This window comes from Rhamphochromis sp. 'chilingali' (assembly GCF_963969265.1).
Source record: "Rhamphochromis sp. 'chilingali' genome assembly, chromosome: 1".
NCBI lineage: Eukaryota > Metazoa > Chordata > Actinopteri > Cichliformes > Cichlidae > Rhamphochromis > Rhamphochromis sp. 'chilingali'.
In genome coordinates this window covers 58,575,178-58,634,436 of record NC_137929.1, presented here as the reverse complement: position 1 = coordinate 58,634,436, position 59,259 = coordinate 58,575,178, and the positions used below count along the sequence as shown (strand labels likewise).

General features: G+C 39.8%; 3 protein-coding genes across 4 annotated transcripts; all 3 read left to right on the top strand.

The window, feature by feature from the left end:
* Nucleotides 1–1,372: 1,372 nt before the first annotated feature.
* Nucleotides 1,373–3,120, top strand: LOC308401993 (E3 ubiquitin-protein ligase TRIM21-like; the record flags this gene model as incomplete). The annotated part of the gene is made up of 2 exons (XM_080890479.1): nucleotides 1,373–1,389; nucleotides 1,467–3,120. The coding sequence occupies 2 exons, from the start codon at nucleotides 1,373–1,375 to the stop codon at nucleotides 3,118–3,120; spliced, it is 1,671 nt and encodes a 556-aa protein (XP_080746605.1).
* Nucleotides 3,121–26,174: 23,054 nt separating this feature from the next.
* Nucleotides 26,175–38,819, top strand: LOC308401971 (desmocollin 2-like protein). 2 transcript variants are annotated; one of them, XM_080890451.1, is made up of 15 exons: nucleotides 26,175–26,308; nucleotides 27,608–27,676; nucleotides 27,813–27,903; nucleotides 28,010–28,218; nucleotides 28,312–28,422; nucleotides 28,578–28,727; nucleotides 28,991–29,135; nucleotides 29,224–29,378; nucleotides 29,511–29,645; nucleotides 29,800–29,985; nucleotides 30,130–30,320; nucleotides 32,407–32,490; nucleotides 32,582–32,649; nucleotides 32,817–32,932; nucleotides 37,707–38,819. In XM_080890451.1, exons 1-15 carry the CDS (start codon nucleotides 26,270–26,272, stop codon nucleotides 37,716–37,718), a joined length of 1,761 nt encoding a protein of 586 aa, XP_080746577.1. In that variant the 5' UTR covers nucleotides 26,175–26,269; the 3' UTR covers nucleotides 37,719–38,819. The 2 variants fall into 2 exon arrangements, with proteins under 2 accessions (XP_080746577.1, XP_080746578.1); XM_080890452.1 differs by lacking the exon at nucleotides 27,608–27,676 and having other exon boundaries at nucleotides 26,177–26,308; nucleotides 37,707–38,818.
* An 11,002-nt stretch (nucleotides 38,820–49,821) lies between these two features.
* On the top strand, nucleotides 49,822–53,518 carry LOC308404586 (nuclear factor 7, brain-like). The gene has a single exon (XM_080894719.1). It carries the CDS (start codon nucleotides 49,981–49,983, stop codon nucleotides 51,370–51,372), a length of 1,392 nt encoding a protein of 463 aa, XP_080750845.1. The 5' UTR covers nucleotides 49,822–49,980; the 3' UTR covers nucleotides 51,373–53,518.
* Nucleotides 53,519–59,259: the final 5,741 nt, after the last annotated feature.

Sequence of the window (59,259 nt, the reverse complement as noted above, 5' to 3'; positions counted from 1 at the left end):
TGAATGGCATATAAACCATTTTGCAGCTGGCCTTAAGGAATACGTGTTTGTAAGAGTTTTACTTTCAGGAAGACATTTCAATGAGTGTAAATGTAACATAGAAAGTTTATGACACACAATTTACTGCCAAATCCACAAAACCTGTTGTGGAGAATGCTGCTAGAGCTAAGAAGCAATACGAGCATACATGCACGTGTCACAGTAACTTAGTAACTGGGACGGCAGTTTTCACAGAGAAACACTTGCACCTGAGCGCACACTCGACGGTTGTGGTCAGCAGGCCTGCGGCACTCTCTCTCACACTCCCTCGTTGGGATTTTTGAGCCAATAATTTGTGTTGTTCTTTGCAGATTGCTGTGTTTTTGGGGTTTTTTTTGGAAAAATGTGGGGGTTGTTTTGGAACGCACCTTCTGTCTTTTTGACTTCTGTCTGACTCCACATTTCCTCTTTTTATTAGTGCTTTTGTTTCAGTTAGCTCTTTCACATTAAAAGCAAAGTGAAGGCAGGCCTTTATTATGAAGCATTGAGAGGAAATACTCTGTTTGTCACAGAGTGAGGGGAGTTTTGTCAGTAGTGCTGTCTCACATGCCACCATTTTCATCATGAATAATAAAAACAGGAACAGGAAGTTAAATAAATGGTGGTGCAATACCATCAGCAAATCTTATCTTATCAGACAGGGAAGCACATGACAGACTGGGGAGGCAATGGATGAACCACAAGGAGGCAAACATGGGAACAGCTAAGACAGATACAGACATGACTAAGGCATGGAGCGAGAGAGCGAGCGACACAGAGAGAGAGGAACATGGAGGGAGAGAGAGAGCGAGAGAAATCCAGACAAAACAGCATAGACTAAGACTAAACATGACACACAGGTGAGGCACAGTAACAAGAACCTAAAGAGGAATAAACTAACTAAGAGAACAGGAAACACAAAAGATTAAATGAGGAAGAGCAAGGAAACAGAACCACGAATAATATCAAATAATGAAAACTGAACCAGAACACAAAACATTGGGTCACTGACTCAGCCCAGTAGATCAAAACTGTGGAGTTTCCAAATTCTACTCTAATTTTAACTAAATTAAATTTTAACTAAATTTAACTAATATTTTGTTTTCAACACCAGGTACCTTTTTATAACATTTTCTGCTGCTTTAATTTGCCTAAGAACTTTATGGTCCACGAACCATCAGAAAGTGGAAACTCTGCCAATGACATCTGTTGTGGCTGTGACAAGTGGCATCATTCTGGTGATTTTCACACTTTTTCACCTGGAGGTTTGCTCATTTAGAGGGTTAAAGTGCTTCATCTGCTCATCACAGTATACATACCGTCACAGCAGAGCAGCAATAACTCAAAATTGTTGATGGACACATGTAAAGAGTAAAATACTGACACTTTCTTTTTAAAAAATGAAACAAAATGGAATTTAAAAAAAATGTTTTCTTTCTCCTTCACAGTGCAGATATGTCTGCTGCCGGTAATCTGCAATCTGAAGATCAGATTACGTGCTCCATCTGTCTGAATGTGTTCACTGATCCAGTCAGCACACCATGTGGACACAACTTCTGCAAAAACTGCATCAGTCAGCACTGGAAAACTAATCGAAGATATATATGTCCTATTTGTAATAAGGTGTTCAAGAGACGACCTGAACTAGACATCAACACTTTGTTCTCTGAGATGGTTGCTCAGTGCAGACGTGAAGCTCTGCAGAACGCCAGCAGCTCAGAGCAACAAGCTGCCAAACCAGGAGAAGTTCCCTGTGATGTCTGCACTGGAACCACACTGAAGGCCCTGAAGTCATGCCTGGTGTGTCAGACCTCCTACTGTCAGACTCACCTGGAGCCTCATCTGAGAGTCAAAGGTCTGAAAAGACATCAGCTGATTGATGCTGTGGAGAACCTTGAAGGCAGGGTGTGTACAAAGCATGATAAACTTCTCGAGCTGTTCTGTAAAACCGACCAGACATGTGTCTGCATGCTCTGCCCTGTTTTAGACCACAAGAGCCACGAGTTTGTTCCTCTGAAAGAAGAATATGAAGGAAAGAAGGCAGAGCTGGAGAAGACAGAGGCTGAGATTCAGCAGAAGATCCAGAAGAGACGACTGAAGATTCAGGAGATCAAAGAGTCAGTGAAGATGAGTAAAGATCGTGCAGATTTACAGAAAAGAGTGGGTGTTCAGGTCCTCACTGCTCTGAAGGAGTCTGTTGAGAGACGGCTGAAGGATCTCATGAAGGAGATCGAAGACAAACAGGAAACGACAGAGAAACAGGCTGAAGGTCTCATCAAAGATCTGGAACAGGAAATATCTGAGCTGATGAAGAGAAGCTCTGAGGTGGAGCAGCTCTCACAATCTGAAGACCATCTCCACCTCCTCCACAGCTTCTCCTCCCTGAAAGCTGCTCCACTCACCAAGGACCGGACAGAGGTCAGAGTCCGTCCACCATCATATGAGGGGACTGTGGTGAGAGCTGTGGCTCAGCTGGAGGAGACATTCTGGAAACCCATGAAGAAGAAGCTGTTTAAGGCTGAGCTGAAGAGGGTCCAGCAGTATGCAGTGGATGTGACTCTGGATCCTGATACAGCAAATCCTGCTCTCATTCTGTGTGATGATAGAAAACAAGTGTATCATAGTGATGTGAAGAAGAAACTTCCAGACAACTCAGAGAGATTTTCTCAGTGTGTTTGTGTTTTAGGAGAGCAGAGTTTCTCTTCAGGCAGATTTTACTTTGAGGTTGAGGTTAAAGGAAAGACTGAGTGGGATTTAGGAGTGGCCAGAGAGTCGATCGACAGGAGGTCAAATATTATACTGAGTCCTCAGAATGGTTTCTGGACTGTCCTGCTGAGAAATGGAAATGAGTACAAAGCGTGTGCTGCCCCTCCAGTCCGTCTCTGTCTTCAGCCTGGGCCTGAGAAGGTGGGGGTGTTTGTGGATTATGAGGAGGGTCTGGTCTCCTTTTATGATGTAGATGCTGCAGCTTTGATCTACTCCTTTACTGGCTGCTCCTTCACTCACAAACTCCACCCATACTTCGGTCCCAGTCTGAATCATGGTGGTAACAACTCTGCACCTCTGATTATCTGCCCTGTCAATCAACCAATCAACGACTGATTTTATTTGATGAACTGAGTGATTTTTACATAAAGGAACAAATGAACATATTGAGTGTAAACACTTTACGATTTCCATGTTTTACATAGATTCTGATTACTGTGGACTCAGATTTACTCTTTGGTTTATTACTAATGGAATTTGATGTAAAGACAAGAAGAAGACAAAATATCAAACATAACATTTCAGAAACCTTAAATTAATAAAAAAGAACCTTTTGTTAGATTCTTTTATTAAAACAAAGCATTCAGACTTCAGCTGAGGGGCAGTTATGATGTGTAAAAGTGGTTTGGTTATTTTGGATCTGTGTGAAGACTTTGTATCTGCTCAGTGCAAACTGATGGATAATATTAAAACAAATCTGAGAATATTCATCCATTTCCCTCTTTCCCAGGTCCCTGTTAGAAAACCTCTCTTATGAAGTGAGACACAGAGTCTGTGCAATTCTTCCACTATTATCCTGGGAACAGATATATGTGTGACGCTCCTACAGAGAAACAGGTACTTGGTGTACTTGTACATGATTGTAACAGTGCTCTGGATAACAGAGGAACCACAGACAGGGACAGAGAGACTATCATGGTTCTGGGTCATTTGACCCAGTGTTTTGCGGTTTTGTTTGTGTTTTTATGACTGTTATGGATGATTAAGAATATATAAGAATAAAGTTATGTTGAAACAAGCACACCATTGTTTTTCTTATGACATTGCCAATAAGTTTGATGTGTCACATGGCCCTCTTCTTATTGAAAAAACAAAAGTTGATTCCAAGATGGCCGACTTCTAAATGGCCACCATGGTCACCACCTATCTTGAGGAGTTTGCCCCCTCACATATACTAATGTGCCACAAACAGGACTTTAATATCACCAACCATTCCCATGTCATTACGGTGTATCCATATAAATGGCCCACCCTGTAGTACTAGTTCTAGTAAGGTAAGGTAAGAAATAAGGTCTGAAAATCTGTTGAAAAGTGAAAGGCCACAGGGAAAGCTAAAGGCTAGGCCTGAAACTCTGATTGTGGGTGACTCTGCCGTAAAGGATGTACAAAGGATGTGCGGTAAGAACACTAAAATCCTCTGCTTTCCTAATGATATGGTCAACAACCTGAAGGAGAGAATTCTTCAAATTGCAGATGAATATCCAACTGTGACAAACATTGTTCTGCATACAGGGTCAAACGATGTGTCCAAACAACAGTCGGAGGTTCTGAAACGGGACTTTACTGGATTATTAAACACTGTAAACTCTCTGAATGCAGCTGTATTCATCAGTGGACCTGTACCGCCGGTCAGAGGAGGAGATGAGAGATTCAGCAGGTTATTTACACTGAACAGATGGCTTATATCAGCATGTGCTGACCACTCAGTGCATTTTATCGACAACTTTAATATTTTTTGGGAACGCAGGCATCTGTTCAAAGCAAATGGATTTAATTTTAACAAGTCAGGGGTGAAACTGTTCACCTCCAACTTGTTTTATTCCATACGTCATCCATCCGTGCTTGGTGCCAAGGCTGAGATAAACGAGGAGTTATCTCATAAAGAGGAACAAACAGTACTCCAAGAACAGACAAAGCCCAGCAGAAACCTTGAGGAGGAGCTCCATTTGCCCCCACCCGGGAAGAGCATCAGAAAGGAGAGACATCTAAGGCAAGAAGAGGGGTCCCTATTTGCCTCCAACTCTCTCAACAACACCAACGACCAGGACAAGGGACCACGACCTTCCCCAGTCCCCCAAACCCCTGACAGGCCATCACCCTCCTCCCCCTCCCTTTCTCCCTCCTCCCCACACCTGAAATTCACTGAGGAGATGATGGAGCGGGTCAATGCTGGGCTCAGATCTACCCCCCGTCCCAATCCCTTTTTGTCCCCCATAAACCCCCCACCAGAGCGGCCAAAGGTTCGCCATCGAGCCCCACCCTCAACAGAGCAATCGAAGTCACATTGCCCAGCCTCGCCCCCCTTAGTTCCTCTTCATGCCCTGTCTCCGCAGTCTGATGCGTGATGTGTGAAGGGTCCGGGCTGTGAGGACTATGGCAGTGATGACTTTTCCCAGGAGAAGCTGGGACCCTGTTTACTAGAAGGTTTTAAAATTTCTGTACTTTTAGGTGACAGGAGACATGTGGCCTGGTCAAAACACAGAGAGCTGCACTCTAAAAGATCTTTAAACATAGTAAACATACCTTGTGTGCCACAGACTGCTCCCAAACACGAGGGGACAAGTAATACCTCTAAAACACTTAAGTTGGCTTTATTAAACATTAGATCTCTAGCTGGGAAAACATTTTTAATTAATGATTTAATCACTGAGCACAGCCTTGATTTTATGTTTTTAACTGAAACTTGGTTGGACCAAAGTAACAGTGGAGCTGTTCTCATCGAGATGACCCCTCCTAACTACAGTTTTATCAGTGAGGTCAGGGTGAGCAGGAGAGGAGGAGGGGTTGCTGTCTTATTTAATGAATCATTTCAATGTAAGCAGCTATCTCCTGGAAGTTTTCAGTCTTTTGAATATGTGGCTTTACAGCTGAAGGCCCCATCCAAAGTTGTGTTTCTTAATGTTTACAGGCCTCCCAAATACTGCACAGACTTTTTTAATGACCTCAGTGAACTGCTGTCTGTGATCTGTGTTGATTTTGACTGTGTAATTATTGCTGGGGATTTTAACATTCATGTGGACAACCCTCAGGACAAAGGGACTAAAGACCTGAGTAACACTCTGGGCAACTTTGGGCTGACTCAGCATGTAACAGAGGCCACACATAATAGAGGACACACTCTTGACCTACTGATCTCCAAAGGCCTGAGCATTTCAAAGGTTACTGTGTCTGATGTGGGCCTGTCTGATCATTACTGTGTTTTCTTTGAAAGTAAAATCTCAGCTCACACAAATATATCAACAACAGTGATCACAAAACGGTGTATAACTGAACACAGTAGTGCAATTTTTAACCAGGTCTTCCCATTAACACCTGACCTGTCCAGAGGGTCAGTCAATGAGCTCGTCAATAGCTTTAATGCAAAAATGTTAAATGTAATGGACACTATTGCTCCCATTAAGGTGAAGGTTATCTCTGGAAGGAAAAAGTCTCCATGGAGAAACTCCACACTGGTGAAAAATGAAAAAAGAGAGTGTAGGAAAGCTGAGCGCAGATGGAGAAAAACAAACCTCCAGGTTCATTATGACATTTATAAAGAGAAACTTCACAATTATAATTTACAACTGAGGAATGCAAGGAGGTCCTACTTCTCTGACATCATCACTAAAAACAGCCATAATGCTCGGGTCTTATTTTCTACAGTTGACAGGCTAACAAACCCTCCTGTGTCAGTGGCAGCTGAACTTCATTCGACCATGGCCTGCAATGACTTTGCCAAATTTTTCACTGAAAAAATCCAAAAAATTAGACAAGCAATTGGTACATCAACAGCAGATCCAGGATATGTACTGTGTCCACCAAAAAACTGTTTAAACACCATGAAACAGTTTCAACCTATTAACAGCAAAGACCTGGAGGACATCTTAGGTAAACTGAACTCCTCCTCCTGCTGTTTAGATGTCCTGCCAACAAGTTTTTTCAAAAAGGTCTCAAAGACTTTAGAGTCAGACCTGTTACAGATCGTCAACTTTTCTTTATTATCAGGTGTGTTTCCAGAATCACTAAAAACTGCTGTAATCAAACCTATACTGAAAAAGGACAATCTTGACAAGACACAAATGAACAACTACAGGCCGATCTCAAATCTCCCGTTTTTAAGTAAGATCATTGAAAAAGCAGTTTCTCAACAGCTCAGTTACTTCTTAAAACAGAATAATTGCTACGATGCCTTCCAGTCAGGTTTTAGACAGAACCACAGCACTGAAACCGCTCTGACCAAAGTGTTTAATGACATATGTCTGAATACAGACAGTGGAAAAATGTCAGTCCTAGTTTTACTGGATCTCAGTGCAGCATTTGATACAGTTGACCACAACATATTACTCAAACGACTGGAGAACTGGACAGGTCTTTCAGGAACTGTACTAAACTGGTTCAAAACATACTTAGAAAACAGGAAATACTTTGTATCAATAGGTAACTTCACATCTGAGCAGACAAGTATCACATGTGGAGTTCCCCAAGGTTCCATCTTGGGACCCCTTCTGTTTAACATCTACATGCTCCCACTGGCACAGATTATAAACAACAACAAAATAAACTATCACAGCTATGCAGATGACACACAAATATATATCACAATGTCACCAGGAGACCGAGGCCCTGTACAGGCTCTTGGTAAATGCATTGAGGAAATCAATGACTGGTTGTGCCACAATTTTCTCCAGCTAAACAAAAACAAAATTGAGGTAATAGTCTTTGGCGCCAAAGAAAAACGATTACAGGTCACCAGAGAACTTCAATCTATACATCTAAAAACCACAAACCAGGCGAGAAATTTGGGTGTAGTGATGGATGCAGACCTAAACTTAGAAAAACACATTAAGACAATAACAAAGTCAGCTTACTATCACCTCAAGAATATATCAAGGATAAAAGATCTGATGTCTCAACAGGACCTGGAAAAACTAGTCCATGCATTCATCTTTAGTAGGCTTGATTACTGTAACAGCATCTTTACAGGTCTACCTAAAAAATCAGTCAGACAACTACAGCTCATTCAGAACTCTGCTGCTCGAGTCCTCACTAAGACCAAAAAAGTGGACCACATCAGTCCAGCTCTGAGGTCCTTACACTGGCTGCCTGTCCGTCAGAGGATAGACTTTAAAGTTCTGATGCTGGCCTATAAAGCTCTGAATGGTTTAGGACCAAAATACATCAATGACCTCCTGACCCAGTATGAACCTTCCAGATCCCTCAGGTCATCTGGATCCGGTCTTTTATCAGTTCCCAGAGTCAGAACCAGACACGGAGAAGCTGCATTCAGCTTTTATGCTCCTTATATCTGGAACAAACTCCCAGAAAGCCTCAGATCAGCTGAAACACTCAGTTTATTTAAATCCAGGTTGAAGACTCACCTGTTCTCAGCTGCATTTGAATAAAGCACCAAACCCACACTTTAAGCTTAAATTTCAAAACTTACATTTAACTACTGATTTTATCTACTGTTCTGATTTTATCTGTTTTGATTTTATATACTGTTGTTTGTTTGTTTGTTTGTTTGTTAATTAGTTAGTTAGTTTATTTGCTTGTTTTAATCAATTTTAAATCATGCTTTTTATTTGTTCTTGTTTCTAATGTCTCTGTAAAGCACTTTGAATCACCTTGTTGTTGAATTGTGCTATACAAATAAACTTGCCTTGCCTTGCCTTGCCTAGTACTACTGCTACTGCACAACCCGTATTGTTCAGGGATTTCACAAATTTGTTTAACTCTAATATTTTGGCTTACAGGTAAACTGCTTTTGGAGGTGGGCAGGATAAAAACTTCCAGCATGACACAATGTTTGGAAGTAAAGGGTGGGCGTTGGGGGCTAGGAAGACTGCCAGGTAAAAGAGTCTAGCATCCAGGTGTTACATGGTGTTGCATGTTATAAACAGCCATAAACTATTCCCATTATTTAGAGGTGATTGCCAGATTGTTGGATTTTAGAGACACAGAGAGTGATCCTGTCCTGCATTACTTAACCCTTTAAAACCTACCATAGAACCAAGTCTGCCAGAGCTTACTTTATATTTTTACATGCTGTAGTGCCATTTCTGGGAGCATTTCAAGTTGCTATACATCAATACAACCATTATAGCCCAAATTTTAATAATCTGTATGCATTAAGTGCATAGTAATTACATACATTTTCCGATCCGCAAGTTTGGAGTAAAGAGAACTGGACATATATTTGCTTTTTTTGGGTTACTTTGATGTCAAGAAAGTTAGCTTGTTTAGAACTGTGATCAAGGATAACATGTAAAACGTTGAAAGTGTCAATGTAAAAATTGTACAAACTCAAGAAAAGTGGCAAGTGAGGTGGCAAAAGTGCATTTTTACTCACGTAGAAGTACAGCTGCTAGTGTCAAAAATACTCGAGTAAAAGTTTGATAAAGTATCAGGTTACAAAATGTGCTCAAAGTAAAGTAGTAACCTAGCTGAACCTTGTGCTATAATAAAATAATATTAGTAGATAGGACTACAAACTTAGTCTGGTGGTAAAAGGCACAAGGGCCTAGGGGGCACATTTGGCAGCCAGGGTTAGAGCTCAGAAACCTGGAGCCTGGGGGGTTGGGGGCTAACAACACTGTCTGGTAAAGGGAATCTAACATCCTAGTACTACATGGTGTTGCAGCTGATAAAAAGCCATAAAATATTTGCATTGTTTAGAGGTGATTGCATTATACTGGAGAGCAAAGGTACTTGTACTATTGAAAATCAGTTTCATAAAAAACACGTAAACAGACATAAAGAAGAATGTGTTTGTAAAACTAGCGGTAACATATGAGAACTATAAGACAGACTATTTCTGCTATCGAAAAAGTTTGTTGTTAATCCTGAATGATTCTTGGTCACAACAATTACATAAGAAAGGATCATTTTACTCCACGCACATTTGGAAAATCACATAGTTTGACCATAAAGTCCCAGAATAATTAGTATTTGAGATTGTGGCAGCAACATCATTAAAGAAATTTATCTTTCCATGACACATGCTTTCATTTGGAAATATAAAATGTGAAGTTTTTTGTGTAAAACATAAAAACAACAAAAATGTAAGACCTTAAAAATGTCCTGATGAATTTTGTGAATATCTAGATCATTGGTGTTTCCATCTGAGGGTCTACAGGGCGAACACTGAGGCTGGGTATTAGAAATCCAAGATTTTAACATGAGATATGTTAACTCTGAGAACACTAACATTTAGTTTAAGGTGTGAGAGGTAAATGCATAACAGAGCCCAAAAGGAGTTGCTTGTTCCTACATTTGTTCAAATAAATTACAAGTGATCTGCATAAGTTTGATGCATAATAGAAAAAAAAGAGGTCCATGAGCTGGTTCACATTATCTAAGTAAGACTCTATTGGAACCTCAAATGTTAAAGTACACTTACTGAATATACTTTTATTTCGTGAGCTAATGTGGATGCTCTAAAAGCACCCTGACTGAAAAGAGCAAGTAACGTAATATGGGTCAAGTGATCAGTTGGATATCAATCTTTTATGATACACCGTCATTTCTACACAGTGGCGGTCCTTGCCTGTTTTGCGCCCTTGGTGAGCACTCCCTCTGATTCTGATGGTTTCAGGATGACCTGCCATTATCCAATCACACATCTGCTTACCTGGATCTTTTGCTTGTTTCTCCTCCTCTTCTTTTCTCTTTTTTCTAAACTGAGGACCTAATTTTGCACTCCGGTATGAACACCCATCCCTCAACCCGAGGATCACCACAACATAAGCTAATAAACTTAAACCTTAGTTCACAGATTCACTTTGTCTAGGGTGTATTTCTGGGATTTCGCACAACCCAGGATTCAAATCATGAATACATAATGGGCTTGGATTTACAAAATTATAAATGAAATGTGCTCTATTCGGAAGCAGCTGGTCCCTCCCCTTTCGATGGGTTGTGTGTGAGACTTTAAATCATCAAACTGTAAATTTTAAATTGTTATTGATCCCTTTACCCCTGGTCCTAAAGTGTATATTTATTTTCTTACTCTTCTTATATTTATTGTTTGTTTACTTGCACTGCTGTAACTGGAGCATCATCTTCTCGTCTCTCTATAAATGGTAAATGGCCTGCATTTGTATAGCGCTTTTCTAGTCCTTAAGGACCCCAAAGCGCTTCACACTACATTCAGTCATTCACCCATTCACACACACATTCCCACACTGGTGATGCAAGCTACATTGTAGCCACAGCTACCCTGGGGCGCACTGACAGAGGCGAGGCTGCCGGACACAGGCGCCACCGGGCCCTCTGACAACCACCAGTAGGCAAACATGGGGTTAGTATCTTGCCCAAGGATATTTGGCATGCAGCCTGGAGGTAGCCTGGGATCGAACCACCGACCTTCTGATTAGTGGCTGACCTGCTCTGCCACCTGAGCTACAGGGGTGGCTGTAGCTCAGGAATATGCATAATTCAATTCATTTTTATTTATATACACAATATATATAGTGTGTTGTTAGTTGCCTCAAGTACAACAGTACAAAGAAAACAGAGACTATCCCAACAGCCTTATGACCCCTTATGAGCAAGCAGTTTGGTAACAGTGGAAAAGAAAAACTCCCTTTTGACAGGAAGAAACCTCCAGCAGAATCAGGTTCAGGGAGGGGCAGCCTGATTGGTTGGGGTGATGTGGGGAAGATTAAAAAAACATGGTGTGGAAGAGAGTAAGAGATAAATAGTAAATGATGATTAAATAAAGAGGTGAATAAACATGAAAGAAGGAGAAATTGTCACGGTTCGCTTGAGGACTCAGAGGTACAGTCAGTATTTATTACAGTTCCACCAGGTGTATATACAAACAGTGCAGGGATAGTGCTATATACAAAGAGTATTTGGCCATAAAAAGTAAACTTTTTTGGCTTAAAAAATAGGAAAAAATAAACCCAATATGTTTTAATAATCAAATCATTTTCTAATTATAGAATATTAATGAGTTATAAAATGTGACAATTTTGATCATACTTTTATGAATATAATAATTTTATTAAAAAATATATTTTTATGGCTACCATTTGTTTTATTACTTCCTTTATTACTCCATAGGTCATAAATCATTTTATTTGGGTCATAAATCACTCGGTTTGACTTAAGGGGTATAATATCCCTCTCAAGTGTTTATTCGGATTTTGCTGTTAAAGTAACTGAAATCAAATAAACACTATGACTACAACTAGTCAGGGACTCAAAATGGAGAGCAGAGGAGAGTCCGGTCAGGAGAAGTTAGGCAAATCAGTCCCATATATCTTAGTAAAATACAAATGATTTGAATTTCAAATTTGATGCTTGTGCTCATGTAAAATGTGCAGTCTCTTCTTTGTATTGTGTGCTGCTTCAGTGCCAAGATAATTTAAAAAAGCATACAAATAAAAAAGCAAATTCTAATGTAGCTTTCTGCACTTCATGGGATTTCATAGTTTATGTATAAGTGAATCTGAAAATAAAAACATATATAAAATCTCACGAAGAAAATGAAAATAATGCAGTAAGTTTTGTTTTACGTGAAATGAGAGAGGTGGAGGGTTGGGCTCCACCTGAAGCCTGCAGCAGTTGTCGGTCAGACAGAATATTCTAAAGATTTTAAATATTTAGTATTGTCAGCATATTGCTAAAGTATAAAAACAAGTGCATCAGTGGATCTGTCATGGTCCTGCGTCCATGACTCAGTGATTTTGTGTTTGTGTTCTTTATTGTTATTATTCTCATTATTATTCATGGGCTGTTTTATGATGGTTTGTGTTTTGGGATTTTAGATACTGGGTTCTGGGTTTGTGCTCCCTCTATTGGTCCCTGGTGTTAGTGTTCCCCTGTCTCGTCAGGTTAATCAGGTCCAGCTGTGTCTCCCACCTGTGTGTGATTTCCCAGTGTCTCTCTGTGTACTTATGGTGTGTGTTTGCCTCTGTTCCTCGTCGCGTCATCTGTGTTCATACCCTGTGAAATTCCCTGCTGTTCTCCCTTCATGTTCAGGTTTGCTACTCCTTGGTATAGTTTCTCCCAGTTTAGTTCATCCTTAGTTCTGTTTGCCATCTCCACTTTATGTTTGGTATTGTTAATAAATCGCCCTCACGTTTGAATAAGTGCTGCATTTGAGTCCTCCTTTCCACTCTTCACACGGCCACTGACCCGAGCCGTGACAGGATCTGTGTTTAGTTTGATTGATTTTTATCCTGTTTGTCTCTGGTGTGTGTGAATCCTGTTTTCTCTGCAGGGTTCATGGTGTCTGTGATTATTTACACCAGGGTTTTAGCTCCAGTGTGTTTTAAAGCATGAATATTTCACAGCGGTAGAAAATGCTCCAGCTTTTGGTAATGAATTATTATTTTGTGCTCTTGTAGCTGCAACTGTCACAAAAGCGGCCGTGTGCAAGCAGGAGAAGGACCCAAATGCAAACTCTCAGAAACAGGACGTAAACTGAAAACCAGCTTTACTTGCTGAATGGAAAAGGCGATACAAAACTAAACTGGGAAATACTAATGATAACACACATTGGGAAACACAGGGAGAGTCAAACAGCTATGAGGGAGGACGCGACGAAGGACTGAGGGAGAAGCTGACCTAAATACACAGAGGGATTAAAAGGAAGTGAGTACACACGAGAAAAACACCTGGCATGAATGACCATAACGAAACAGGGGAAGCAAAATTGAACAGAACAAACACTGATACACAAGACATCAATAATAAAATAGGAAACATGATGCAGGAGTGGAGGAGAGGTAGACAAGAGGGAGTGAGGGAACCCGAGGAAGAGCACAGACATGACGGAAAACATGGAATGAAACACAAAGCAGGGGAAACAAGGCGCAAGGGCTCTCACAACTATATAAACACAAACACACAGAGGAAGACTCAAAGGGCAAAGACACAGTGGAAAAAAATATAAACAAAACTGTCTGTGAAGGTTCTCAGTCATCCAGGTCATCGTAGTCTAAGGAGCTTGGAAAGAAAAGCGTCTGGACTTCTTTTGAGTTGCTTGAAGTCGTTTCCCCTCTCATCCAAGAAGCTCAGGTGAGCTCACAAGAGGCCATTTACGTCCACTGTGAGCGACCATCTTTGAACAGAGGCGGTGGTTTACGACACCAACTGTCTGCCATCTATAATCCAGTTTTGAGATCCCTTCCCAGATTCCCATTTCGCCTTAACACCCACTCACATCCTGGGCCATCACATCCAGAAGTTATTTCCAAGCTCCTTAGACAATAAACAAAACTAAACAGAACAACCCAGGCACTATAGAATAAACGTTTAGAAAATTAAAGTGACTTAGATATAATACAAAATGCCAGAAAACACACAAAAAGACTTGGTCAAAAGACCCAGAACCATGACAGCAACATTTTTATTATTGTAGAAATGAGAATGAATAACCTTTATTTTAAACCAAATCTGTCTGTAAATAAACTCACATTTGTGTCTAAACTACTGTGAGTACAAAAACCAATTATTAGAATATAATGCGTTAAATTTGCTTAGATGAGGGGGTCCAGCAGTAGATCAGAGAAATAGGGAAGGATTTGTCTGTGTGTTTCAGTTTGGTTTAGCTGTAGGCCTGAGAGTGTGTGTAATGGTGTAGAGGGAGAGGAATTTGTGGACACTGGGGGTCAGCTTGTCAACCCTAACCCTGTAAAATGTTTTGTATGTTTTGTAGAGGAATTCGGTGTCGCTTGGGTGTGGGGAGATGGACTTTGATGACCGACAGGAAGTCTCTCTCTCACACACACACACACACACACACACACACACACACACACACACACACACACACACACACACACCTACACACACACTGGTACGCGCACACACCGGCACTCACGTGCTCGCTCATACAAACACAGAGTTTACGACACACCATGTGGGTTTTACGATGGGGTCGTTTCTATAAAACTGGTGGAAACAAACGAAGAAGAAGGACTTTTACATAAAGATATTATATTCAGTCCTGTAGAAAGTTATATATTTAAAAATACATGATCCTCTCTGGTTACTCTGGTATGAATAACTCTGGATTACTTTTTGGTAAATAATAATACACTATCTGCAAAAAACTGTGAAAGAATTCCAGATCACAAGTTTGTAGTTCAACATACAAATGACGACCTTTGACCTTCATCAGGTTTTATTTAATTGTGCCAGAGAAAGTCAGCTGTGCTCTTCATGCAGCTGAGTACATCCATTGTTTAAAAGGGAAGCTGTGTAGATCTGAGATCAGCAGCTTTCTGAAACAGCAAACTGAGGTATGGAATTAATGCTGATATTGTCATGATCCTGGGTCATGTTGCATTCTAGCATTCTTAGTTTTTATTTATGCCATGGTTCCTAGGTTGTTCTGTTAAGATGTTGCTTATTTGATTTCCCCTTGTGACTTTACCCCCTGTGTGCCCCTCTGTGTATCTGTGAGCCCTCGTCTCCCCTCCTTGTGTTTTATTCCATGTTTTCCCTTGCCCGTTATGTCTGTGCTCTTCCTCGGTGCTCTCTCTCCCCTCACGTCTGCACCTCTGTGTGCCACAGCGTGAATATTTTTATATTAGGGGCAACAAATGTTGCTCCGTTGTGTGGACAATTTTATTTCTTGAGGAGCTAGAAAAACCTTACCGTCGTCGCCCGCACGTTTTGTACCATAGGCTCATCAGAGACAATCATATCCAGGTAAAATTATTTCCTTTAATCTACACGCATTTAGGATGGATGATGCAGTGGACAGTGGGAGGAAGCATCCTTAAGCTCTCTTTGCAGACCCGTGTGATTCTCCACTTGCTGACCAGAAAAGACAAACCGCAGGTCTCAGTTGCAGCACCCCATCCATGTCTGATCTTCAGCTGCCAGAGACTTCCTGTAATCTATTACAGTTGTAAAAGAAACGGTCCAGGAACAGGTCACAACTGAAAATATTGTTTTTCCATCTTTGCATACTGTGTATTTGAAATATTCTTGTTTAATTGTTATTGTTATTTACTTTATTGCTATCAAATAAATATCCATGTAATATTGTTCAAAGTTAGTGTTATGTTCAAACATTTTAAAAATGCCTGTAAAACAAATTGAGTTCAGTGACAATTACTGTTTGTTTGAATCAATTTGTTAATAACATAAAACCTTTAAACTAATGCAACACATATAACAATGTAACAAATATTTTCAAATAAATAAAATTCTCAATACATAACTCATTTGGGAACTAATCTTTCTAGAAGTGAAAACAGTATGTCCATCCTCCCCCTGCTCTCCTCTCCTCAGCCTCTCTTTGCTGCCTCTTGTCCTCTCTGATGAGGTCTAGCAGCTCATCATCCCTGACTCTTTTCCTCTTTCTCCCTGTCGTAGGTGGCTGAGCCGCTTCGTCATCGCTGTCCTTTTGGTCACCCACTGCTGTGCTTGGCCCTGGGGTGTCCTCAGTGAGAGAGGAAATTGGGACAGGAGGCTTAGTGGAAGGCATCTGTCCTATCACCTCATCCATAAGGGATGAGGGCAAACCAGGGCCAAGTAGCAGCAGAGGGCTTCCCACTGACCCCCTCTCCTGAGCCTGGATACTTGCAATCCTAAAGGCAGAGGAAATCAAAAATGATTGCAGGCAAATAAAAACACCACCAGTCCGTGAGTCGTTTGGTACCGGGCCATGAGAGCTGAGGCTCCGCTGTGAAATTTATGGTTTTCAGGGGTTATCGTTAACTCGGTTTCCCTGGGTCTTTCCCTTGTTGTAGTTGTGTGTCTTATTTTGAAAGAAATATTTACACGTTACCATAGCGACCAGAGAGCATTAAGCGGCAGAGAGGAGGATGCTACTCTGAATGTTGGCGCATTTTCAAGAGGACGCTGCTAATAAAGTTACACAATCACACAGTACATTCACGTTTATTATTATATTTACAAAATACCACAGTTTTTGTCTTGGTCAGATCATTTTATGTGGTTGTATTCATCCACGATACCTTAAAGGTCGCTCCGTGTCTGACATAAACCAGTCTGTGGCGCAAAAAAGGTTGGGGACCGCTGCTGTACAGCATGAAGGTTAATAGGACCGTACTCACAGACCGATACCCACTATATATACACACACAAGGTAATTGGGTAATCGCACACAGGAGGGAAGAGCAGCTGATCTGAATACACATGATGACTGGAGGACACAAGCTGAACACAATGACAACAGACACAGACCTTCAGAATAGAACAGGAAATCCAGAACACGAGCCTTCAAAGTAAAGCAGGAACACACAGACTGATTTATAACACAACACGGGGACATGAACAGAGCACCGAGGACAGACACAGGTAGGGCTGAATATACACCAAACTTTAGGTTCAACCCTAAACTAATACAAAATCAGAATAAACACAAGGCACAAAAATGAATTTCAAGGAAACACAAAACGCTGGGTCAAAATGACCCAGGACCATGATAGTTTTAATAAATTAAGCCGTTTGGTCTTTGTTCCCCACAACATATCACCAATTCCACAAAATCTAAATTAGTTGTATGTAAGCGGCAATACATGAAAAATCGCGGGACCCGCGAAACAAGCTGGTTTACGGTTATTTTAAATAAAAGAAACATGTCTATGCAGATGCCCAAAGCTTAACAACACAACCGCTATAACAATTTAACTTTTGTACTACCAGATTTTTCCTTAGAATTCAGGGCAAAGTAGGACGCATTTGTCGCAACATTTTGAGTGCTCTTTGAATTCGGACAGCCTTCGCCGCGTCGCTTTGACGTCATTGCATCCAAATATGGCATTTTAAACATCCTTCCCCTGAATTCGGACACAGCCCACATCTCCCTCAGTTCAAGGTTTTGTCGTCAATGTCTCTTCCCTGAACCTTTCTCTGTGTTTTCTCGGTCCTCAGTTTAGCTTTCCCAGTTTAGTTCTGTTTCTTTGTGAAGCCTGCAATAAAGCAGAGATTTTGAGTTCAGCTTTTGTCTCTGTGAGTTTTGCATTTGGGTCCTCATCTCCCTGCACACAGCTAGTTCATGACAGATATATAGTGACACAGTTACAGGGGTGATTAATCTCTTTGACTTTTTGTCTTTAACTTTATCAATAAAACAGCTGCAGCTTTCACTGGCAGCACATGTGGTAATTTAACCTTTGCACTGTTTTCATCAGTTAATTTTGCAATTAACATTTGAACATGTTGGATGATCTGTCTACTGTCACTGTTTGGTGCCGAGGTGTGAATCTGAGGACAGCTCCTGTAATCACAAAGAGAAAAGAACCATTACAAACTCAACTATAAGGTTTATTTCTCAAAACTGAAATAAAGCTGATTCTTCTCTTTCCTCACACTCAGGATCTGAAGTTCTTCTCTTACATTTTTTCAGTTCTACAGTTTAATCCATAGTTATTGATTAATGAGTTTAATGAAGTACAAGCTTTTTTTTTTAAAAAAATGGTGTTACTGTGTTAATGTGGCAAGAGACTGAAAACATGCTTATTGCAGCTCCTCCAACCAACGGCCGCGGCAGGCTAAACATGAGGACACAGATGAAGTGCAACAATAAACACATGAAATACACTTCTGTACTTTTTGTACCTTTTATTCCACATGGTACTGTCCACTATACAAGTCAGCACATGGCATCAAACCATTAAACAAATGCACAGACTGCACAAACAAAATAATTGCAACTCACAAAGAATTATATCAATCACTATGCCAAACTACAACATTGGCCTATGGCATAACTTAGTGCATCAAGTCATCAATTAACATCAAGTTGCGCTCAACAAAAGGTTTCCCCTCATCCTCACCACACCTTTCTGCTCATCAACAACAGGGGCGGTGAACAAGTGAGTGCAACCACATTTATCACCTAACGCAACCATGAGTCATGCCCCACACCCATGCACCAATACAGTCAGTGCATTTAACCCAACCCACTTAACCAAAAAAGGAACAACTCATATGGCTCCTACATACCAGCCCCTAATTATTTTAGAGCAATAATTACATCATACTTACCATGTAGGAGACATATTGATAAACACGATCAATCCTTTATCAAACATTCAAGGATACAATTTTAATTCAAAATAAACAAATACACATTAATACAAATAGACATTTGAAAATCTTCATGACTGTTCTGCTTCCTGTAGAAGACACACTTTAGTGATCGCCCTGTCCAAACAACCAGTCTTTGCTTTAATACGAATCTGACGTAAAAGTCCTTTACCGTCAGAAATTGCCTCCACAACCCTTCCAATCACCCAAGAGTTACGAGGCGCAGAATCATCGACCACGATAACCACATCCCCAGGAATGAAGTTTAGTTCAATTTTCTGCTACTTCTGACACTCTTGAAGTTGGGGCAGGTACTCCTTCACTCAGCGCTTCCAGAACAGGTCAGACATGTACTGTAGCCATGTACAATAGCCTCTGCCTCACAAATAATAATAATAATGAATTGCATTTATATAGCGCTTTTCGGGGCCCTCAAGTGCTGTACAATTCCACTATTCATTCAGTCTCACATTCACACACTGGTGGAGGCAAGCTACAGTTGTAGCCACAGCTGCCCTGGTGCAGACTGACCGAAGCGAGGCTGCCATATCGCGCCATCGGCCCCTCTGGCCATCACCAGTAGGCGGTAGGTGAAATGTCTTACCCAAGGACACAACGACCGAGACTGTCCGAGCCCAGGCTCAAACCGGCAACCTTCCGATTACAAGACGAACTCCCAACTCTTTGAGCCACGATCGCCCCAAAGAACGAAGCCTTCTTCGTCCAAATTCTGCACTTTCAAAATGGAATTTAACACCTTCCTGACAGACCTTATGAGACGTTCCCAAACCCCGCCATGATGGGAAAAAGCAGGAGGATTAAAAATCCACTTTATGCCTTTTTGCAGCAGCATCTCATGAATCTGAGCCTGATTCCATCCTTCCACTGCCTCTTTCAACTCATGTTCACCACCCACAGAGTTTGTACCATTATCCGATACCTGACCCCTCCTTGATACAAATCGTCGGAGAGCATTAATAAAGGACTCTGTGCTCAAAGATGACAACACCTCTAAATGCACACCTCTCACTGCCACAAATGTAAAGATAATTACATACCTCTTTACTTCACACCTTCCACACTTAACCTAAAAAGGTCCGAAACAATCTACTCCAACCTGAGAGAATATAGGTTCACCTGGTGAGATGCGATCATGTGGAAGGTCTGCCATCGTCTGATATCCTGGTGCTGCATAAAGTCTGTGAGAGACAATGCATTTAGCCAAAATTCTTCTTATGGCAATGCTTGCACCTAGAATCCACTACCTATGCCACAATTTGGACAGCATGTGGTTATGTCCACCATGCCCTGTTTTCTGTTGAAGCACGAGGTCAGAAATATGAAGATCCCAATACAAATGCTTAAATGGACTTTTAGGTGGAGTGTAGCTGCCTTCACTTACATTCACTTCATATGGGACAGATGTGAGGCATGACACAAAACACTAATCAGTGATGTAATGCTGTCAGAGAGGATTTTACTGTTCCAATAAAAGTCAAATGTCACAAACTCCTCAGGGACAATTCTCATGTTGTAATGATTCTATTCATTTGTCTGCTCATGTATATAATCCATCTTATAGAATTTAAAGAGGACACTGAGATAAACAATAAGTGTAGGATTTGATAAGCTTCTTAAACATGTTGAAATTATTTCACTTGAAATCACTTGACTGTCAGCACTTACAGACAGATTTGGGACCCAAAGTCTCATCTGAATATCAGATTTATTTTAACCCAAATTTTGGGTTAAAAGAAAGGTTATCTACAGAGTCATTTCTACAATAATACAAATTATGCAGCCACAAGAGCACAATATATTACTACATTTTTAAATTATAGAAATATTTAATACTTCAGGATTTTTTTTATTATCATTATTATTGTTGCTGCTATTTTCTTGTTATTTTCTTCTTAATATAACTGCACACTGTAGAATATTTAGCTGATGTAGAGTTTAGAAATGTGTTATCATAGAATGTAGAATTATTGTAGAGACACTGTCTGTAAAGTAATAAAGGCCTCATTGTGTTGTGAATTTAGGAGTAGATTTTAGAAGGCTTCTCCCCCACTGAGTGGAAATTCCCCAGAGGATGTTTTAAGGTGGGGGTTCCAACATTTGTAACTGTGGGGGTTTTATGATGGGGTTAATTCTATAAAGCTGGCTGTAACTAACAAAGGGGTGAAGATTTTTGCAGAGGGACACCGGCCTCATCTTCCCTTCTAGAAGTGCATGCTTAACTCATTCACTGCCATTGACGTCTATAGCCGTCAACTGCAGTGAATGAGTCAATGGGTTTAACTCATTCACTGCCAATGGCTGGCAGTGAATGAGTTAAATGAAGAAGAGTAAAGATAAATGAAGATGAATAAAGATGAATAAAGATTTTGTGAAAATGACTACTGAGTCCGGTGCCATCTCTGGATGCTCGAGGAATAAAAAGAACCGAGGTAAAACTGATTTCCTAACACCCTGTACCAAGTCTCCCTGGTTCATGCGTCATGTCTGCGTGGTTATGTTTAGTTCTTGTCATGTCTAATCTCCATGTTTCCTGTTTTACTTTTTAAGTCTGTATTCATTGTCAGTGTATTCAGTTTCACTCCTCCTGTCCTGTCCGTTAGGTTCATGTGTGTCAGCTGTCCTCCCATGTGTGGCCACTTCCCCTGATCATCCCTCATGTGTATTTAGTCTCTGTGTTTCATACAGTCTGTGTCGCGTCGTCTGTGTTTCCACCCTCCATGTTGTCACAGCCAGACTTAGTATTCATAGTTATGGTTTTTTGTGTCTTCTTAGTTTTTCCTAGTTTTACTTTCCCAGTTTAGTCATAGTTTAGTTTGTCACTGCGTTTCTGCCTTGTCTGCACTCCTTGTCACCAGCCACAATAAAGGCTCGCTTTCAGTTAAGTTTACTCCAGTCTACCCTCGTGTGTTCGCACCTGGGTCCACCACACACACCACCGCACGGTCTGCCTCCTCAGATCGTGACATAAAGAGGTTTTCTGTATAACAAATGGTCACTATCTACATCAGGTAATATTTTTTTTATGATTACAAACATGAGTTAAATCCCATTTGTAATATCGTCTTTTTCTATAAGTCTGGATAGTATCCTGTTCAAACCTCAGCATTTCTCAGCTTTTGGTAAAATATATTTTGTCTTTAACTTGTTGGTGATCTGTTAGCCCGATGTTCAATATCTGACCGTCAGTAATAACAGGAAATATTAACAAACTGCCTGTGTCTTCTAGAAACTGATCCAAATGGGAACAAAAGGGCAATACGCAGACGATATCATTCACTTCTAAGGGTCTAAGGATGTGGCTGTGTAACTGGCTCTATCAGATGTTGCAGTGATAATAATGAAAACGATAACATTGACTTTCTGAACACATTCAGATGAAAGTTAAAAAATCTTGCAAAGGTCTGCAGGAAGAAATGAAAACAGTCACTCCAGATTAATGTTGTTTACTTTAAGCTGTAAAAGATGCAGATTGGGTCTGAATGCTTAGCTTGTTTCTGGGGTAAGAATATATATATAAAAAAAGAACAAGCAGGTGGTGCAGGTGTGTATCTGCTATTGCTGATTTTTGCTTTATTTCTTTGCTGTTATTGTTGTTGCGAGTTTTTTGTTGTTCCTTTGTTTATATTTTTTAATGTTAAAGTGGTTTTGTTCTAAAAACTAAGCAGATGCTGTTAGTTGTGCATACTGTGTGCTGTATGGCTTTAGCAACATTTGCACCACAGGAGCTCCTTACCAAGCAATCTTTTGGAGCTTTGTACCTCAAGATCTAAAAAAAAAATCATATCTTTATTTTTGGAGGACAGCTCCTTCTTACACTTCAGGAGTCTTTGGTGAAGACACGTTTCTGGTTGGAAAGCAATTTCTCATAAAAATCCAGCTGTTTTTGGGGTATATCACATAAATTGTTGATTATCATTAACTTAAATTAATTCAGAAAGCTGTGAAGGGAAATGGAAACAAAACAAAAACAAAACTGTGTTTTCTTGCACTCAAGCTATTGGTGAGAGAACATACAAAACCACCTTAAGGGAACCTTTTAGCTCTTAGTTCATGGACTAGAAGTTCTGGTTAATTTGGGTTGAAATTAAGCTACTCGTGTTTGTCTGTATATTAGTTAGTAGTCACTATGGTATGTTTTACTCTTTTTTTTATTTAAATCATTGTCTGCAGTAAGAAAGTGCATTTCTTTTTTCGCCTTGTTGCTGGTTTTTATTGTTATTAATTTTCATCTTTGCAGATATATTTGAAGTAAAACAAAAACATAACGAAAGAAAATAACTGCCTAATATTTCACAATATGTGATGTAAAAATTGGACCTTCATAATGATCTATTTTACTCAGTGTTGATTTACTCCTGCTGAATTTCCTAATGGCACAGCAATATTGTGTTACTGTGTTTTATTTCAACTCCCTGACTGTCAAATGGGTGCAGGTTATTGAAACATTTCTAACAGTCTCCTTTTACAATCTGCACAAGGGCAGAACTGGAGAGGTAAAGTGTTACTGCCTGAAACTAAATACAACTGGCTGCACAGTGAAAACACAGTAAAAAAATTAAAAACAAATTGAGCATTACAGTGTGTGTAATGTTCCACTATCTGAACTTAAATTTGTTTTTTGTAACCATTTCCTTTATTGTCTACTTTCAAAAATGCTATTTCCGTGAACAAGATGCTCTAGTGACTCATCGAATGATGCTACTGACCAGCCAATCAGTGGCATGCAGTCTGACGGTGTCACACTGTAGTACCTGTTTGGATCACTTGGAAATCTGGCTGAGCATGTACTATAACCTGATGGCAAACCCTGCAAACCACGCAGAGTTGATCCAAGTAGGTACTAATGGAACAGGGAATTGCCAACATACCGTCATATAGGCACCTACTATAAAATCTGAAATGTGGGAATAAAACATGGAACTTGAACAGGAACTGAAGGAAAAGCTATAAAAGACATTGAAAAGAGACATGCAAGCTGAATGGCTCAATGACTTGGCTTTGTTTTAAAGTTTGAATGGTGTCTGTAGGTCAACGTATGTGGAAGTAAAGTTGAAAAGGGAGGTGGAGATTCTCTCATTTGAAATACATTATAATTTTTTGTTGAATAAACTTGAATATTTCAAAAAAAACAAAAGTTAGAAATGAGAAATATTCTACTCAGGAAACATGAGTAATAACTGTGGCATTCCTTTAATGCACTCTCTAACCTTGCTTGTTGCTTTTTGAGATTTACACTACCTACCCCATGAAGTAAGATTCAAAAACACAGTGGTGTATATATAAAAAAAAAGTGCCAGGAAAAAAGAAAGGATCGTCATGCCCTGCATGTTTGTGTAGCAGACCCAAAAGCAAACACAGGAGAAATGAACTGATGATCAAACCATTATTACAGCTGATATTAAGAAAAAAACAAACAAACAGTAAAACAAGTGAAACTAAACCTATTCTGGGACTGAACTAAACAAACTATGAAGACAATGACACGAGGCATAAGATGAAAACTCAACAGGTGTATGTAAAACCGTGAAGTACTTCAAACATGACATGAGCATGAACCTGAACTGTTGAAAGGAAACACTCAGTGACCTGACCTGACTTGACATGGTGACATGACAAGGAGGAGAGGAAGACAGAGGACTTAAATATACAGGAGGGTAATGAGGGAAGTGGAAACACCTGAGGAAACACAGCTGACAAAAATGAACATGATGCCACAGGGGAAGCAAAACTAAACCCACTGAAAATAATAATTTACAAAAACCACTTGCAAAATACAACAGGAAACATAATGGAGACTTGACAACACAAGCTTAGAAAATGTAACACAGGGAGAGAATAACGCACTGAGATAACTGAAAGTAAAAACACTGAGGACAAAACAGACTACATAGAGGAGAGGAAAAGACTCATATCAGGAGACATAGATGAAACAAAAACTAGAATGAAACTCAATTACTCCCTAACTGAATTATAACACAAGAATTTAATATAATCTCAATCTAACATAAGGAAATCAAAAATAAAAAAAATTAACTCAAAACGCCTGGTCACAAACAAAAATTCCAAAAAATAATAAATGTATATGGCTTGAGCCACCTGAGTCTATTATATTATCAACATTTATATCCAGTCATGGCAGCCATGATCACTTTCTAATGTCAGGCCTGAAAAAAAAAAAAAAAATGACAAAGGATGAACTGAAGCTCTGCCATCACGTAATGTCGCATACTGCTGTTTCTGATGTCATTTAAAAAAAAATAATAATAATAATAATAATGTCAGGCCTGATGTTTTGTGCCCTCACCTGTTCTCAGCTGCATTTGAATAAAACACCAATTCCACACATTTAAGCTTAAATTTCAAAACTAACATTTTAACTACTGATTTTATCTATTGTTCTGATTTTTGATTTTATATACTGTTTTGTTTGTTTGTTAATTAGTTTGTTTGTTTGTTTGCTTGTTTTAATCAATTTTAAATCATGCTTTTTATTTGTTTTTGTTTTTAATGTCTCTGTAAAACACTTTGAATCACCTTGTTGTTGAATTGTGCTATACAAATAAACTTACCTTGCCTATATGCATATTTTTCACAGCCACCTATACAATGGGTTGTTATATGTGGTATCACAAGTAACAAGCACAGCTTATGTCCCACCTAACAACATACAGATTAGTTTTTTTTTTTTTTGGGGGGGGGGGGGGGGGTTTGTAAATGCTGGCTTTATTGGCAATGAGAAAAGCTATAAAACACTGACTTATTTAAAACATTTTCCTAGGAAGTGCATAGATAGTCTTATCATTATTGACTTTCTTTTACTTTTTCCAGGTGGCAACAAGAAAAATTGTTTGTGACAACTGGTTCGGTCTAAGGTTAGTTTTTGGTGGAGTTTAAGCAAAATCTTAGTGTTGATACTACTGTTGGTTTGCTGGTTGGCCACAACTGTGAATCCTGGTAGATGTGTTGTATTAGGAAACTGTATTAGTCCTGATGAGCAATGACTAATTCATTACTGCAGACAAGTCTTGACAAAAAAAGCAGACAGACCAGTATTTCTTCAAATACGTGTACCTGCAGCATGCTGTAGTGTTATAAGAATATTGTTTATACTCCATATGCACAGATTTATATAAATAATGCTACATGGGGAAATAGTAAAGCATTTAGTCGCGGTTTAATGTCTTGCAGTAAAATAGATATATTGCCCCTGCTGGTGGGGAAAAAACACTTGAATATCTGCAACTTTCAGGGAGGTTTCTCAGCAGACACCAGCGAGCACAGCCCGAAGCTATTTCGCTTGTTTAAAATTCCACTTGGGTGTGCCGTCTGAGAAACGCCTGTGTTTTTACATTGATAGAGAAGTAAAGCAATAGACAAGAGACAAAGCTCTTGAGTTAACACACTTACACTAACCAGACTCCCAACACTTTGACGCAGGACAAAGTCAGTCTTTTTTTTTCCAAAGATGGGGAAACTTTTGATTTCCACCACCTACCTAATGCTGGTAAGTGCTCCTAGTTTGGTTTTATAGCACTCCTACATGATTGATACATCTTTACTTTCTGTCACTTTTGTCATGCCAGGAAGCATTAAAACATTTAAAGGTGACAAGTCAGTTTGAAACTCACTTTCACCTTTAATGCACTCTCTAACCTTGCTTGTTGCTATTTGAGATTTAGACTACCTGTGCTGTGAAGTAAGATTCACAACCACAGTGGTATAACAAAAAGTCCCAGAAAAAACAAAATTGTCACGGCCGTCATGGCCGGTGTGTTTGTGGAGCGGACCCAAAAGACAGCATAGGAGAAATAAACTGATGATCAAACAAAGAGTGAGCCTTTATTACGGCTGATAAAAAAAAGAAAAAACAAAACAGAAAAACAAGGCGAGACCAAACAAAAGTGAAACCTAATCTGGGACTGAACTAAACAAACTATGGAGACAATGACACGAGACATAAGATGAAACCTGAACAGGTGAATGAAAAACCTTGAACGTGAAGTACTTTAAACATGACATGAGCATGAACCTGAACTGCTGAAAGCAAACACTCAGTGGCCTGGCTTAGTGTCATTGTCGTCATAGTTTGTTTAGTTTAGTCCCATTTTAGGTTTCACTTATGTCATTCTTTTCAGCACAACCTCACATGTCTGAATTTACAGTTATGTTTTCATTTTGACATACTGTATTAGCACAACTGATCTAAAGTCAGACAAAAAACAAACTCTGATTAGAAAAAGGTACATTTTTTACTGTAACAACCGCATATACACACTCCAAACACGCTAAATCTCTCACAAACTCTCTCTGTCTCTCTCTCACCATCACTCCTTAAATTCCCCCCTCTTTCTAAACATCCAAATGTCATGTTGCCAGAACATTTTTTGATTGGTCAACATTTTACATTTTTCCACCAACACAGGTGTTCTTTGTTTTGTTTCTTTTTTTTATGCTCATAAGCTGAGAATGCTTGCTAGAGCTGTCCTTAGACATTACAGGTGAGGAAAAGATGCCACGTATATATTGTTTATCATGACTCTGGTTTTACGTGGCCTATCAACACAACTGAAAAACTGTTATATATCATCTTTTTGCTTTGTCATCTTGAAGTAGTCATGTGATTGGTTTACCACAATTACTTTATTTATCCTCAGTCAAACAGCAGCACTCATGCGATAGTGGGGTGCGCTGTCTGAGAAACGCCTGCCTTTTTACATTGATAGAGAAGTGAAGCAATAGACAAGTGACAAAGCTCTTGAGTTAACACACTTACACTAACCAGACTCCCAACACTTTGACGCAGGACAAAGTCAGTCTCTTTTTTTTTTCTAAGATGGGGAACATTTTGATTTCCTCCACCTACCTAATGCTGGTAAGTGCTTCTAGTTTGGTCATGTAGCACTCCTACATGATTGATACATGTTTACTTTCTGTCACTTTTGTCATGCCAAGAAGTATTAAAACATTTAAACATGACAAGTCAGTTTGAAACTCACTTTCACCTCCAGATCCTGTCCTGTGTGGAGTCGTGCTTTCTGCTGAGATCTCTCTACGTAATTGTACCTGAAATAATTCCACCTGGATACCAAGTAGCAAAAGGTGCCGCTCTGTGTATTTGTGTTATTCCTTCAGTTTGAAAAAGTGTTGTAAGCCGAATGTTTTGTGTTTTATGTCTCTTTTTAACTTTCACTTTCTCGCTTTTCAGTTGAAACCGTCGGCTGTGATTTAAAATCAGTGCAGTTAACTGTGAAGGACCCGAGTTTCACAATAAAAAGTAACGGAGCAGTCGTAGCTTTAAAGTCTGTCTCAGTGGGAGAAAGAGGACGGATATTTTCTGTGTCTGCTCGGGACAATAGTGGACTGGAAAATAAGATGGAAGTTCACCTTGTCCACAGTACCATCTTGAAAAGACATGTAAGGCAACTGCATATTGTGAGTCGTTTATACAGGTCAGAAGGAACAGTGCATCTTTTTTCTAACATGTCCAAACTTGTTGGAATATCATAGCGACGAGGCCAAGGCTCCCTGAACGGCTCTAGAAGACGGGCATGTTTTCTTATTCCCCCGAGGCATGTAGTGGAGAATGATGAAGGGAGCTATCCAAAACTAATTGACAGGGTGAATTGAATGTTTAATTTTCATCATTTATGATCACTGTGGTATACAAATGTTTATTGTCAATACACATCAGATTGTAAAGACTTTATGAATAACAGAATCCTTTTTTTCTTTTTCTTAATATGTATCATTTTATTTGGTTTCTGCTGTGGCAGGGGTCAGATTCCCCAGACAGCCGTTATTGGTACTTTATTGAAGGAGAAGGAGTCGATACGTATCCAACTGGAGTGTTCAGTATGGACACAGACACGGGGGATCTGTTCTTGCTCAAAGCAGTGGATCGTGAGGAGTTCCCAGCATATAATGTGAGTGTGAAGATGACGCTGGTTTAGAAGATTTGTAAAGAGTTCCAATAATGTTCCACAGTCATCTTTAAGGAGTGATTTATCAATCATTCAAATAGTTACACAATATTTGTTCCTCTACTGAGCATGTTTGTTTATTTATTTTTTCATTCAAACCTGGAACTGGCACAGTTCACATATGGAGTCTTGTTATGTTCCTGACTCTGCTTTCTATATTTGTGTGCATCAAACTAGTCAAACATTTGTTTGTTTTCCCTCTATAGATTTTGATGATTGTTTTTGACAGGCATACCAATGCGGAGCTAGATGAGAAAGCCCCCCTGAGAGTGATTGTAGATGATGTCAATGACAATGCTCCAGAGTTCGTAGGTCCTTTACACTTTACAGTTCCTGAGCACTGTAGTGCAGGTGAGAAAGACAACTTACAGTAATAGTTGATTCTGTTGTATTTGACTTTCAGTGCAGTTGCTCTAAATGATTATGGGTTACAATACAGGGACTGTGGTGGGAGTGGTGAGTGCAACTGACAGAGACCAAATTGGCACAGACCATGTGAAGATTAAATATACACTCGTATCTGGATCAGACATGTTTACCATTCATCCAGAAACAGGTGTCATCACAACAACAAGCAACACCCTAGACAGAGAGGTGAGCACTGCCTCTGCATCACTGATACCTGTGAACTTTATGTAATTGAAAACTTGCATCATTAAAATCGATGATGCAAGTGCTTTACAACATATTTTTTTATTATAATACTTTGTAACATTTCTTTCAAAGTTAAAAGACAACCATGTGGTGACTGTAAAAATCCAGGATATGAACGGTGCACCAAATGGTCTGTTTGCCACATCGACAGCAACAATTGCTCTGAGTGATATTAATGACAATCCACCAACCTTCATGAAATCATCTGTAAGTGTTTGAAAGAAGTGTCAGTTTGTAATTTGGCTGAATAACTGAAATCATATCGATTGATTTTGGCGTCCTTTTTCTACTTATTTCACCAAAATACTTTTTACTAACATAATTAAACAGCAATTAACCCCCTCTGCTTTTTTTCTTGTAGTATAATGTCACTGTGCAAGAAGATGAAAGTGAAAAACTTTTACTTCGAATTCCTGTTCAAGATAAAGATTCGATAAACACATCGAACTGGATGTCAAAGTTTGTTATTACTAAAGGAAACGAAAATGGAAATTTTAGGATAGTTACTGACTCGCAAACAAACGAAGGGCTTTTGTACATCTCAAAGGTGAGACTGGCTTATTATTCAATTCATTATTATCATTTAGTGATGTTGGTGGAAGCATTTTGCATGGATCACATCTAATGCAAAGTCAGCCTATATACAACTGATTTATATTTATAAACTTTAAAATGTCTTTCTTTTTTCCAGCCATTAGACTATGAGAAGACCAATGATGTCCAGCTTCAGATCACTGCACAAAATGTAGCATCACTGAATGGCAGCAGTGCCACGTGGCAGTCCATCCCTGTGAATGTCAATGTTGAAAAAGTGGATGCAGTCAGGGCTGGACTGGGACAAAAGATCAGCCCGGGAATTTTGACCAGAGACCCGCCCACCAGGTATTATAGGAAAAGCAATAGAGCCTGTCAATGAAAACAAACGCTGTTGTGACAGTGATGTACAGTCTTGTTGGTATATATGCAGGATTTCTATACATGTTACATCAGATAAAAACTTTGGTTGTAAGATTCAGACAATTATTTAATAACAGCCAGACATTTTAAATGAAAATAAGAAAGAAAAGTATTTCTTTGTGCCCCCCTCTCCCTGTTAATGCCCTACCTGGCCCCCTGGCAAAACTTTGCTAGATCCACCCCTGCACAGTTACCAGCTGTCAGCTACTTAGAAAAGGATCCTGATGTTATTTGTCTCTCAGAAACAGTTCATAACTTCCTTTCAACTCATTCATGTCACCTAAAAGGTAAACCTGTTTCTCCATTACCTGTTCAGCTCTGATGATTCAGTAAGGACATCTCCTGGTTTCATCTTCATGTTTCCCTCTCACCAAACTGATATCATGACCAGCAGCTTTTACAGCTGTTGGCTCCAGCAAATATCAGCTGATACTAGAAATTAATATTAAATGAATTCTAACAACAGCTGATCAAGCTTAAACCTGCTGCTGTTGTTTAGCGTGACATCTGCCGGTTTCCCCGTTCTGGTGCAAATTGGGCGATAAACAAGAGAGACGGGACTTCAAACCATTCAAAATCACAAAGCTAAAAAAAAACAATCAATATACCTACAATATTGATCAGTTTCCCTGCACGCAGTCGATCTAGGGCCGTTTCTTCTATTAAATTCAATTCTTCTTTTAAAACACTAAAAAAGTCCAACGACACACATTAAAAATGGGCACCTACAATAACAAATGATCCAAACAAAATGGCAAAAGACTCTTACCAACAGTATACCCCATGGCTATTCAACTACGAAGTTAGTTTGGCAAGATTTTTCAAACTGAGGAATTTATCTGGGCCAGATATTTTTTTTGAAGCCAGTAAGCAGCAGATCATGATCAATTTCAAACCCACACAACTGTATTGAAAAACAAGTATTTTTTTTTATTCCTATTCCCCTGTAAATCTGGTGACCTCTCACAAATGCACACCAAAAGGTCCATTTTTTAAAAAAGGGAGCTATAACTAAACTATTTTTTGCACATTTGAAATAATAATAATAATAATAACAAAAAAAACATTTTGATAATTCTCTTTCAAATTAAAATAAATATTTCGCTGACCACTCACTTTTCCTGCCATGGATGGAGCCCCATTCGTCACAAGTATACAGACACGCTTCATATCCAGACCATTTTCCTCAAAAAGAGCTTAAATCTTCTCAAACATCATTTCGCCAGCTGTGTGTCCCTCTAACGGTAGTAAACCGAGCAATTTTCCATCCAAAAAAACGGACATATACGCACAACTGTGCATTATCAGTTCTGTCAGTGATCCCCTGCTATAGACATTACATCAGTTTTCTTCAGGACATCTAACAGCATTTCAAACTCGTCTGATGCCAGAACTTCAACTCTACAAATATTTGAACTGTCTGACAGGGGTACGTTTTTAATAGCAGATGTCACACTTACTTTAATTTTTTCATCACTTTTCACCGCATCCACCACGGACAGCATGCAGTATTTCGCTGTTTCAGAATCTGTGAAAGACCTTTTCTTCTTCGCCAAGAAGCAAACACGAAGGGAAGATGCTGCAGCTCTGTACAGGACCCTCACTATGGTAGTACAACTCTGGTTGTAAGATTATTAAACTCGATAAAATGAATAAGTGTCAGTCCAGGCAGGGTTAAACCGACAGTTTTCATTGTCAATTTTGCGCTTTTGGAGTGAGAAAGACATGTTGTCGCATCATATATTACAATGATTGTTTAATATGTTTACATCACGGTGCATTGTGGGTTAAATATTGCTAGGCTACTAGGAGTGTTGCATTCACAGTCTACACTACGCTGTAGGAATTTTTAATTTTTTTTTAAATTAACTAATTTTTTGCGTTTTCTCTGTGTTTCTGCCAGGACCACAGGCAGGGCCACTCGCAGGTTGCTTCTGGGCCGCCATTTGAATAGGCTTGGTATACCCACTCACACCCAAGTGAATTAATTGCCTCTGGTTTTTTTCCACAGAAGAGCACTGACTTCACCGCACACACCCACTACCTTTTCACAGCTCTTCAGCCAATCACCTGGCAGAGAGCAACAAACTGCCAGGTGACACTTGTTACATATGGATTCAGGGTAAGATGGGGTGTGGTTGCTTTTTGGACACTTGGAAAAATGACTGATTCACCTTTTCCTGCAGGTCTGTGTCCTTCGGACTACTGGGAATTATGATTATACTGTGTCCTGTGGTCCTCCTCCTACTGCTTTGTGAGTCTCCCACTGTGATTAAGTTGTAAGGGTTAGATGGGGGTTCTCTTGTAGTTTGCTCATTGCATATTAGGAAGTAAACAATGTTGCATACAATAGTGTAGGTATACCACACATAAAAGCACTCTGTGAGCTCTGATTTTGAATATGCCTGCTTTTTGTTGCAGTCCTGGTCCTTGTATTTTTCTGTCTAAAAAAGAGAGAGAAATTGCAGCTTTATGACTCTGGAGACACTGGAGGAATCCCACTCAAAGCTAACACGGAGGCCCCAGAGGACAGCATGGTAAGGATAGTAATGTGTAACCAATGTCTCCGTTTCCAGGTCTTCTAAAAACACACACACACACACACACACACACACACACACACACACACACACACACACACACACACACACACACACGCACACACACACACACATTTACTTTGTTTTGCCCCCTTTGTTTTACAAGAAAAATCTTCTTGAAAAATGGGTTTGAAAACATAAACAACTATGGGATACTGTTTGTTCATGATTTGGACAGGGGGAACAAATTATGGAATTATATATGTATATCTATTATCCCTTTAAAGCCGGTCGGAGCGGACACGCTCCATTTTGCGTAACTATTTTTAAATCCCAGTAGCACTGCAACCACGTAAGCTAGCGCAATAATTTTTTTTGCATATGAAACCGGAGGAGTTGTACTTACATCTTATGCCATCAGCTTGTCCTCGGTCACAGTTTCCTTCCACATATAGCTTTGCAAAAACTGCATAAAAAGCACTTGCAGCAACAAAAACATAATATTCCAGAAACACGCTTTGCCGATCCGATCAGCTGTTCATAACACTTCCTACGTCCATCAGCGTGAACTATCACATGTCCGGCATGACCTGTCCGAAACCGGAAGTGACGTCATTTTGCGGAAATGTAGTTTTTTACCATCGTGGCCTCATGAGACTATACTTGTGTTTTTAAAAGTTATCTTTGACTTTATGACTTTCTGTGTCGTTTCTGGGATGCTTAGGACTCATATTGCACTGCTGGAAATATTTTTATTTTGATGCATATGCTGTTATTTTGCAAATTTGCACTATATTATATTTTTTTGTTTTTCCTGCAGTATATGAAAATTGGTGTATCTCAAAAATAAAACTATGAAGACACTTAAAATAATTTTCCTTTGGTGGGAAACTACAGTGGGGCAAAAGAGCCACCGATTGTGCAAGTTCCCCCACTTAAAATGATGACAGAGGTCAGTAATTTGCACCAGAGGTACACTTCAACTGTGAGAGACAGAATGTGAAAAACAAATCCATGAATTCACATGGTAGGATTTGTAAAGAATTTATTCGTAAATTAGGGTGGAAAATAAGTATTTGGTCACCTCAAACATGGAAAATCTCTGGCTCTCACAGACCTGTAACGTCTTCTGTAAGACGCTTTTCTGTCCCCCACTCGTTACCTGTATGAATGGCACCTGTTTGAACTCATCATCTGTATAAAAGACACCTGTCCACAGCCTCAAACAGTCAGACTCCAAACTCCGCCATGGCCAAGACCAAAGAGCTTTCGAAGGACACCAGGAAAAGTATTGTAGACCTGCACCAGACTGGGAAGAGTGAATCTACAATAGGCAAGCAGCTTGGTGTGAAAAAATCAACTGTGAGAGCAATCATCAGAAAATGGAAGACATACAAGACCACTGATAATCTCCCTCGATCTGGGGCTCCATGCAAGATCTCATGCCGTGGGGTCAAAATGATCATGAGAACGGTGAGCAAAGATCCCAGAACCACACGGGGGGACCTGGTGAATGACCTGCAGAGAGCTGGGACCAAAGTAACAAAGGTCACCATCAGTAACACACTACAACGGCAGGGAATCAAATCCCGCAGTGCCAGACGTGTTCCGCTGCTGAAGCCAGTGCATGTCCAGGCCCGTCTGAAGTTTGCCAGAGAGCACATGGATGATACAGCAGAGGATTGGGAGAATGTCATGTGGTCAGATGAAACCAAAGTAGAACTTTTTGGTATAAACTCAACTCGTCGTGTTTGGAGGACGAAGAATACTGAGTTGCATCCCAAGAACACCATACCTACTGTGAAGCATGGGGGTGGAAACATCATGCTATGGGGCTGTTTTTCTGCCAAGGGGACAGGACGACTGATCCGTGTTAAGGACAGAATGAATGGGGCCATGTATCGTGAGATTTTGAGCCAAAACCTCCTTCCATCAGTGAGAACTTTGAAGATGAAACGAGGCTGGGTCTTCCAACATGACAATGATCCAAAACACACCACCCGGGCAACAAAGGAGTGGCTCCGTAAGAAGGATTTGAAAGTCCTGGAGTGGCCTAGCCAGTCTCCAGACCTCAACCCCATAGAAAATCTGTGGCGGGAGTTGAAAGTCCGTGTTGCTCGGCGACAGCCCCAAAACATCCCTGCTCTCGAGAAGATCTGCATGGAGGAATGGGCCAAAATACCAGCTACTGTGTGTGCAAACCTGGTAAAGACCTATAGTAAAAGTTTGACCTCTGTTATTGCCAACAAAGGTTATGTTACAAAGTATTGAGTTGTATTTTTGTTATTGACCAAATACTTATTTTCCACCCTGATTTACGAATAAATTCTTTACAAATCCTACCATGTGGATTCATGGATTTTTTTTTTCACATTCTGTCTCTCACAGTTGAAGTGTACCCCTGGTGCAAATTACTGACCTCTGTCATCATTTTAGGTGGGGGAACTTGCATAATCGGTGGCTGACTAAATACTTTTTTGCCCCACTGTAGTTTGTACAACTTTTTTGTATTTACAGTTTTGAGGGATAAGCCTCTTAAATTTCTCTAACTACAAATATATGTTAAAAAAACAAAAACGGTTTTAAATTTTTTTGTAGTTTATTGCACTTTTTTGCAATTTATGTAAGTACTATGCACTTAATGCAGACATATTATTAAAATCTGGGCTATAATGGTTGTATTGATGTATAGCAACTTGAAATGCTCCAAAGAATGGCTCCACAGCATGTAAAAATATAAAGTAAGCTCTGGCGGACTTGATTCTATGGTAGGTCTTAAAGGGTTAAATATATCATTATATATCTTTTTTTCCATGTGGCTTATTATATCTCCAAAAGTATTACAAATTATCTCCAAAATTTCAGGAGTAGTTACGTTTAGTTGCATTTCATTTATATAATTTTTTTAAGGGATCTTATATCTGTTTTCACTCTTGTATGCTTTTCATACAAGTTTCACACAAGACAGATACAAACTTTATAAGAAGCCCCGTCAATAACCTGTCAGTTATGCTAGCAGTGTCCAAGCATTCTTTTTTTTTTTTTTCTTTTCATACCACGCATCCCTGCAGTGGCTCTTGGGAACCTCTGTTCTTTATAATTGGGAATCAAATGGCCACTATCTACATCATGCAATGTTGTTTATTATTACAAACATATTATTTGTTTGTTTTTGATACATCCAACAAAAATGTCTTGTGGCAGACCTTTGCAAAAAAAAATTCAAAAATAAAATAGCAGAAGTTTCTTTTTCTGCAGTAAAATAAATGTCTGTGAATGTCTGTAAAAGATATTATTTCTCTAACTTGTTGGTCATCTGTTTGCTCGATGTGTAATATATATATATATATATATATATATATATATATATATATATATATATATATATATATATATATATATATATATATATATATATATATATATTAGGGGTGCAACGATATTCGTATCGATATTGAACCGTTCAATACAGTGCTTTCGGTTCGGTACGCATATGTATCGAACAATACAAAATTTTTAATTTATTTTATCAACTTTCCTTCTGACGATGCTGTCTGTGTTGAGCGCTCAGTGGATCTGCGCTCGACAGTGCAGCCTAGGCGGAGTAGTCGAACGCAGATTCACTGAGTGCAGGGCAAGCTAGCAGACAGAAGTTAAGCTCTCCTTACAACATGGACCCCCCCCACCCTCATTCAGATCTGGTGTTTGGAACTATTTTGGTCTTCATGTGACATATGACCCTGAAGGTAAGCGCGTCATGGACTAAAGTAAAACAGTATGTTGGATGTGCCACGCAATGCTCAATTACATGGGTGGGAGCTAGTGTGTTAGCGCAGTTAGCTCGTTAACGTGTTGACGCCGTCCAGCCCCACGCACGGGCGATCCGCGGTAGCTCGTTAACGGAGATTTGCCGTGTTGTGGCGTTAACGTCATTTCAGATTAACGCTGACAGCACTAGTGGGAACACAACGAATATGACTGCACATTTACTCCGACATCATCCTTTTTTCTTTTTCTTTTTTTTTCTTTTTTTTGGGCCTGTCCCGTTTGGCTCTTTTGCCATCAGAATTGTTGTCTAAAGGCAAAGAAAGATGCCCAACGGATTTACTTTACCAAACTGACCATCCCAGCCTTACCGTAATGGTCCATTTGATTCACCTTTTATTGTTTATTTTATTTTCACTTACTGAATACGGGACAGACTTGACTGGGGGAAAGAAGGGGAGAAAGAAAGAGGGGAAGAGAAACAGCTGAGAAGAGACATCATCCTAGTGCAAAGACAAGTGGAAGCAAACAAAAACAACAAACACGCATGCTACAAACTTTACCCGAGTCATTTAGACAGCCGTTAGCACATGATTCTCCTTATGGGGACCTGACATGTTTAATATGCTGATGAGAATATAGCCCAGAAGAAGCGTATAGTATAGCTTTTAGTTTGGAAAGAGCCATTTCTCTGTAATAAACTCTCTTTTCCAAAGATGAATGTTTTCTCGATGAGATAGATTTATTTTTTTATTACTTTGTTGTTTCAGCAACATTAAATATAAAAACTGTACTTTTGAGTTAAAATATATATTTATAATTTTAATAAATGACAAATTAAAAAGGCATGAACATTTTTTTTTATCAAAAAAATATCGAACCGTGACACCAAAGTATCGAACCGAACCGTGAATTTTGTGTATCGTTGCACCCCTAATATATATGTGACCTTCAGTCATGTCCTCAGCAGCTTTGAAAGTGTTGTATGCTTCCTCCTATTATCCAGGCTTGGGAGTAATAACAGGTAATAATAACAAACTACCTGTGTCTTCCAAATGGGAACAGAAGAGGATGGGCAGCATTCAGGGGACGTGGCTCTGTAGCTGACTCAGAGGTCACGGTCTGAACGCTTGGCTTGTTACTGTGGTAACAATGTAAAAACAGAACAATCAAGTGGTGCAGGTTTGTATCTGCTATTCTTTGTTGCTTTATTTTGTTGTTGTTGATGTTGTTGTGTTTTTTTATTTTTAAGCAAAAGTGGTTTGCACTAAAAACTATGAAGATGCAATATTTTGGAGCTTTGTACGTCAGCAATCAATTCTCTAAAAAAATTATATCTTTATTTTTGGAGGGTAAATTTAAATTAAAACAAATACATAATGAAACAAAATAACAATTACCTAATATTTCAAAATATGTAATGTAAAATTACACCTTCATAATAATCTATTTTAAGCACAGTTGATTTAATTCTGCAGAATTTCCTAAAGGCACAGAAATTGTGTGTAACCATGTTTTACTTCAACTCGGAGACTGTGAGACGGGTGCAGTTTGAGCTCACTGTAAGTCAGGTTGTTGAAACATTTCCAACAGTAGTCGTGTTACAATCTGCACGAGGGCAGAACTGGAGCACTAACGTGTTACTGCCTGAAACTAAATACAACTGGCTGCACAGGAAAAACCCAGTCAAAAGACAGTGTATACCCTATATGTATTTTGCATTTTTAAGTTGTTATTTGACATTAACATTAAGGAGTTGTGTTTAATTTTTCTGTTACTGTTGCAGTGGTTTTTTAACATTTAAAGGAACGTGGTTATAAAACAGCATAATCAACAAACATACAATAAGCATACATGCACCCATACAACTTGTACTTTTAGTCTTTACTGTTTATTTGTTTAAGTTTTTGTCCAATATCTTTTAATTTGTAATTAAAAAAACAAAACAAATGTCCTTGTGATTTTTCTGGTTGTACTGTATATAAAGGTCAGATCCAAAATGGTTGTTTATTGTGTTCAGGTTTTGTCTCTAGTGTTTCACAGGGTGGAGCCCACATACACATAATACACTATGTGCAGTGTTCCAGCATCTCAACTCCTTGGCTTATAATTACTTCAGTCCTCTGCAGATCTAATTGGTGCACTGATGTTATTACTGACAAACAGCCCTGACCCACTGAGGTATAGACCCCACTGGACTTCTGAAGGTGTGCTGAGATCTGAGGAATTTAAAGGCCAAGTCAACATCTCAAATTTGTTAGCCTCCTCACATGAACTGCAATACACCATGCATTTTGACACCTTTCTTTCAGAACCAGCATCAACCTTTTTGGTTGTTTGAGCCACAGTCAATTTTCTGTTCGATGGAACCACACAGACCACCCTTCACTCCCTGCATGCATTAGTCGCTGGTTCACCACTGTTCCTTACTCTAGTTCATGTCACAATGAAGGTCAGTAATTATTATCACAGACTCATTAGACCAAGACATGTATTTCCCGTCTTTTGTTCTTAGTGAAACTTGTGTGGTCTTCTGGTTATTTGAGTCCCTTTTGCATTCTGGCAATTCTCCTCTGTCGTCTGACATCAACAAGGCATGTTCACGCTAACTGGATATTTTCTTTTTTCCAGACCATTCACTCTTACACATGTAAGATGAAAAGTTAGATGAAGGTATGGAACGCCAGGACTGCCATAATGAATTAATTAAATACACCATTAAATAATTAATTAAATGTGGCAATAATTAATTAAAATTGGAATTAATTAATTAAATAAATAGTTATGACACATGTAATTAATTAAATATTGACACATTTAATTAATTATTTATGTATTTCACATTTTAATTAATTATTGACACATTTAATTAATTATTTAATGATATATTTATTTCATTTTGGCAGTCCTGGCGCCTGGCTCTCATCATGAAATAATTTTATCTGTCAGCCTCACCCATCAAACTCAGGGGCGGGGTTACTACTACCACCACTACCACCACATCTACAAACTCTTAACTTTTAAATCACGCCTTAAAACCAATGTTTTAAAAATTGCATATCCTTCATCATGATCATAGTCTTTTTTTCCCCCCTTGGTCAGCTTTTATGCTTTCATACTTGCGTTCTTTTATTTTTACATGTTTCTATTTTGTTCTACTTATTTAAGGTGACCTTCAGTGTCTTTAAAGGCACCTGTAAATAAAATGTATTATTATTATTATTATTAGTCACTGCTGAGCCAGTTTGTCCAGGATGCAGATATGTAGAAATCCACATAATGTTGAGTAGCCTAAAACAGGTCAAAGTTTTGTCTTGTAAACCAGGTTAACAAGGAAATAAAGGTGCACTTGTTGGTGGCTGTTTGGTACAGAGGTATCTTTACTTTTGGATTCTTAACTTGATGTATTTCATCTTTTTGGTTTTTAGTTTTTAAACCTTTCAATTTTATTTAACTTTTCACTTGGAATCAATCCTTTGAACCGATTAAAAGGCAACAGGATAAATTAACCTTATACAGTTTAGTTAACCTGTCAGTGGATAGTTTTCGGAGATCCTTCAAAACAACAGTAAGTCTTTAAAATGATGTCTTTCAGTGTTTTAGCTAATCCGACAGGTTGACTGAAGTCGGTGAGCTTCAGTGGATTAGCAGATTGTTAATGTTAATCCATCTGAACTAGGATTAAAGCTTCACTTTTCTAGTGACAGATGAATGTCATGTGTAGTTAGTGTGAAGCATTTGATTTACTGTTGGCTGGTTTCATCTATGAAAACACATCATATGAAATGAATTCAATGCGTTTTATCATCTGGGGCGATCGTAGTATTTTGTGTGAAGGGACAAATGCCTATTAGGGGCGATCGTGGCTCAAGAGTTGGGAGTTTGCCTTGTAATCGGAAGGTTCGAGCCCCGGCTTGGACGGTCTCGGTCGTTGTGTTCTTGGGCAAGACACTTCACCCGTTGCCTACTGGTGGTGGTCAGAGCCAGTGTCCGGCAGCCTCGCCTCTGTCAGTGCGCCCCAGGGTACCAAAAGCTGTCAGATTTTATCTGACACAATCTAAAAAAGAAAATCACATCAATCACAAACAGGAAATGTACTGAGTTACTCTCCTGTACTCTGATTACTGTTGTGAATGTTTTCTCTGTGTGTGTTTCTGCTGCTTCTTTGTCCTCACTGTAAACAGATGTACTGAGAGACTCCTGCACTGATGTTTCATAGGAAAGTCCAAACAGCCTCACTGGTTCTCCATAAAGAACAAAGATTTGCTGTCTGTGGCTCCAACACAACTTAAAGACAATCAAAGGTGGACAAAGTTCTCCAGAACAGCTGTGGTTTGATGGAGGCTACAGCTAAATGCTGCCTCCTCCATAGTACTATATACATTTTATACAGTGACGTCATGCTGAAGTCCTTTGGCTGATGAGTGTAGCCAAAGGTTATGTTTGTGTTGTTCTGTGGAGATCATTCAAGAACTGCACCTGTCCTGCTCTTTAAAGATGACACATGTTCTGATCCTCCTCCATGCTACCAAACATCACTCTAATGTGACTTCTTTAAGAGAACTGATACAGAAGCGTCAAGTTTGAGCGACTATATTATAGACAAATCGTTCAGCTTTATTTAATCCTTAAATTTAATCTCATGTAGTCAGATTTGAAACTCAATTTCTGTTATTCTATCATAGAAAATACCAACAGGCTGAGACATTTATGACACTCAACGTGTTGGATCGGAAATACCTGCTGTAACTGCGTTGGCTTTGCTGTTTGTCGGCGTCTTCACATTTGTCACTGCAGGTGAGATTTATAAACCGAAGCATGTTCTTAGTAAGAAAAATAAACAGTATCTGCCTCGTTTACACATTACTTCCCAAATAATTATTTTCATATTTCATATTAAGTTTGTTTATATCTGTGAAGGCATCATGAGGTCTTGTGGCATCAGTGTGGATGTAAGTGCTTGGTCAAGTGCAGCTTTTACCACAGAGACAAAGATGTCTGCGTCAGTGTGATGTAGTTTCAGGGGTCAGTATACAGCTACAAAGCTTTTTCTTCATGTTCTACAGTATAAATTTAACCTGTGCAGTTGCATGTAAAACAACAATTGTATTTTTTGTAGATATTGTCATAGAAAGCTCTGCATCAACCCTCTGAGGTACCCAAGGGGAATCACAGTTACCGCTCAGCCTGTGCCCAAAAGAATAGAATAGAATAGAATAGAAAAAAAACTTTATAATCCCACAGATGAGAAATTTCGGTGTTACAGAGCCTTTAAAGCAAAGGAAAATAAAATATAAAAGGGGGGGGGGGGGGGGTGGTCCTATAAACATAAGCAACCGAAGTCCGTATATACAGGTAACAGTGTACAGAATATGTAAAGCAAAATTTTAGAAAATTGTTCGGAGATATGTATAAAATGTACAGGGTAATGTATAAAATCTATAGAGCTATTTATAAAATGTACAGTAAACAAACAAGCTGGTGAGTAAGATGACCAAAAGAATGTTAAACTGTATTATAGAGTCTGACAGCTGCTGGTAAGAATGACCTGCGGTAGTGAGCACTTGACATATTTTACCTACATAACCCGCCAGGAGGTTACTGACGTCCATTCATTCATTTGCTGATCAGAGAATACAAATGATTGAATCAGTGGATTGATTAGTTATGATGCTTCCTGTGGAGAGAACAGAAACTGTGTACGTGGCGGTTCTGTTCTCCTAATCTTAAGGAGCTTCATTATTCCTTTATTGCGCAGTGTAGTACAGGGGCTATCAGTTGTTTATCAGACCATCTGTTCAGTTGTACGATACAGTTTGCATTAGTTATGGCCTTTGCTTTATTGATTATCATAAATTTATGTGTGTGTCTGTGTGTGTGTTTGGGGGGGTTACAGAAAAACATGCATCACAAATATATAGCAAACGAGCGCAACGCCCCCTGCTGGACATAGAATAGAATAAACCTTTAATATCTGACCTGCAGTCAGCTCAGAGTGAAGAAGTCACTTGGATGAGTGACGAAACATTTCTCCCACAAAACACTACGTCCAGATGAACAGAATCAACTTTTGGAGAACCTTTAATATCCCACGAATGAGAAATTTGGCCGTCGCACAGCTCTTATAGCAAGATGAATATGACATTTAGAAGGAAGACACAAAGTGGTCTTATATACATAAGCAACCGTATGCACAGATAAAAATGTACAGAGATTTGTACATGTGAGTGTGGGGGGTGTATGGATGCTCCTGGTGAAATAAACAGTGTACAAACAAGCTGCAAATAAGTAGCAGCAATAAAAAACATGGGATCCGTCAATTAAACAGGTGATGAGTAAGATAACAGTGTTAAACTGTGTTATAGAGTCTGACAGGTGCTGGTAAGAATGACCTGCAGCAGCGCTCCTTCCTACACTGTGGGTGTAAAAGTCTCCTGCTGAACGAGCTGCTCAGAGCTCGTACAGTCTCATGCAGGGGGTGGGAGGTGTTGTCCATGATGGATGTTAGCTTACACAACATCCTCTCTCCCCAACCTGCTCAATGGACTTCAGCGGAAAGTCCAGCACAGAGCTGGCCCTCCTGACCAGTTTTTTGAGTTTCCTCCCATCCCTCTCTGCCATTCCACCACCCCAGCAGCAGCATAGAAAATAGCAGACACCACCACAGTGTCCTAAGTGTCCTTAGGAGAGTCCTGTTCACCCCAAAGGATCTCAGCCGTAGCAGATGGAGACGACTTAGACCCTTTTTGTAAAGTGTATGTGTGCTTGTAGACCAGTCCAGTTTGTTATTGAGGTGAATACCCAGTTATTTGTACTCCTCTACCGTATCAAACCCTGGATGTTTACTGGTGTAATAGCGGGTGGCTCCTTGCTGAAGTCAATCACCAGCTCCTTCGTCTTGCTGGCATTGATGCGAAGATGGTTCTGTTCTGTTAATCTGGACGTAGCATTTATAGATGAACAGAATCAACCTTTTGGGATTTATTTACCTGGATGATTGAGCATCCTTCAAAACTCTCAGCCTGTGCTGTCAAAGTGTGACATTTTTGGCTTTTTAAAAAATGTTCTCCAAACTAACTAACAAAAATTCTTGCACGTAATTAAAAAAAAAAAAGTAACTACAGGTTGTCCTTTAACAAGAAGAGAATACTTCACTGTCAACAGGACTACAGTATCAGCAGATCTGCTGATGCAAGGAGGTCGGGGTGCCTTTGCACTGCAATGCATTGGTAGCATTTGCCCTGATGCTGACAGTCACAATGAACAATTCACATTTTCTCCTCTTTCTACTTATTTCCAGTCTCGAGTCCTGGCACCTCCTCTTTATTACCTCACCATAGGCACACTCAGTGCCATCAACCATCTCATGCGTTAAAGAGAAAGCCTCCCAAATAAGTTAGAATTAAAAATAAATGATTAGTGATAACAGAGAAAAACATAGTCTGCAACTCTGCTTTTTGGTGTTTCCACCTTGTTCAGGTGAACAGTTGTACTTCGACCTTTCACCTCTCTGCTCTGTGTTGTTTCCTCTTTCAGAACAGAAAAACATCAAAGCTGAGTCTGGACAGGACGTCACTCTGCCATGTCGAGCTCCAAACAACAACACCATAGTTGTGGAGTGGAGAAGAGCTGGCTTGGATGAGTATGTCCTTTTGTACAGAGATGAGGGGTCTGTACTTGAAGAGCAGCATCCATCTTTTAAGAACCGGGTGGATCTGCTGGACAGATGGATGAAGGATGGAGACGTGTCTTTGATTGTGAAGGATGTGACGATTAATGACACTGGAACATACGAGTGTCATGTCGTCCAGAGAGAACCCAGCCTCAAGAAGAGACTCATTAACAACAAGCCTATCTGTATCATGGACGTGAGAGTTGTTGATCCTCCAGGTGAGTGAGTAGAGTTGAGTGTGTGTGATCAGAGGTGAAGCTGCTTCCTGGTTGTTGATGTTTGTTTCTAAAGATGTTGTTGATGAGACTTTGTAGAAAGCAGCTGGTCTGAGTGATGTGATCAGAGTGCAGTAGATAATGTCTGACAGCAGTTTGAAGAGGAAATGGATTCTGTTCTGTTCTTCACTCATCACCTACCTGACAGCTGACACCTCACACCTGTTTCTCCCCTGCAGGTCAGACAGGAGGAGACACAGAGGATGGAGGGAAGAAGGATGGAGGGAAGGAGGCTGGATCTGTTGGACTGATAGTTGGTCTGTCAGTTTCTGCTGTGCTTCTTGTTGCTGCTGTTGTTGTTTTTCTCATCTACAGAAAACATAAACAGCAGAGTCAGGATCCATACTAGCCTCCAGTTGAAATGCAGCCTGTTTGAAATCTTAAATGGCTTTTTTCCAGCTGGTCTCTGAGTGTCCTGCTGCTTTTCCATGTTATGACTGAATATAGACGGATATTGGGTTTTTTTGTGTAATACCATCCAATACTCGAATAGTCTGCTCTGTTTCAACCTTAACTTTGGAGAAAATGGATCTGGTAGCGTCTTTCAATTCTTATGATTATGGTGATCTGTGATGGTTTAAAAAACAAACAAATCAACAAGAAAAAATAACTGCCACTGTGATTCAGAATGGCAAAAATCCAAAGTAATTAAAAAGAATACTATTGCCATTGTAACTAAAATATGTGACAGTTTAAATTAAGATCCAATAAAATAAGAATGTCTATAGGAGATATGGTTCATATTTGCTGAACTGACAATTTTTGCCCCAGTAATGTTTTTGAGTTTTAATCATTTTCACAGCAAAGAGTATATCTATGTTTACTGTAAACCTTTAAAATAGATGATTGCTGACAGTTTTTATATCAGCTATAAAGAGAGATATCATCATGATCATATCACTGACTATTTTGATGAGTTTCTCATCCCTAAAATTATTTTTGTCTAAATTAACATTTATTTCTTGACTCTCAACATTTTTTTGCAATTTGCTTCCTGCAAATTTGTGATTTATTCTCAGAAATCACCCCTCATTCCCTTTAAGTGCATCATATCAGTAAAGTCTTATCTAAAATAAAAGTGCTGTCTGCTACACAGACACACATATGTGTCAATTGATGCATTCAAATAAAATCTTACTAGCAGACTTAACAAAACTGGAGCAAAGAATCACATTTAGTTGATTTTTTTCTGTTTAATCAAAACATGAAATTACATTTTCATGCAGCTTTCATGCTGAATTAACATAAAAAGAAAAAAATTGTATAGAAATATTATGGATTTTATGAATCACATTCCTGGTTTGAAAACAGTGAAAGCTGCACATATTAATCTCTGAAGGTTTTTGAATTATTATAAAAAAAAATTATTTTAATTTTTTGTGGTACATCTATATTTGATCATTAAAGCATTGAAGTTTAGAAAACACTCAAGCACTTTGACAATTTTGTTATCGTGATTTTCTGCTGGCTGGGTGCAGCCATTAAAACAGAGAAGCAACACTGCCACCACGAGGTCAAACTTGAACATGACACCTGACAGCTCTTATCAAACAAACTGCCATTAAAAGAAGACATTCACACATTTTTTTAAACATTAAAAAAGACCAATGTGTTTGATCTCATGCGTTTTATTGTAGCAGGAACTGAGAATTATTCATTCTTTAATCTACTCCCGTGCATTTTTTGTGAGTCAGTGAGAAATGTAACCTCAGCTTCCAGTTAGCTGACAGGAGTGGAACCTGCTGTGATCTACTGAAAGGCCACTCTGAGCTCAGAGTAAATGTATTATGCTTTGTAGTCAAAATCCTTTTGACTACACACTTCCACCACATACATATGTAATTTAGAATCACCAGTTAACCTAACATGCACACGTGTGAACTGTGGGCCGAAGATGAACACGTGAGGAAGCACACACAAAAAGACCCCAACTGACATTTTAACCATCGCTAACTACTCCACCAGCATCCCAACCAGTTACAGATCTTTTCTTTATGTCAAGGCCCTCTCTGACCTCTGCTAGTGATCACTCATATGCTGTTTAATTGTTTCACTGGCTGCGGATTCCCCCATGGTCCTCCATGTGCACGTAATACATTATTTTATATTTAAGTAAACTTTGTGTGTGAACTCCCCGCTTGTCACCTACTTTCAGACAGCTTGTTACACGCATTTAAGACTCAAACTATTGATTCTGGTCTCCAGCCAAGCCTTTCAACCCGGACTATGAAGTTTCACTGTTTAAAAGTGGAAAATGTCATTTTCTGTACATTAACATGAAACAGTACATCTATAAGAGCTCATGTGGAAAATAGTGTTCAGAGAAATCACAATAAGGGATCAAACTCTTGTCTGGAAACAGAAAAAAATGGAGAAAGTGTGTTTGCAACGTGAATCAACAGATTAAAAGTCTTGACTGTGTAGTGCCTCTACTCAGGACAGTACAATATCAATTCAAATAGAGACCCCAGACATTTACTGAAGCTAGGTTCAGAAGGTTTTGATTTCACACAAGGGGCTTAAGTGAACAATTAAGGACCAATTTGTCTCAGTAAAACTCCTAAACACTCACAATTGCACAATCAATTGCAGTAAACAAAGTTTGCACAGTAATAGTGCTTTTTAAAAAGAAAATAAAAAATACAATAAAATAAGAAGCTAATGAAAATACTTAAATTGGTGCTCCCTTAACTGAGTGCCAATAGAAGCAAATTAAAGTTTTCCCATCCTGTAGTATGAATTGTCCTTTAGAGTAAACCCAAACTATTGTCAACTACCTGGGTAGGACTGATAGGGCTCATTTGATATCCAAGGTATGGCTTGAATCATTTCTTCAAAGACTTTCCGATCGCATGGTTGGCATGGTCACCTTCCGGATCAATTACTGCAAATCTCTTCTTTTTTGTCTTAGTCAAAAGTCCATCTATGAACTTCAACGTGCCCACAACTCTGCTGCCTGTATTATCACCAGGACCCCTTCTATTCACCACGTCACCCCTGTACTGCAGCAGCTCCATTTACTTCCAGTCAGATATCACATCAATTTCAACATACTCTTGTATACATTTAATGCTATTCATCATCCCTTCATACCACGCTGATATGGTTCAGATCACCATTACTTCTCAGAGTTTTAGATCCTCGTCCTCTCTTTCTTTTTCCATCCCGTCCCCTCATTTAGCCACCATGGGGTGCAGGACTTTGGAACTCCCTTCCTCTTGATATAAGAAAATATCACTTCCCTCTCTCTTTTAAGTCTAAACTCAAAACTCACCCTTTCATAATAACCTATTAATGACTGCCAGCCCTGGCAGTTGCCGTTGTAGGGCCACTTCTTAGTTGCACGTTCTCATAAAAAACTTGTCTATGTGGTGTCTTCAGGGATGCTGCGGTGTATAAGGAGAAGCTGGATTTGGAGGAGTCTGCTGTCCTAGGCTACATTAGTAAGTGTGTGGAGGATGTTACCACCATCAAGTCTGTGATGTGCTATCCAAACCAGAAACCCTGGCTGAATGCAGGAGTCCGTGCCCTGCTGAAGCCGGGGACGCCACCTTCAGGTCTGGTGATGCACAGAGACTCTGGTTAGCAGAGAACTGACTGCAGGTGTAACAAGAGCCAAAGCCATATACGCACGGAAGATTCACGGTCATCTTTCTTCCCAGGACCCACAGTATGTGGAGGGGTATCAAGTGCAACACTGACTACAAAACCAGGGATGTACAATGCCCCAGGACCCTTCTCTGCCTGAGACTCTCAACCGCTTCTACGCCCACTTTGAGGACCCTTTAAATACAACTAACTTGTTGACAAATTACTAACCCTGGGACTGAGCTCCTCTCTTTGTAACTGAGTCCTGGACTTCCTGACTACAAACTGCAGTCTGTGAGGATCCACAATGTCTCCTCATCTTCCAGAGTCCTCAGCACTGGCTCCCCTCAGGGCTGTGAGCTAAGTCCCCTCCTGTTTACGCTGCTTACATGTGACTGCTCGCCCAACCATCCAGGCTGTCATATTGTAAAGTTTGTGGACGTCACAGCTGTGGTTGGTTGCATCACAAACAATGATGAGACTGGCTTCAGGAAGGAAGTGGAACTCTTGGAGGACTGGTGCAACCAAAACGATCTCTGTTTAAATGAGAAGAACACAAAGGAGATGATTGTGGACTTCAGGAGGGGAAGACACACACACACAATCGGAGGATTTGTAGTCAAAGTAGTACCCAGCTAGAAGTACCTGAGTACGTACCTGGATAGCAGCCTCACCTGGAAAAATAACACTTTCAGCCTGATCAGTAAAGTTACTTCCTGAGGAGGTTGAAGCGTGCAGGAAATGAGAGCTCAGTCCTCATCTCCTTTTACAGCTGTGCGGTGGAGAGTGTTCTGTGCTCTGGCATCAATGTATGGCACGGAAACTGCACAGTGGCAGAGAGGAAAGCTCTACAGAGGGTGCACAGAGAGTTGTCGGAGGCAGCCTCCCAACCGTCACAGACATATACACCTCCAGATGCAGGAAGAGGGCCGCCTGTATCATGAAGGACCCCACTCACCCAGCACACACACTCTTTATCCCGCTCCCCTCAGGCAGGAGGCTGAGGAGCATCACATGCAAACCCACCACTTCTCAATGCATAAATGGACAAGAACTGATATTGTAGCACCTTAACCATTATTGACACTTATTATCACTTTATCAATGCAGGTCATCATGCCCTTTGCTGCTAAAGTCTTTCTTTACACCTATATTTATACCTACACTCTATACCCATACTCCACACTGGTACTCAGGTTGTTACACTCTACTTATAGCATTATTTATTGTATTGTTTTATTACTTGTCATTTCTGTTTGTTCAAAAAAAAAAAATTTATTTATTACTTAAAAAAAATCTTTTTCGTCATTATTTTTGTTTCTTTTCATTCCGGGACCATGTGTACACAATTTTGTTCCACCTCATGTTGACATGTGATGCGAATGTGTTGAATCCTTGAACCTTGTTTATGGGTGAAGCAAAAGCTGTAAAAAACTAGTTTACATAGTTTTAGCTACTTGCAGGATGACATTTAAAGTCTGGAATGAAACACCTGAGTTACAAGTGAAACAACATTTTTCTCCACAGCCCTTAACCGACTCTAACCAGGAAACAGGCTATTTGTCTTAGTAAAGACACACAGATGATCAAACTGAGTTCAGACAACACTATCAGCTTCCTCTGAGTGAGTCCAGCTAAAGGACAGAAAAGCGGAAAACTCCAACACTACTGCTTGAAGCTGTTGACGGGAGAGGAGCCAGGACTGACTGTACTTCCTATCTGCTGTTTTCAGCTTTACTCACAGAATGGCTTCCAGATCAGAGGAGGATCTTTGCTGTCCAGTGTGTCAGGAGGTCTTTACAGATCCTGTTATTCTGTCATGTAGCCACAGCTTCTGTAAAGACTGTCTGAAGAGATGGTGGAAAGAGAGACCAACACACGAGTGTCCAATTTGTAAGAGAAGGTCTTCAAGGCCAGAACCTCCTTTAAACCGGGCTTTAAAAAACCTGTGTGAGTTGTTCTTACAGGACAGAGATCAGAAAGCTCCAGAGGCTCTCTGCAGTCTGCACTCTGAAAAATTCAAACTCTTCTGTCTGGACCATCAGCAGCCAGTGTGCGTTGTCTGCTGTGCTTCAGACAAACACACCAACCACAGATTCAGACCCATCGATGAGGCTGCACAACAACACAAGAAGGAACTACAGGAAAATCTGGAGGCCTTAAAGAAGAAGTTAAAGATTTGTGAAGACGTTCAAGTGAAGTTTGATCAAACAGCAAAACACATTAAGGTCCAGGCCAGACACACAGAGAGGCAGATTAAGGAGCAGTTTAAGAAGCTTCACCAGTTTCTAGCAGAGGAAGAGGAGGCCAGGCTGGCTGCACTGAGGGAGGAAATGGAGCAGAAGAGTGGGATGATGAAGGAGAAGATGGAGGCTCTGAGCAGAGAGATAGCAGCTCTTTCAGACACAGTCAGAGCCACAGAGGAGGAGCTGAGAGCTGAAGATGTTTCATTACTGCACAACTACAAGGCTGCAGTGGAAAGAGTCCAGCGCTGTTCACTGCTGGATGATCCACAGCTGCCCTCAGGAGCTCTGATAGACCAGGCCAAACACCTGGGCAACCTGACCTTCAACATCTGGAACAACATGAACGACATGGTCTCCTACACTCCTCTCATTCTGGACCCAAACACTGCTCATCCACAACTCATCCTGTCTAAAGATCTGACCAGTGTGAGACGACGAGAAGAGAGGCAGCAGTTTCCTGATAATCCAGAGAGGTTTGATTATTACATCTCTATCCTGGGCTCTGTGGGCTTTACCTCAGGGACTCACAGCTGGAATATGGAAATTGGAGACAGTACAGGGTGGGTACTGGGTCTGTTAGCAGAATCTGATGAGAGGAAGGGAGAGAAACTGTCTGGATTATGGGGAATACGGCACATATTAGATAAATACTACGCAGTCTCACCATTGGCTCCAAAAACCCCTCTCTTAGTTCAGAAGAAGTTCCAGAAAATCAGCGTGAATCTTGACTGGCACAATGGAAAGCTGTTGTTCTGTGATCCTGACACTAACACACACATACACACCTTCAATAACACTTTCACTCATAAAATAATTCCATACATTTACACTAATGGTAAAGTGAAGGTGTTGCCGTTGAAGGTGTCAGTGTCAGTGGAGCAGATGAGTTAAGGATGATTTTATTTCTAATCTTGTTTCCTGTCAGTGAATTGAATCTGTTAAAGTGCAGCTGTTGTCCTGCTGGTTGTGTCTGGGGGTTTACTAGGGAGGGGTTTCTTGGGTGATCGTTGTCATGACCTGTCCTGAACAGAGTAAAGCAGTGAGGGAATGGTACGCAGTAGGGGGCAGGTGACTGTCCAGGTTAGCTCCTTCAGCCCTGCAACTGACAGCCAATTCCAGCTGCAACTCCACTTCACAGTAATTACACTCAACAAAAATATAAACGCAACACCTTTGTTACTGCTCCCATTCCCCATGGGATGGACGTAGAGACCTAAAATTCATTCCAGATACACAATATAACCATCCCTCCCAAACAGTGGTCACAAATCAGTCCAAATGTGTGGTAGTGGGCACATCTGCCATATTGAGATAATCCATCCCACCTCACAGGTGTGCCACATCAGGATGCTGATCTGACATCATGAGTAGTGCACAGGTGTACCTCAGACTGCCCACAACAAAAGGCCACCCTGGAATGTGCAGTTTTTTGCGCTATTGGGGGTCTGGGGACCCAGAACCGGTCAGTATCTGGTGTGACCACCATTTGCCTCATGCAGTGAGTGTATAATACTGCACATTCAGATTCCATTACTTGTTGAAGTTACTTGTACCTTCATAAATACCAGTCTGGAAATGTACAAAGCTCAGCTAATAAAATCATATATTTCACATTTGTATTTGGAAATGTTGTCTTCATCGTCTTCGACGTTTAATCTCTTTATCCCTGGAACATAAAGGATTTTATGTTTTATGTTGGATCTTATGAAAATAGCTGGATACATGGATGGTGTCATGATCCTAGGTCTTTTGACCCAGTGTCTTAAGTTTGACTTTATTTTGTTCATTAGGTTATTTAAGTTAATTTGTTATTAAATTCCCCTTGTGTATCCAACCCTGTTAAGTCTCCCTTGCCCTTCATGTGCTTCATGTCTGCGTTTCTTATGTTGTCATGTTTGCATTTCTTTATGTTTCCCATTTTATTTTGAAAGAGGTCCTGTGTTCCTGCATTTTGTTTTACTCTTCCCCTGTGGCGTTGTTATGTTCATGTTGATCTACTGTGCTTTTCTGTTCCATGTTTCAGGTCCCTATGTTCTGTCTCCCCCAGTCTGTTAAGTTCACATGTCTTGAGTTCCGTCAGTGTGTTTCCTGTTTTACTTTCACAGTCTGTTCTATGTTAATGTTTCTAGTTTTGCTTCCCTTGCCTCGTCCTGCTTAATTACTCTCAGCTGTGCTCTCCTCCTGTGGCTCATCCCCCCTCGTTATCCCTCAGTGTATTTAAGCCCCATGTTTCTCTTTGTCAGTGTTGCGTCCTCCCTCATAGCTGTGTGATTTTTCCCTGTGGCTCCTTGTGCTTTAGTTTTCCCAGTTTAGTTTATTTTGTATTGTTTTCGTGTCCCACTTCACGCCAGCAATAAAGCTGTGTTTTTTGTAGTGATGGGCAGATGAAGCCTCATGAAGCACTGAAGCTTTTCATCCAATTGGTTCACCCCAACGCGAAGCTTCTTGAAGCTTCATTTGCTCTAGTAGGACACCTACTGGACGTAAAAATATTAGTTGGCATGAATTTGAAGAGTGTGGCATTTTGCACACAGCCTGTAAATGTCAACAACAAAAGGAGCGTGTAAAACATCTATATTGTAGTGATGGCAGTATACTGTGTATATTTATGCTGGCAGTATGGAAAATGATTATTTGCGGCAAAGTTCGAACCGCTTCCTGAACCAGTCACGTGGTACAGCCAGGCAGCGAGGCTTCGGACGTCATCATTTTCAGCTCCTCCCATAAATGAAGCAAGCCTCGATACGCGCTTCGCGGAAACGCCCCCTCCATTACTCGACACACGCTTCGAAGCCTCGATACAGAACGTCACATCACTAGTTTTTTGAGTTTACCTTTTGACTCTGTGAGTTTGCGTTTGGGTCCTACTCTTGCCTGCACACAGCCGTATTGTGACAGATGGGACTGGAAAAAAGTGAAAAATCTGCTAATGTCCAAAGAAAAAACTGAAAAACCTTTAGAAAGCCTATAAATATCACTCAAGAGCACTTTAAAAAATTACAAAAATGCTGTTTGGAAGATGACAATTAAGAAGTGAGAGGAGGCTCAAGAGTTTTGCACAGCACTGTATGACTGTACGTGTTGTTGCTTGGCATCAAAACTACACGAGTTACAAGGAGTGGAACATCAGGCTCTGATTTGACTCATTTGTTTGCAGTGCAGCTGTTAACAGAACGACAACTACCAGTTTGTAATAATTTTATGATTTGGCAGATTCTCCCTTTACATTGGCTTTATGCTGGCTAAGAGCTCCTGAGCAGCCACGATTGGCAAACTGCAGTTCTTGGTTAGTTCACACTGCAGTTCGACATTTAACTTTAGTTGCAATAGTGAAACCAAAGCTGTAGGACTCATGAACCTCATAAAGAGGCACAAACTGGTATTTGTAGCACAGTGTCTGTTGTGCCACAGCCAGGCTGACAGATGATTTGTTCCATATTCTTCGCTTTAAGTTCAATAAATACCACACATATATATTACACATACAGCAGGTGAAAAGCAGGGTTTATGCACACAGTGCTACTGCTCACTTTAGCACGAGTAAAAGGAATGCACCCCTGCTCCAGGAATCGTCGCTGACTTATCACTGAAGCATCTTCAGAGCGACAGAATGCTGCCGCTCAGGTCGTCACAGTGCTCGGCAGGTTAAACTTTTCATAATACGGGTAAGGGTTGGAAATCTGCCAAATCCCACTTTAACTGTGATTACACTGACGTCTGATGATGATTTGAGATCTGTGATCTGAGATGCCTCCACCCATCGCATCCTGGGCATGAACAAAGGCGAGGACTTACATAAACAGAGCTGTCATTTCTGTCCAGCTGCACCAGGATCGCCTTCTGAACAGCAGCCTTCATCAGAGCCAAGGTAAGATGAGCTGCAATCTACTCCTTTGGTGGGAAGCTGGACTGTTGGCAGCAATATGACGGGAGATGACTGGGGGTTGGTGGATCCTGCTAACTTCTTTTTTCTTTTCCCTTCTTTTTTTGATCGCCTCTGTCAGTGCGCCCCAGGGCGGCTGTGGCTACAATGTTGTAGAGGAACATAGATACTTGCAAGAGAAAAAAAACCCAGAAGGGTTGGGACCAATGATGACTCAAACCAAGCAAAGGGACAGGTACTTTCCTTTCCCCCAGACGACAGAAGTAAAGTTTGGTTCAGAGTGGAAACTTATTCCAGCATTCAGTCTGATATTGGTGGAACTAAATGTAATGTATAAATGAATGCTGCCACATTTTTGCCACTTCCATGGATTTTCCTGTTTCTCCTGGTCCTCTGTTCAGCTGCTTCTGGAGGTGACATCTGAATTTTTTTACATTCTGTTTTAATTTAAGGTGTTTTGTTTGTAATTCAGTTGATGTTTGACTATTAACGTTTAAGTGTGCCACATTTTTAACCACTTCCCATCAGCTCATTTTGCTTTTAAATGATTTCTGTTTTCTTATGCCTCCCAATTTATACTACGTATGATACAGGGAATATGTGATATTACAGTCGGCAAATTCTAAATCTTTACTCCATCTTTACTTCAAAAACTCTTCATCTGTAGTGAGTGCATCCTTTCTAGTCTATTCTAATCTAGTCCTGCATCCTTTCCCTGTTGTGTAGGCTGCATGTCCACTTTTCACCTCAGCTGTCTTTGTTGGTGTTCCAGATTAACTGTTTTTTTTACATCAGTAGTTTACTTGTTCACGTTTGTTTACTTTGCAATCTTTGATCTGCTATTTCCAGTTCATGTGAATGCATAGGTGTCTATATTATCTCCAGATAATAATGCAAAATATTATAACAAATATTTTAAGAAGGTTATAATCAATGTGTTCCTGTGACATCACAAGCAACTATCTTCCATCTGATATCACCGAGCAGCTCAACCCGAGTTGACCTGCATGCTGATGATTTAGGAAACACGTACATGTTATCTGATGAATGTTACAGCAGGCTTAAATTAACACTGATGGTGATAATTTGCCATTTTGTCATTGCATGGCAACTCTGCTGCTCTAAGAAACTGGAATTTTGCATCATAAACATGAATCAAAGTCACTGTAGTGACCTGGATTAAAAATGCTGAAACATTTTAAAGACATAAATGTTTAACTCCTCTAGCAAACTTTTATTGATGAGATTTTTACAGGCGTGTGTTGTGTTACTGCTGAACTTGAAGGAGGTGGCCCAGTTTTACTACACATCAGGCTGTAACTACCGATTGTTTTCATTTGCCGACTGATTTTTCATTCATTCTTTGGTTTATAAAAATTCTAAATTACATCTACTCTAAATTATTTAAATGACTGAAAGGTAAGACAGTAATAAATGTTGCTCACCTTAATCGGCTGCTGTAGAAGTGAACACTTGTAATTTGGCCTTCAACCTCTTTGTTCTTTTGTACCGTGATGAAGGGTCTTTACTTGAAGACCAGCATCCATCTTTTAAGAACCGCGTGGATCTGCAGGACAGACAGATGAAGGATGGAGACATGTCTTTTATTATGAAGAATGTGACAATTAATGACACTGGAACATACGAGTGTCGTGTCGTCCAAAGAGTTCACAGCCACCATCAGAACACCTCTATCAGCATCATCAACCTGAGTGTTGTTGATCCTCCAGGTGAGTGAGTAGAGTTGAGTGTGTGTGTGATCAGAGGTGAAGCTGCTTCCTGCTTGTTGATGTTTGTTTCTAAAGATGTTGTTGATGAGACTTTGTAGAAAGCAGCTGGTCTGAGTGATGTGATCAGAGTGCAGTAGATAATGTCTGACAGCAGTTTGAAGAGGAAATGGATTCTGTTCTGTTCTTCACTCATCACCTACCTGACAGCTGACACCTCACACCTGTTTCTCACCTGCAGGTCAGACAGGAGGACACACAGAGGATGGAGGGAAGAAGGATGGAGGATGGAGGGAAGGAGGGTGGACCTGTTAGACTGATTGTCGGTCTGAGTCTTTCTGCTGTTCTTCTTGTTGCTGTCGTTGGATTTTTGATATACAGAAAACATAAACAACAACAGAGTCAGGATTCATACCAGCGTCCAGCTGAAATGCAGCCTATTTGAAATCTTAAATGGCTTTTTCCAGCTGGTCTGTGATTGTCGTCCTGCTGTTTCATTTATCAATGTTATCACTGAACAGAAACAGCCATTGGGTTTTTAGGTAATAACATCCAATACTGAAATAATCTGCTCTGTGTTCGAACCTTAACTTTGGAGGTGCAAAGATTTAAAGTAATTAAATAGAAAAACATTGTCATAGCAAATAAGATATATGACAAATTATGTCTAAATTAAGATGCATGCAAATTCTTTACAATCATGTGAATTCATGGATTTTTTTTTTTTCACATTCTGTCTCTCACAGTTGAAGTGTACCTCTGGTGCAAATTACTGACCTCTGTCATCATTTTAAGTGGGGGAACTTGCACAATCGGTGGCTGACTAAATACTTTTTTGCCCCACTGTATATTTTTTTTTACATTATATTCATATTCATATTTCATTTTGGAGAAAAAGAAAACATAGGTTATCAGATTTACTGTAAATATAATTTATTAAAAGTGTAGATAGCAAGAGTATTCTTTGGGATGAAATGTTATGAAATGAAATAAAAACAGGAGATTTCATAGAATAATCCCTATAATTTGTATTAGTGCAACATTAATAAGCATTTAAAACACAAAACCTGCTTAATGCAAACTAGTCTGTGCTTTCACAGCAGTGGTAGAAAACCTTGCAGGTGAGGAACTTGAACATGTGTTTTCCATAACCACTGAAATGGCTGCTTAGATAGCTTTTATACTCCCTTTATACGGGCATTTGAAGCTTATTTTGAACTTCATTTAAAACACTGATTCTCACAACAGCCTCTCTTAGCTCTCCAGCATTTACGTGAAATTGTAACAGATGTGTTCAAACCAGGGTCGTTTTTATCCCATTTCAAAATGAATCAAAGATCCCCCAAAGATTTCTTACTTTTTGTTATACAATATTTGCTATTTATGTGACACACTACTAAAAATATAAAAACCATACAGTACTTGGTTGAGATGTAATATTTTAACAACTAAAGTATAGATATGCCCCTCCCCCCTCCAAAAAACATTTTGTTCCAGCTCGTCTCGCCCCTACTCCGGCCCTAGTGCCCTTTTGCCAGAGCGATGTTGGATACCCTACTCTGCAGTAAAATCAGCGACATTCGACTGTCCTGTTGCTCCCATTAAAATTTTTAGAGCCTATTTAAAATCAAAAAACTTAAAATTGTCCATAGCGTGCTGTTGTTACCACTGTCCTGTTTGAAATGGGATGAGAGGGATGAGTCTTTGAGGTCAGCAGACCTGATGCTGACCTCAAAGACCAGGAACAGACTAAAGACTAGGGGAGAGAGGGCTTTTGGTGTGGACCCAGACTGTGGAACAGTTTACCTCCTCACATCAGATTCTCCACAAGCCTAGCAACTTTTAAAACTGCTCTTAAAACTCACCTCTTCTCATTGGCCTTTAGCAAGGTTTAACTTATTGTTTTAATCTATTGTTTTATCAGTGTTTTTATGTATTTGTGTTTTATTGTATTTTATATTTGTATTTTATTGTACAGCACTTTGGTAGCCTCGGTTGTTTTTTAAATGTGCTTTATAAATAAACTTGACTTGACTTGAGAGAAGCTGCTTATTTTGTCATATGTGCCGATATTAAAGCCAAGGTACTAACTAGCTAACTGACTGGATGCCCATTAACCTTATAAATCCTGTTGTGTGTGTGTGTGTGTGTGTGTGTGCGTGTGTGTGTGTGTGTGTGTGTGTACAGAGAGACAGCCAGGTTCATAATGGATATAAGGAAGTTTTTTTTTATTTTTCAAAAAAGGGAGCCACATTCAGGTAAAAGTGTAAGAACAAATGATCCGTCAATCAAAATAATGTTGGATCACTGTTTCAATATTTATATCTTTTATTAGATGTGCATATAGTTCGGTTATTTGCCTTTTGGTTGAAAGTACACTGAGAGAGGACTTTTTATCACTGATCTTAATGGTATTTTTTCATATTAATGTAATTTTTCATCTAATTGAATACCATCTATTTGTGTATGATTGACAGTCCAAAGAGGGAGAGAGGAAAGAGGGAACGTGAGGAGAAAGTACAAGGTCAGGATGAACCAGGTAAGAAAACAGACAGTGAACAGTGACAGGCACAACAGAAACTGTTAAACTGACAAAGAGGAAAAAACCTGATTTTACTCACACAATCTGGAAGTTGTGTTCTCCCTATATTAAAGCTGCTATACAGAATCTGCAAAACAAACTGGGTTGAAACATTTTTGACCCTCTTTAACAACAGCACCCCCAAAGCTCTGATCCTAGAATCGCTCCTGGTTCAAACTAACAGAGAATTGAAGTTTGTAGTCATGTTGTACATTTTATGAATTTAACTTAGAGCTTAAAATGGCTTATGGGTCTTCCAGAGAAAGATAACCTCTAGGGTTTTTTAGCAGTGCACAACTCAGCAAATGCAACAATAGAATCTAAAAACATCTGTTATGATTAATATTACTGGGATCCTGTGGAGGGAAAAGTAATCAGAAATAGTGAGACCAGCTAAATAACCTGAAATAACGGCTTGTTTAGACTTTGAATTATGCAAACACTCTGAAGCCTGAGTATGACAACAGTTAACTTTCACATTTTTATTGAGGGAATAACATCACATTCACATTTATGACCAGTTTATAGGGATAGTGAGCATTTAGCTGTGACAAGCACAGCCTCTCCCACTAGAGCGTTCAGCTCCA

Coding starts and splice junctions, on each gene's coding strand:
- LOC308401971 (XM_080890451.1), top strand. CDS start 26,270: ATGGGGAAACTTTTGATTTCCACCACCTACCTAATGCTG. Junction 27,677..27,812: donor CCTCCACCTACCTAATGCTG/GTAAGTGCTTCT, acceptor TTTCACCTCCAG/ATCCTGTCCTGTGTGGAGTC. Junction 30,321..32,406: donor ACCAGAGACCCGCCCACCAG/GTATTATAGGAA, acceptor TTTTTTCCACAG/AAGAGCACTGACTTCACCGC.
- LOC308404586 (XM_080894719.1), top strand. CDS start 49,981: ATGGCTTCCAGATCAGAGGAGGATCTTTGCTGTCCAGTGTGTCAGGAG.